Genomic DNA, 72089 nt, shown 5'->3' with positions numbered 1-72089 from the left:
GAGTGTTTTTTGGTGTGATATATATTTTTTTGTGCTGTGTGTGTGTGTATATATTTTTTTCTCCCTGTGTGTGTGTGTGTGTGTGTGTGTGTGTGTATGTGTGTGTGTGTGTGTGTGTCTCCAGATGATGTGGGGAAGAGTTCTCTTTCTTTTTTTCCTTTTATTTTTTTTATTTTATTTTTTTTTAATTTTTTTATTTTTTTTATTATTTTTGGTTTTATGTTATCATTTCCTTTACTAAGTGTAGTAGGGAGCCTGTGCTGATGTGTGTTTGTTCATTTATCACATGTTTGTGTTTTCTGCTATGGGTTTCTGGATGTGGAAGTTTTCTTGCATTTGTATAAGATGTTTGTCATGGTTGCTTATTCTCATTATTTTCATTTCTTGTTCCATGTTTGTAGGATGATGGTTATAGTGTTTTAAGTGCTCTGCAAATGTGGAATGGTTTGTTTCATACTTCCAACATCTGATATGTTCTTTGTATCTTGTTTGAAAATTCCTGCATGTCATGCCTATGTATACTGCATCACAACTTTGACATTCAAGTTTATATATTCCTGATTGTTGGAATTTGTCTGTCTTGGTAGGTGGCTGGCTTAGGTGTGATTGAAGGGTTTGCCCAGGTTTATATGCTATTTTGAAGCCCTGTCTCTTTAGGATGTTTGCAACTGTGTGTGTTAGTTTATGTGTGTAGGTCATGGTGTACCATCTGGTTCTTTTCTGTGTGGTGTTGTCATTGTGTGTGTTTGTTGAGTGTGTTTGTAAGTTTTCAGCTTGTGAGTTCTTTTGTATTGTGGAACTGTTGTGTTTGTTTCTTATTTGTGTTTTTATTTTTTGATTGAGCTTGTGTTCAAATGGTTCAAATGGCTCTGAGCACTATGGGACTCAACTGCTGTGGTCATAAGTCCCCTAGAACTTAGAACTACTTAAACCTAACTAACCTAAGGACAGCACACAACACCCAGCCATCACGAGGCAGAGAAAATCCCTGACCGCGCCGGGAATCGAACCCGGGAACCCGGGCGTGGGAAGCGAGAACGCTACCGCACGACCACGAGATGCGGGCTGAGCTTGTGTACCACATATGTGTCATACCTGTTGTTCCTAGCTATTTGTATGATTGTACTCAATTCTTGTTCATAGTTTCTCTTGCTGCAACTATTGCGCGCAACTGAGGAGGACAGGACTATAAAAGTTGAAGATATCATAACTGTGATTGGCTTGCTCAGGGGATAGCTCCGTGACGTAGCAAAATCGGCGCAGAAATTGGCGCCAATATCTCCATTGGTGGAATAGTAGTGCTTAGGCAATAGAGTGGAATTTTCCGCCGGTTTCCGATTTGCTGACTGACACGTTTAACCACGGCCACTATCGTGGCGGCGGGGATGTTCTGTGTTCGGCTTGTACGGGTGCTCTTGAGAGAGTCGGCTCTCGCCTTTCGGTCGGAGTAGGTTACAAGACTGAGCTCTCGCTGCTCTGGACAGCCTGCCTTCCGTAGGCTGTCTAATATACTTTCATTTAATTGTAACTGTTTGACGAAGTTGCTGAAGTTTCGACTTCAACGTAACTTTCCGAGTACAGTTGGCAATTAAGCATTCTGCATACAAGCGGCCTATGTTGTCTGTCTTGGGAAGTTCTGGCTAAAGTTGACTGTATCGGAGTTACTGTGTGACTTCGCTTGTTAAAATCACTCACTGTACCATCAGTGATTGTGTGGCGAGCCTTCTTCGTCTGCTTCAGAGCCGCATTTGTATTGATACGAAGTCTTTAGTATGGAACTACCAGACCAGGATAATTTGTTTCGGGCTATACTCGCGACATTATCATCACCACGACGTGACGTCGAAGCAACTAGCCATAGCCTCCGGTACGCCAGATCGTGTCCTTGCAGTTAATAAGACAGCTTGGTAATGTATGTCCGCAGCACCGGCATATTAGGGAATTTTGCTCTGTGATAATCAGAGCTCAGCAGAGCGCGCCTGTTCCGAATTTTCTTACGTGGTTCTGTCTTGGGTGTTCATTGTCTTAGTTCTGACTACTGTAACAGCAATTAATGTTGGGTTGGCTGGGTGTTTAAGATTTGAGTTGCAAGGAATTGGCTCCCCATACCATTTGGTCATAAACGTCACAAGCTAGTTTACGGACAACTTCTCCTTCACAGCATTTATTTGAGTATGCGATTTGACGTATTGTAAGTGTTTCATGTGTTGTGTTTATTATTTTGAGTTTAGTCATAATAAATCAAATTGTTATTCTGGACAGAACTTTCATTCTGTAGATCGGTAGAGCAACCCTTTCATTTCTCACCACGTTAATGAAACTTATTTATCAAATTAATTTCTATCAAATGAAATTATTGCAGGTGCCAAACTCTTTTCTACTCCACTTGCAGGGTCGATTACAGTCAGTTCGCGTTTCTTCTTCATCCATGTGCAACAGCAAAAGTCTGAGTTAGAAAAGGGGGGGGGGGTCTTAGAGCATCATTTCCATATGAAGATTCTAGAAGAATTTAGTGTTAAATAGACTGCTAGCCCCGGCACCTCGCACATTAACGGAAAAGAGAACTGTGTTAGATGACGATCAGTTTGGCTTTAGACAAGGTAAAGGTACGAGAGAGCTGCTTATTGCCTAACGATGATGCACTTCCCATCGAAACATGTAGTAGTGGCTGAAACTGTATGCAAGTAGCTGTTTGTATGTAACTAGTCGCAGCCGTTAACAGGCAGTCCATTATGGAAAAGTATTTTTCTCTTCTCATTTATAATTCCTCATTCTACTGCCCATACGTTTTTAAGTTTAAAATTTTTTTTCTCTAAGTTGTCTTGATGACAACCTATGGGAGTCGACCACCTGTCTCCACGCCGTCCGTGTAGTTAGCAGTGGTTCAACAGAAATATCCTTGAGATCGTTTCGTGTGTCACTAAGCCGTAGTCCTTCGGTTTTTCAAGTTCTGCTTATAACGTTTAAGATTTTCTTGTTTAATCGTGAGTCTTCATTTCTTATTTATACTGGAAAGACTCCGTTAGTCCCGTTCGCGTAACCTGAAGCCAACTCGCTGCTACAACGGGTATCCCCAGTGTTGCTTTCATGCGGTTTTCCAAACGCGCTTAGGTAAATTCTGTGTTGATTCCAAATCTCCGCCTCAGTAAAAACACACAGATGTCGCAAACGACTTCCGTCCCTCAGGTTGCCTGTTGACTGTGATGACAGGAAGGTATCCCAGCCACAGAATTAGAATAGCTAGACCGCGAACAGCAACAGGCCCCTTAGGAACGGGAAAGCTGGAGGGATAGAGAAGTCTGGCGCAAATGGGAACGACATGACAGAAAACGTTGCGAGACTGCTGTTCTAGGCTGCTCTTCTGTAGTCGGCATTTACTGTAGAGTAACCGTAGGTGCGCGCATCTTCATCTACACTCTGCAAGCGACTTTTCAGCGTGTGGCGGAGGGTACTTTGTGTATCACTGTCTCGTCTCCTCCTCTCCTGTTCCAGTCGCGAATGGAAGGACGACTCCTGATAAGTCTCGAATCTCTCTGATTTTGCCTTCTTGGTCTTTTTTGCGTAGTCATACGTAGCAGGAAGCAATATCTCGGTTGACGATTCCGGCAATGCTTTATCCCGGATTTCAATAGTGATCCACATAGTGATGGGCAATGCTTTTCATGAGAGCAAAGCATCTACATCACCATGCTTATTAAATGGATCTGTAACGAAACGCGCTGCTCTTCTTTGGATCTTCTCTGTTTCCTCTATCAATCCTACCTGGCACGTATCCCGTACTGACGAGAGTTTTCAAGTATTGGTCGAGATACTGTTTTGTAAGCTATTTCTTTGCAGCTGGTTATATTTTTTTATGTTGAGGGTCAACAGCCAGTCCATGCACCAACCATCGAAAATTAGTGGCTGTGTAACGCTCCCCTGGGGCATGCCCGACGTTACATTTACGTCTGAAGACTTCTCTCCGTTCAGAATGACATATTTGTTTTGTTAGCAATAAACTCTTCAATCCAGCCATACAGTTAGTATGGCATTCCATACGTTCTTATTTTGTGCATCTGATGGCAGTGCGGAACTTCATCGAATGCCTTCCGGAAGTCAAGGAAGAAGGCATCTACCTGTATCTACTGCCTTCTGGGTCTCGCAGAAAAACAGAGCGAGCTGGGCCTCACACCATGTTGGTTCCTACAGAGAAGATTTTTGGTCTCCAGAAATGTCATAATATGCTACCATTAAACATGTTCTGTCAGAGATTAAGGCCTATAGTGTTGTGCGTCTGTTCGACGACCATTCTAGAAAATCGGAATGACCTGTGCATTTTTCCAATCATTAGCAATGCTTAGCTCCTCAGGAGAATCTGCGCAGAACCGAAGTCGTATCCCGTCAGGTTCAAAAATGGTTCAAATGGCTCTAAGCACTATGGGACTTAACATCTGAGGTCATCAGTCCCCTAGACTTAGAACCACTTAAACCTAACTAACCTAAGATCATCACCCACATCCATGCCCGAGGCAGGATTCGAAACTGCGTCCGTAGCGGTCGCGCGGTTCCAGACTGTAGTGCGTAGAACCGCTCGGCCACACCGACCGGCATCCCGTCAGGTCCAGTGGTCGTTCTTCTGTTCTGTCCCTTGGTCACGTATTTCGATATCGGTTATTTTGTAGTTCGAACGACGATTTAAAGGAGGGACTACAGTGTCATTTTCCTCTGTGAAACAGTTCTGGAGAAGGACGTTCGGTATTTCGGCCTTTCCTCTGTCATTCTTTGTTTCAATGCCATTAAGGTACCAGAAACGTTTCCTCGCCATTATGGTCTCAACAGATGGTTTTGATCCGAATGCTGATGTAACATCAGTAAAAACTTTTTAGGACTTTTTGATAAGTTAGTAGGTAGATGGGTAGATTTTTATCTTCATACCCTTCAAACAATTCGCAAATAGCCCTCAACAAAAAAAAACTAATTTTGGCATCCTTAAGATTCTGTTTGTTGGCTAAGTTTGGCTAAGTTTAAATTTGTAGAGAGGCTCTCTTTGCTTTCGTAGCAGCTTCCTAAAATGGTAGTCATGACACGGTCCGTCTCTTCTGTCCCTCACAATTCCGTACGGTACATACTTGCGCTCAGCGTGTTGAACGATGCTCTTTATCTCTGTCCATTGGTGCTCAACACTGTCGGTGCTTGACATGAAATTTTCGCGATGACCTGTCTGATGTTCTGAAATCTGTCTTGTCGCTTTTATTAAGTAGACAGATTTTTCTACCTTTTGTTTGTATTCCTATTTACAGCCATATTCAGTGATGTTCTAACGGCTTTATGATCACTGATTGCCTGAGGTGTAAGATGTTATCTTCCCGAATCGGATCTCTGATTAACTGCTCTGGGATAAAACACTTAGAACAGTTTCAAATAGTTGTGTTCCTACTACCCGTTCTAATCACTTGAGTATGCCAGTCTCTAACTGGTAAGTTAAAATCTCCACCTAAAACTATAAAGTGACAAAGAAATTTTGCGCGGAAGATCCTCCAAGTTTCCCCTCAACTGATCCACCACTACTGTTGCTGAGGGAGGGGTCTACAGAAACATCCGATTACCATGTTTGCCGCGCCGGCCGGAGTGGCCGTGCGGTTCTAGGCGCTACAGTCTGGAACCGAGCGACCGCTACGGTCGCAGGTTCGAATCCTGCCTCGGGCATGGATGTGTGTGATGTCCTTAGGTTAGTTAGGTTTAAGTAGTTCTAAGTTCTAGGGGACTGATGACCTCAGAAGTTAAGTCGCATAGTGCTCAGAGCCATGTTTGCCGCACCTTCAATATTTATCTTCATCCAAATTTAATTTGAAATAATTATTTCAAATTCGAAGTCTAAACTAATATCACTGGACATTATTGTATTTTTATTGTTATTAAAAACGCCTCCACCACGAGCGTTCAACCTATCTAACACTCCAGTCGCAGCTTAGAATTTCATTGCTGTGAATATCCGGGTTCGGCCAGCCTTCTGTTCCTAGTACTATGTGTGGGCACTGCTACAGTTTACAAGCGAGATCAGTTCTGGGATCTTTCCATAAAAACTGCTGCAGGTAGTAACACAGTATTAATATTTTCTTTCTCTTGTCTACTCTGTCTGGACTCAGAAGGCATCTGTTCGGGCCTGTGGAGCGATTTGGTTGGAAGGGAGCACAGTTCAGATGAGGTATCTCTCCCATGTCAACAAACACGGATTCCGAAAACATCGAACGTGCGAAACCAAACACTCTTTTATCAGTTGATAGTCTAAAAGCCAGGATCAAGGCCGCCAGGTAGATACAGCACTTCTCTGTTTCTGACAAAACATTTGACTCCGTATGACAGTTCCACTTATTAACCAAAGTACGATCTTATGCGATATCGAGCGAAATTTGTGAGTGTATTAAGGATTTCTTGAAAGGAAGGACGCAGCACGTTATCTTGAATGGACAGTCATCGACAGATGTAAAAGTAACTTCAAGAGTGCCCCCCGGAATTATATTAATTATCTTGTAGAAAATAGTTGTAGTAAGTAGACTTTTCATAGACAGTATCAGTTATCTCTAATGAAGCACTGTCTGAAAAAAGTGCGTAAATATTGCGCCAGCTAATTTTATATTGAAACTCTTCCACTGGTCTGCGTTTGCATATAAGCTCTTCATGAGATTTTAAAATGGTGTGAATACTGATAACTTGCTTTTGTTCAGAAACATAAAACTTTGCACTTCACAAAAAGAAAAAAAACAGTGTCCTATAATTATAATATTAATGAATCATGGCTGGACTCGTCAACTCAACAAATACTGGACGTAACAACTTGTAGGGATATGAAGTTGAAATTACATAGGCGCACTGTTGCAAGTCTTAGGTGAAGCAGGTGGTACACTGCGGTTCATTGGCAGACTAATAGGGAAATCTCAGGCGAGTCAGCTGCCCCTAGCGTTCGGGAGGACGACAGTTCAATCCCGTGTCCGGCCATCCTGATTTACGTTTTCCGTGATTTCCCTAAATCGCTCCAGGCAAATACCGGGATGGTTCCTCCGAAAGGGCACGGCCGACTTCCTTTCCTAATCCGATGAGACCGATGACTTCGCTGTCTGGCCTCCTCCCCCAAAACAACCCAACTCAGCTGCCCCTACCTGTAGGTTTTATGCAACCCGCAATGCCTTCAAAAACCGCGTGCGAGGTTCTCATATTCTCTCGCTCGCTACGCGCAAACTGTTGGTCCTACAGAAAAAATGAGCAGGACTTTTTTGCTGGTAATTCAATATTCTTAAATTTTGTACTGTGATATGTCCAATAGTGGCCTTCAAACGTGCTGCTTTTAATAACTCTAAAAATGTGGCCTGCAGTAAAAATGTATCCCAGCACAAAATTTAACTACATTAAATTTCCTACAGAAAGGCACTGTTCATTTTTTTCTGCTGGAGTGATAGTTCGCACATAGGATTTGAAAATCTCGCCGTGGTTTTCGAAGGCGTTGTGGGTTGCATGAAAACCATAGGGAGGAGTAGCTGTATCATCCAGTGCATATATACTGTAGATGTATAAGTTAAGAATCGCTTGTGCACAGCATCGTAGAATATTGTTCAAGTACATGGGACCCACACGTAACAAGACTAGCAGCCGGCCGGAGTGACTGAGCGGTTCTAGGCGCTACAGTCTGGAACCACGCGGCCATTGTGGTCGCAGGTTCGAATCCGGCCTCGGGCATGGATGTGTGTGATGTCCTTAGGTTAGTTAGGTTTAAGTAGTTCTCTCAGTTCTAAGGGACTGATGACCTCAGACGTTGAGTCCCATAGTGCTCATAGCCAACCAAGACCAGCAGGAATCGCTAAACATATATATTAAAGGGCAGCACGTATGGTCACAGATTTGTTCGACCCATAGGAGTCACTAGGATGCTAAAGAAACTGAACATACAGAAGATAGATGTAAACCGTCCTGTGAAAGCGTATTTACAACCAAACTCTAAGAACATACTGCAGAATCGCCCCCATATCGTGAGCAGCAGATTAGATTAATTACAGAGTGCGTAGAGACATTTCAACAATCAATCTTCCCGCACTCCCTACATGAATTAGATGGGAAGAAGTCCTGATAACTTCTGCAATAGGAGACACCGTCTGCCACCAACTTCACCGTGGTTTTTCAGAGTATAGATATACAGGGTGAAAAGTATTTAAACCGACAAACTCTGGGAGGTTGTAGGGGACATCGAAACAAATACTTTTCCCTAATATCATTTTTTCCTATGGGGATTATTTAAACCGGTGGAGGCCGTATTACGATCTTCAGTTGTTATAGGGCGTAGTACGCTGTTCAGTTGTAAACAACTGCTGTCCACCGGTGTAGTAGCGCATTGTCTCTGTTTACTAATGGAGCGATACACCTGGAGTGAGTACACTGATATAGTTGGTGCGTACTATGTAACGCACCACAACGGACGAGCTGCACAGCGGGTTTATCAACAACAATATCCTAATAGCCGTAACCCGCATCATACGACATTTGCTGCTGTGTACCAACGTCCGCGTGAGACCGGGTCATTCAGCAGATCACCTGGACATGGACGCTGTCGCACGGTAAGAACGCTGAAAATTGAGGAAGCTGTCTTGCAGCATGTGGAGCGGGATCCTTCAATCAGCACTCGTGCAGTTGCACGTAACATGGGGACGAATCAGACGAATGCAAGAACAGTCCTTCGAGAGTCATTTTTACGTCCATTCAACTTACAGCGCGTCCACAACCTGGAAACAGTTGAATATCCACCCAGGACACAGTTTTCGCAGTGGTACCTGGAACAGTGTGAAATGCATCCTACCTTCCCATCCTCTGTGTTGTTTACCAATGAATCAACGTTCGGGCGTGATGGAGTCTTCAACATGCGCAATTCGCATGTTTGGAGTGAAGATAACCCACAGGCCACAGTTACTAGCGCTCATCAAGTGCGGTTCTTCGTTAGTGTGTGGGTCGGTGTTGTTGGGGACTGTTTAATTGGACCGTATCTGCTACCTAGGCCATTAAATGGCAGGCACTATTACAAATTTCTCGCCAGAGCATTGTCGGTATTGCTGGAAGACGTCCCACTCCCCACAAGACAACGCATGTGGTTCCAACATGACGGGGCGCCGGCACATTTCATCCATCGTGTGCGTCTATTCCTGGACCGACGGTTCCCAGAAACGTGGATCGGCAAAGGTGGTCCTGTACATGGCCTGCTCGATCCCCAGAAATGTCTCCTCTGGACTTTTTTGTGTGGGGAGAGGTGGGCAACCTCGTTTACGCCACTCCTGTTGCATCAGAAGAGGATCTTGTTGCCCGGATAGTAACAGCAGCAGGAACAATTCAGGATACTCCTGAGGTTTTTGCCCACGTCAGACAGCAGATGATCCGACGGTGTAACCTTTATTTACGTGGCAATGGAGGCATTTTTGAAAATCTACTGTAATTGAAATTGGGTTGTGTTAATGTGTTGTCTCTTGGTCATAAAAAGAACTGTTCCCTTATAACCGGGCGTAGTCATTTTCTTTGCACAAGCTGGAACATGAGCCACAGTAACTATTACATTCAAACAGCATAACATTTCCGATTATCATTTATAGGTATATAGCACACAAAAAATACATTATGATATGTCCATACTCACACCACCTGGTATCATTTCGCTCTGTGTGGTAACAAAACCCTCCAACCAGATCATCATCATTATCATATATTTGTCGAGGAATATGTGCCTTGGCCCTTGAAAATTAATCCCAAATGGGGGTACTCTATTATACTGCATTTGCAGTGATGTCTTACTCGCAAATTTTTATGATCTGGGTATTATGTCTAAAACAGTTTTGCGTATAAATATGGCATCAGGCTGAAATGCATTAATATAAACTCCAACTTGAAGGTCCGAACATATGGAATGCCACGATGTTGGCAGGATTTACAAGTATCAAAAAGACCAAAAGTTTTCGTGGAAATGGCGAAATCGATATAATAAAAACGGTGATAGGGCTTTTTAATTGTAATTACACCCTTCATTCCTCCATAAATATGTGTCAGGACTGAGTAAGAACTCAGCCGCTCGTGTACTAAAATATTCTCGTCTCGGCATCACAGCCTGCAGCATGAGCGTTTGACACGCAGAGCGATACCCTGGAATGCAGTACAGGAAAGGGGATGTGCTGCCTTTGTGGAAGATCTTGGAAATCTGGCTGAGATGTAAGGTTGTTCTGATAAGGAAATATGGAGTGTTGCAACACTGAGACTAAAACGTGAAGCTAAAACTTATGTACGATATACAGTAGTTCTTAAGGAAGCCACAACATCCAAAGAATTTAAAAAATGGTCAGTTCAGAGATACACGAAACGAAACAGTGCCAGACACTGTAGGGAACTATTAGGGCCGGCGGCGGTGGCCGTGCGGTTCTAGGCGCTCCAGTCCGGAGCCGCGCTGCTGCTGCGGTCGCAGGTTCGAATCCTGCCTCGGGCATGGGTGTGTGTGATGTCCTTAGGTTAGTTAGGTTTAAGTAGTTCTAAGTTCTACGGGACTAATGATCACAGCAGTTGAGTCCCATAGTGCTCAGAGCCATTTTGAACTGTTAGGAGTGAAAACTAAGAGAAACTATGCAACAATTAGTGGATAGGATAAGGAAAATTAATGGATGAGCCTATGAATTACTTAAATACAAGTGTGACTTTAGGTACGAATCTTTCCACGAGCGAGGGGTTGTATGTGATTGCTAACTACGGAGCTAATGTATAAGCATACTCTGAAAGGAACCTAATTGACATACATAATTAATTTGCCGCCAGAGAAATCTTCCTCTACCGGTTTAAATACTCCTCATAGGAAAAAATGATATTAGGAAAAAATATTTGTTTTGATGTCCCCTACAAGCTCCCAGAGTTTGTCGGTTTAAGAAATTTTCCCCCTGTGGATGTAGAAATGGCACAACTAGCGGGAGGGTTATAAAGACTGAGCTGATTGTGTTTCCTGGAGATGCGGTGTCAGCGCGCTAGCAGTGGGCGCCCGTTGGCCGGCTGTCAGCGACAAAGCGAGCGTGGCTGGCAGCGACGGACGCCAGCTGGCAGCTGCAGGCGGCAGCTGCAGCTGCGCGTCGCCCTGAGTGTGACACAAAGTCTGGCCGCGCCGCGCCGAAACACCCTCAGCCGCGCACCGCTGGCGGCGCAGCGTCCCAACGATGCGTCGAGCGCTACGCGTTCACCTGCTCCAGTACTCCACTTTCCTCCATCTCTTCACATTCTGTGAAGCAATGTTAGGAGCGTCCCATATAACTGTGACAGGACCGCTCTTTTTTCCCATCATGGTGATTCAAAAGTTGTGCACATACTAAAGGAGTTGAGAATGCAGTCGAAATGTAAGGGGCGATCACAAAGTTGGCGTAAATGGAACGTAGTGCGTGACACACACAGTGGTTACGGTTACTACAAGCCACACCACAAATTGGGAAACGGGGCCAAATTTCTAGTAGTTTACTGTCCAGTTGAGATTTTCAAAAATGTTTTATTCGTATCTAACAGAAACTAGCAGTACGGCAATAAACAGCCTTTTAAACACGCCGCTAACGGCAATCAAGTAATTTATAGCAATACAACAACTTAAAAAATTTTAAAAAAACCCACAGAAGCTAACAGTACGGCAATAAACTACCTTTTAAAACACGCCGCTAACGCCAATCACAGTAATTTATAGCAATATAACAATTTAAAAATATTTAAAGAACATTAGTAAACAGGCTACTAAAGTAAATACAGAACTTTGTCAATAAGGTACGGTGAGGTAGTCAAGCTACCAACACCGCCATTAAAAATTGTTAAACAGGTCTCCGCAAACACACGATTAATGGCAATAACAGTGATTTACAAACTTGGAGGAATTTAAAAAAAAATTAAACAAAAGTGTCCTGGAATATCATTAGAACATAACAGATATGACGGACCCGTGTAAGGCGGCCACAAATCACCCACACAGGGATGCTCAGGCTAGACAGAATACTGACCAATTTAAATACGTCCGTAAACACAATTGCCACTCTCAGGCTGGTCACTGCACCGACTTTCAGAAAGTGAAAACTTGTTAGAAGATGGGTTAACTTGCTGACACAATTAGAGCTAACGTCGTGCAAGGAACATTACACCACGCAGTCCTGAATGAGCGACCACATGATCACCCAACAAGAAGCATGAATTTACTCATAACACACGACAGAAAAGCGAAACAAACTGCCAAAACAACACCTCCCATCGGGCAGTAACGAGAGGAGGAGGAAAGAACACTGTCTTCAATTACACCGGTGCCACGGACAGGAAATCCCATCGCCGGAGGCCACGAGGCAGAAGAGACGCTGGTTTCACAAAATTATTACTTAATGATTGAACCTTCCACGAACTTAACTTGCAATTACGCTCGAACAGGCAGTACGCGACCTCCGATGGCAAGGATCCACACATCCGACCGCGCACGCGTCGCCAGTGTACCCTACACGCCACGGTCACGCGACAACACGCTCTGTCACCGGAGTTCACGTCTTCTCTGCAAAGTTGACGGGTAGTGACCGCTCCTTCACGTTAGATGTCTTCTTTTTAAACTCCAGTGTTGAAACGGAGGACTTAAAGAAGCTTGTTAACGTCCCAGCAAGGTGAAATGAACAGCAACTACTCGTGGGGCGAATCTGTATACAACCAACACGCAGGGAGCTCTTCCGTCAACTCGACCCGCTCGTTACACGCAACCGACATACATCACGTGGCGACTCGGCACAACCGACCACGCCTGGGCCGCACTGGCGAGCCACACTGCCCTCCCGTGTCCACCACACTCTCTCTGCGCGTAACGCCCCTACTTCCGCGCCACCACACGAGGTTACAACCGGTCAAAGATCTCACCACCTCCATAGCAGTTTCCCGGAAGCAAAACGCAGATATCGATACCAGAGGGAAAAGACAATCAAGCAGCCACTTAATGACAGACAACATATCAAACAGACATGTCAGGGGAAGAAAAGGAAAACCAATGCAATCTAAACACAAGGGGTAGCACGAGTCGATACACGGCTCAGTGCTACTTTGATGCGGCATTCGTGTCTTCCCGACGTGCGTGCGGTAAATACGGAAATGCGAACTGTGGCGGTGTTATTACCAAATTCGTCCAAACAGGACCGGCGCACTGTTACTCTTTTCTCGGAACCCAGAGGACACACTCCAGTTCGAGACCATCGGAGAATGAAGAAGTGTCTGTGGTTCAAATGGCTCTGAGCACTATGGGACTTAACATCTATGGTCATCAGTCCCCTAGAACTTAGAACTACTTAAACCTAACTAACCTGTCACACAACACCCAGTCATCACGAGGCAGAGAAAATCCCTGACCCCGCCGGGAATCGAACCCGGGCGTGGGAAGCGAGAACGCTACCGCACGGCCACGAGCTGCGGACAAGTGTCTGTGGAAAGCCACCGTTGTGGAGCGGTGCGCCAAGTTCCGTGGCGTTCGCGACCCGACGAAACACGTCAGTCGATATGGGGGACCAGCTTACACAGGGATATAGCCGAGCGCCCCCTCCCCCCCCCCCCTCCTCTAGTTCTGATCTCTGCTTATGCAGCTACAACGCCTTCTATTCTTTAAAAACGCTGAACGATTGCTGTTCGAAGAGGATGTGCAGCAGGCAGTTAGGGACTTCTTCGCGCAGTACGATACGGTGTTTTACATACTGGTATAATCAACCTGGTGCGTCGGTGGAATGATGGTCTCAGCGCTCAAGGTGATTTTGCCCGATTGGATAACCGATTCTTCACTGTACAGCCTTGGAATGAAAAATTTTCGATCGCCCGTTATACAAAAACTTGGGAATAAGAACTTAACCCTTGCAAGTAATTCTGAGCCAGTGACAGTTCTGCAACCACGGGAACAACAAGGACGATCAATACATACGCACCTTTCATTCATTAGTCACAATGTATTATTTACTCGGCCGTATTGTACATCACACAAATTGCTCCAAATGGGAACCACCACATTCAATACGGGTGAACCGTGATTTGTTTTCAAAGGATATTCTTAAGAATTTATTTTATTTACTAGCGATTCATCAAGAACATTAACAGATTGAATCACACTATGTAGGCTTGGAAGTAGTTGCCAGTGAGTAACTGATGAAATCATAACCAAATTCCTTTTAACAAATGGGAATTTTATTCACTTTAATGGTATCTAAAAGCATTTTTTAAAAGAAACAGATTCAAAATTATTATCAGCAAGCACCCTCTAAATATCAAAGTTACAATTTATTCAGAGGCAGAAAGAAACAAGTTTTGACTGTATAAGCTTTCGGGCAGAGAACCTTGCCGCTCCCTTTTGACACGGTCGTAGTTACGACCGCTCACAACAGCCTCTGAAAGACTACACTGGTGCAAATCTGCAACACACCAGATAACTCTAAACGAAGAGTTTTAACAATTTACGCAAGCACACAAACTATGCTCCCCCGTAGGAGGGATGTAAATGGTACAAAACACTAACAATTACAACATTAACCTTGCCACCGAAGGTGCAACTTGATTTTAATTTCTAAGAAAAGTCTTACGGTGAAAGGGTGGCAACTTTATATAAAAGCCCATGAAATGCAATCTTATATAAAATTCTACAAGGTTGGGCCAACAAAAGATGCTCTACAGTACACAAATACCGCCTCTCAAGATCATAGGCAATAATATCAAAGTTTCCAAAGATCAAAACATATTTCAGGTATTAGGCCGTTACACTCCAAGTAATAAATTCGTTAACACACCAAATCCGACAAACATGACAGAGGCAGCTACTAACGTAGGGTAGATTGATAGGGAGATTTCCGAACACCCTGAACCGCAGGTTGCTCTAATTCGCCCCTACTCCACAAGGGAAAAACGGACCACCCAGTTTATAACAACCACCTTCCCGCAGTTGGGCAAACGGAGAAGAATGGTGGGACGACCCCAAAACAAAGCGGCTGGTGACCTCACCTAGAAGACAAGTAAATCAAACAACATATCACCAATCACTTAACTTCTAACAAACTGCGATTTCTCGAGAAGACCTGGCGCAGCACCCCCAAATCGCTCTCCCGAACCGTCCACTGCCAGCCGCTTCAACGGACGCAGGAAGGCGCGCCGATCTCCCGTCTCACGGCGTCGCAGCTCGCACCGGCCAGACCGATGTCGTGGGTTGACTCCTGTTGCTCTCGTGTCGGCCGCGAAGCCACTACCCATCGCCATACGCCGCGGCCCACTGGACTCACGTGGCGACCTTACATGCGCCGACGCTCAAGGCGGACAAGTCATCTTGTGTCTCAGTGCGCGACCGACCAACCGATCGATCCAACCGCCAATGACCATTGCCTGAGCAAACTCGAGCAAACTGGCGGCCTAACGCGCAGACTCAGATGCAGGTACTAAGCCCCGACTGGGCGACCACTCGCTCTCTTGCTGGTGAAGTGGAAAGACTCTAATTTTTCCGGCTTTAAAGGTTGATCCGAACGACAGACATACTAGCACTCCGAACGACAGACAGACACTAACTGCCTAACAAATGCGGACGAGATAGAGATTAGCCAGCTAGGGACGAGAGACTGACCAAGACTGACCCACTGGCGAGCTCATAGCGCCCCTTAAATGCACGTGAACAGGCAACGTTTCCCCTTTCCCACCAGAGGGAGACACCAAAGCTGCGACTGCCACAGCGGCGCCACCGCCAGAAATGGAGGGCGACTGCTTCACACTATGCGCTGCGGCGAGCTCTTCAAAACAGCAATTTTTACCACGGGTCAATGGGCATAACATCGTGGGAGAAAAACCTGGCGCTCCCTACTAAGCACACAAAATGTGGCACGACCGTGGTCAGACGCTGCAAGTATTCTGGCGGGAAGTGTTTCTCCATCGGGAATTGGCATCACGTACACGAGGTTTTTGATATTCACCTACAAAAAAATGAAAGGAAAAGACTCGAGAGTGCAATTGGACCTCCCTTTCTGACCCAAGGCCGGCGTGTGTGGCACTGAGTACGTCACGTATTTCCACAGAAGAGGTATTCCGTCAAGCTGCATCCAACAATACATGTTCTTTCGAATTAAGGCCCGTGTGTATTCCTTGTCCTTGTTGTTTCTGACATTCCAAAGGTTTCATCGGCTCAAAATTACTCCCAAGACTGTACGTTCCTGTTCGAAAGTTGTACGCAACCTTTTGAATCAGCCAGTACACACATAAACAGTCTGACAGTTAGGCTAAGCAGCAATCTGCGACTCTTTGTAGACAGCGTTATAATGTACGAGTGACTATTGTCTTCCCCTTCCTCTGGAGGAATACAGAAGTCTTGGACACAATGTATAACTGATGTGATGAATTATAGCTTTCTCTTCATATGGAAAAGGTACGTTAATGACAACGAGTCAGAGAAACAATCCACTAATGCTCCGGTACAGTATTAGTGGCATGCCGCTTGATACAATCGCTTAGATTAAGTATGTAGCCGTAACGTTGCAAAGCGACGTGAGAACTGGCACGTAAGGTTGGTTGCAGGGGAGCCGAATGATCTACAGACTTTGGTTCACTGGGAGAATTTCAGGAAAGTGCAGCTCATCTGTAAAGCAGACCGCGTAAGGAGTTTTGAGGCTCATGCCTGACGGGTACTGCTCGAATGTTTGGGATGCTCACCGGATCTAATTAAAGTATCATATTCAGCAATTCAAAGGCGTGCTACCAATTTTGTTACTGGTACTTTGGATCAACACGCCAGTATCACGGAGATGCATCGGGAACTCGAATGAGAATCCCTGGATAGAAGATAAGATTGTTTTCGCCAAACGCCTTTGAGAAAAGTTAGACAACACCTATTTGCGGCTAACTGCAGAAAGATTCTACCACCGCCAATATACAGGGCGAAAAGTATTTAAACCGATAAACTCTGGGAGGTTGTAAGGGACATCAAAACAAATATTTTTCCCCTAATGTGATTTTTTTTCTATGAGGATTATTTAAACCGGTGGAGGCTGTATGACGCTCTTCAGTTGTTAGAGGCCGTATTACGATCTTCAGTTGAAGGCAACTGCTGTCCACCAGTGTAGTAGTGCATTGTCTCTGTTTACTAATGGAGCGATACACCTGGAGTGAGTACACTGATATGGTTGGTGCGTACTACGTAGCGCAAAACAACGGACGAGCTGCACAGCGGGTTTATCAACAACAATATTCTTATCGCCGTATCCCGCATCATACGACCTTTGCTGTTGTGTACCAACGTCCGCGTGAGACCGGGTCATTCAGCAGATCACCTGGACAGGGACGCTGTCGCACGGTAAGAACGCTGCAAATTGAGGAAGCTGTCTTGCAGCATGTGGAGCGGGATCCTTCAATCAGCACTTGTGCAATTGCACGTAACATGGGGACGAATCAGATGAATGTAAGAACAGTCCTTCGAGAGCAATTGTTACATCCATTTCACTTGCAGCGTATCCATAATCTGGAACCAGTTGAGTATCCACCCAGAGCACAGTTTTCGCAGTGGTACTCGGAACAGTGTGAAATGCATCCTACCTTTCCATCCTCTGTGTTGTTTACCGATGAACCAACATTCGGGCGTGATGGTAGTCTTCAACATGCACAATTCACATGTTTGGAGTGAGGATAACCCACATGCCACAGTTACTAGCGCTCATCAAGTGCGGTTCTTCGTTAATGTGTGGGTCGGTGTTGTTGGGGACTGTTTAATTAGGCAGTATCAGCTACCTAGGCCATTAAATGGCAGGCACTATTACAAATTTCTCGCCAGAGCATTGCCGGAACTGCTGGAAGACGTCCCGCTCCCCACAAGACAACACATGTGGTTCCAACATGACGGGGCGCCGGCACATTTCAGTCGTCGTGTCCGTCGATTTCTGGACCGGCGGATCCCAGAAACGTGGATTGGCAGATGTGGTCCTGTACCATGACCGGCTCGATCCCCAGATATGTCCCCTCTGGACTTTTTTGTGTGGGGAGAGATGCGCAACCTTGCTTACGCAACTCCTGTTGCATTAGAAGAGGATCTGGTTGCCTGAATAGTAGCAGCAGCTGGGACAATTCAGGATACTCCTGGGGTATTTGCCCGTGTCAGACAGCAGATGATCCGACGGTGTAACCTTTATTTACGTGTCAATGGAAGCACTTTTGAAAATCTACTGTAATTGAAATTGGGTTGTGTTAATGTGTTGTCTCTTGGTCATAAAAAATGGAAAAGTGTTTGTTGGTTCAATTAATTTGTCGGCAGAGAAATATTCCTCGAGCGGTTTAAATACTCCTAATAGGAATAAATGACATTAGGGAAAAATATTTATTTTGATGTCTCCTACAATCTCCCAGAGTTTGTCGGTTTTAAATACTTTTCACCCTGTACATTTCCCCTAAGGAGCGCGAAGACAAGAAAGCAAAAATCAGAGCGCATACGGAAGCATTCAGACAGTCATACTTCTCTTTCCATTTGCGAGTGTAAAACGAAAGGAAATCACTACCCGTGGTATCAGGTACCGTCGGTCACCTAAGGTTGCGGAGAATCTACATATGTATGTACGTACGTACATACGTAGATATAGGTAAGCATTCTGTTAATAAGCACAAAGAATACAAAATTAGTCACCGCGACGTCGCATCACGCTTATACCGTTCAATAAACTCATCAGAAGATCAAAGAGACTTAGAGTGATTTAGACAAGTTATCTGCAACGTGCGAAAAGTGTCAATTGGCACTGAACAATAAAACGTCTGGTGAAGTCAACATGAATACTAAAAGCTCACTGCTTACATTTCGGTCACGCCATGAATTACACAAGTGTAAATGTCAGTTCAACTAGATGTCTAGAGATTACAATTACAGGTAACTTAAAATGGAAACATCACATATATGTAAAGAGAACCAGAGATTCTATTTCATTTGCAGAATACTTGGAAGCTGTAACAAAACTACTAATGTGACTTCCTACAATACACTTCTCCGTCCTTTCCTAGCGTGTTACTGCCCGGCATCTGATCTTTACCAGATAAAAATGATAGAGGACATCGAAAAACTTTACAGAAGGCACTCCGTTTTCTATTATCAGTAAATAGGAGAGAGAGTGTGTCATGGATATGATAAGCGAGTTGGAGTCGCAGTCTTCAAAACACAAGGATTTCTCGCTTTACTGATATCTTTTCATGAAATTAGAGTCACCAATTTTGTCTTCTGAATACCAAAATATTTTGTTGGCTCTGTCCTACATAGTTCGAAATAAACATTGTAACACTACACAGTCACCTTAATGTGACCACCTGTGAAAAGCCTGAACAGACAAGTTTTGCAGAGCGGAAAGCTGCGAGAAATGAAAAAATGAAAAAAAAAAATCAATTAAGTTATCGAAGTTGCCGATAGGGGTGTGCAACCATGCAGGCTCTGGTGTAATGCGGCCACCTGCGCTAGGTTTGTACAGGGCGCATACCACCCGATCGAGGTGATATGGCAGAGTCTCGGATAGTTTGATGGGTAGGGTAGTACGGTGAACTCATCCTTGTGCTCTTCAGACGACGCACGATACAATGCGAGTTGTGTGACACATTGCATTGTCCTGTTGGTAGATGCCATCGAATCGAGAAAAAACAAACTGTATGCAAGAATGCAAATGGTCCCCAAGGATAGATACATACGTGTATTCATGCTTGGCTTCCAGGATGACGATATCACCCAGGGAATGCCGCGAAAACATTCTTCAGACCGTAATGCTACCGCACGCGAACGCACAGCAGAGGCTTATCTCACTAGGGGTAAGATAGATACTGCCTACAGGAAAATTAAAGAGACCTTTGGAGAAAAGAGAACCACTTCTATGAATATCAAGAGCTCAGATGGAAACCCAGTCCTAAGTAAATAAGGGAAAGCCGAAAGGTGGAAGGAGTATATAGAGGGTTTATACAAGGGTGACGTACTTGAGGACAATACTATGGAAGTGGAAGAGGATGTAGATGAAGATGAAATGGGAGACATGATACTGCGTGAAGAGTTTGACAGAGCACTGCAAGATCTGAGTCGAAACAAGGCCCCCGGAGTACACAACATTCCATTAGAACTATTGACAGCCTTGGGGGAGCCAGTCCTGACAAAACTCTACCATCTGGTGAGCAAGATGTATGAGACAGGCGAAATACCCTCACACTTCAATAAGAATATAATAATCCCAATCCCAAAGAAAGCAGGTGTTGACAGATGTGAAAATTACCGAACTATCAGTTTAATAAGTCACAGCTGCAAAATACTAACGCGAATTCTTTACAGACGAATGGAAAAACTGGTAGAAGCCGACCTCGGGGAAGATCAGTTTGGATTCCGTAGAAATGTTGGAACACGCGAGGCAATACTGACCCTACGACTTATTTTAGAAGAAAGATTAAGGAAAGGCAAACCTACGTTTCTAGCATTTGTAGACTTAGAGAAAACTTTTGACAGTGTTGACTGGAATACTCTCTTTCAAATTCTGAAGGTGGCAGGGGTAAAATATAGGGAACGAAAGGCTATTTACAATTTGTACAGAAAGCAGATAGCAGTTATAAGAGTCGAGGGACATGAAAGGGAAGCAGTGGTTGGGAAAGGAGTGAGACAGGGTTGTAGCCTCTCCCCGATGTTATTCAATCTGTATATTGAGCAAGCAATAAAGGAAACAAAAGGAAAGTTCGGAGTAGGTATTAAAATCCATGGATAAGATATAAAAACTTTGAGGTTCGCTGATGACATTGAAATTCTGTCAGAGACAGCAAGGGACTTGGAAGAGCAGTTGAACGGAATTGACAGTGTCTTGAAAGGAGGGTATAAGATGAACATCAACAAAAGCAAAACGAGGATAATGGAATGTAGTCGAATTAAGTCGGGTGATGCTGAGGGAATTAGATTAGGAAATGAGACACTTAAAGTAGTAAAGGAGTTTTGCTATTTGGGGAGCAAACTAACTGACGATGGTCGAAGTAGAGAGGATATAAAATGTAGACTGGCAATGGCAAGGAAAGCGTTTCTGAAGAGGAAAAATTTGTTGACATCGAGTATAGATTTAAATGCCAGGAAGTCATTTCTGAAAGTATTTGTAAGGAGTGTAGCCGGGAAGTGAAACGTGGACAGTAAATAGTTCAGACAAGAAGAGAATAGAAGCTTTCGAAATGTGGTGCTACAGAAGAATGCTGAAGATTAGATGGGTAGATCACATAAGTAATGAGGAGGTACTGAATAGAATTGGGGAGAAAAGGAACTTGTGGCACAATTTGACTAGAAGGAGGGATCGGTTGGTAGGACATGTTCTGAGACATCGAGGGATCACCAATTTCGTACTGGAGGGCAGCGTGGAGGGTAAAAATCGTAGAGGGAGACCAAGAGATGAATACACTAAGCAGATTCAGAAGGATGTAGGCTGCAGTACGTACTGGGAGATGAAGCTTGCACAGGATAGAGTAGCATGGAGAGCTGCATCAAACCGTCTCAGGACTGAAGACCACAACAACATATGGGATTGGTTCCCAAGTATGTGAGTGGCTCGAAGACTTCTTAAGTAATAGAACACAGTACGTTGCACTCGATGGTGAGTGTTCATCGGAGGCGAGGGTATCATCTGGAGTGCCCCAGGGAAGTGTGGTAGGTCCGCTGTTGTTTTCTATCTACATAAATTATCTTTTGGATAGAGTGGATAGCAATGTGCGGCTGTTTGCTGATGAAGCTGTGGTGTACGGGAAGGTGTCGTCGTTGAGTGACTGTAGGAGGATACAAGATGACTTGGACAAGATTTGTGATTGGTGTAAAGAATGGCAGCTAACTCTAAATATAGATAAATGCAAATTAATGCAGATGAATAGGAAAAAGAATCCTGTAATGTTTCAATACTCCATTAGTAGTGTAGCGCTTGACACAGTCACGTCGATTAAATATTTGGGCGTAACATTGCACAGAAATACGAAGTGGGACAAGCATGTAATGGCAATTTTGGGGAAGGCGGATAGTAGTCTTCGGTTCATTGGTAGAATTTTGGGAAGATGTGGTTCATCTGTAAAGGAGACCGCTTATAAAACACTAATACGACCTATTCTTGAGTACTGCTCGAGCGTTTGGGATCCCTATCATGTCGGATTGAGGGAGGACATAGAAGCAATTCAGAGGCGGGCTGCTAGATTTCTTACTGGGGGGTTTGATCACCACGCGAGTGTTACGGAAATGCTTCAGGAACTCGGGTGCGAGTCTCTAGAGGAAAGGAGGCGTTCTTTTCGTGAATCGCTACTGAGGAAATTTAGAGAACCAGCATTTGAGGCTGACTGCAGTACAATTTTACTGCCGCCAACTTACATTTCTCGGGAAGACGACAAAGATAAGATGAGAGAAATTAGGGCTCGTACAGAGGCATATAGGCAGTCGTTTTTCCCCCGTTCTGTTTGGGAGTGGAACAGGGAGAGAAGATGCTAGTTGTGGTACGAGGTACCCTCCGCCACGCACCGTATGGTGGATTGCGGAGTATGTATGTAGAAAAACTGATCTAGTACTCGTTATCTTGTTAAAATTTGACATTTTGAGAAACGTGTGTGTAGCAAAATAACGAATTTTATAATTTGAACGGTGAGCTGTGCGTGGCTCGTGTTCCCGCCCTCATGCATTTTACACCCTATTTTTAACGTACTTCCACCTCACGACATTAATTTAAATTACTGGTGTCACTGAGTTGCTGCTTTGCCTGATCGTGAGCGGCGCTAGCAGTGAGTATCGATGTATCCCCTCTCGTAGTATCTTTGCTCGACTGCTATTACTTGCTGGTCGTTGTCTGTCGTAAGGCAGTTCGGCTCGCGAGTTCGGGTCTGCCAGTCAGTTGGAACGCGTCTGGAGCGCAGTCCGGACCTGCCAGTCGGGGAGTTGTAATGCGGCACTAGTGCAGTCGGGTTGGAGCAGCAGTGAGGTCTGCGTCGACGTGGCTCGCCCGATCATTGCCGCCACGCATCACTTGGGCCGGGCCACGGTCTCGGTGGATCATGGGTCGGTCGTCCAACCGGACGACGCGTTTTGGCTCGCCGATCGTTCATGAGTCGGCTATGTGTGTGTGTGCATCGACTCCCGATTTGTCTTGGTGTGTGCTTAGTTACTGTTGGGTATCGTTCAGGTCTTCGTGCAAGTGTTTGTCAGGTTGTGTGTGTAGTTGGCTTTATTTCCACTGACGACTATTTTAGATGTTGTCGGCATTCTGAAAGGAGTCGGTCGGTTGCTGCGGACCAGGGAAGTTATCTCCGCACGGTGCAGTCGGCTGGGTCCGCTAGCTCTCCCTGCGCAGTGTCGCAGCGTGAGAGCAGCTATCCGATCGCTATGAGCTTCGTGGCTCACAGACCCAGGTCGTTGAGTGGTTCAGATGTTTGTGAAACCTTACGGGACTTAACTGCTAAGGTCATCAGTCCGTAAGCTTACACACTACTTAACCTAAATTATCCCAAGGACAAACACACACACCCATGCGCAAGGGAGGATTCGAACCTCCACCGGGACCAGCCGCAAAAGTTGAGTAGTGTTTTCAGGTACCCAAGCCACGTCCATTCATGTTGTGTGGTTCGTTTCGGTGGTTGGCTGTTGGGGAGGTTCTCCTGTGAGCAACACCGAGTGTTTGTATTGATGAAATTTTGTGTTCGAGTTCTCATGTACCGATTGGTGGCAAGCAAGTCGTTTTGTCGGTCGGTCCGTGGCTGTCCCCTGGTTGGGTTCCGACGGATCAAGCATAGTTGGGCTCACCACCCGTCTCAACTAACCGAAGAAGGGCAGACCGACCTCCATGGAGGCTTCTGAGTGCCACCGGTGTTTAATTCGCTCTGAGCACTATGGGACTCAACATCTTACGTCATAAGTCCCCTAGAACTTAGAACTACTTAAACCTAACTAACCTAAGGACATCACACACACCCATGCCCGAGGCAGGATTCGAACCTGCGACCGTAGCAGTCCCGCGGTTCCGGACTGCAGCGCCAGAACCGCACGGCCACCGCGGCCGGCGGTGTTTAATTATCTGTTTTCAGCTGCTTAAAATTTAAAGATTACGGTTATTTTTTTCTTTTCTTTAAGATTTTGCAAAATTAATTCTTAAATTTAGCTTTCAAGCTTAAACATTGTGGCCTTCTGCCTTTAAGAGATTGTGGTAATATACGTATTTTAAAACTTTGAATCTTAATTGTGGCCTTCAGCCATTGGTATTTCACCTTCGATATATTTGTTCTATCTGCTTTGCGTTGAGGTTTTCCAGTTAGCCATGATATGTTTTCTATATTTATTTTATTTCCCTCTTTAATTTAATTTTTCTTGTTGATTTTTAAGATTTCTTGTTTTTAAACATTGTGGCCATCTGCCTTTAAAAGTTTATCGCAATATATTCTAAAATTTTGAAATTTATTTGTGGCCTTCAACAATTTGTACTGCACCTTGCATATGTTTGTTCTATCTATTTTGCTGTCATGTTTTTTAATTGTTTTATTGCTATCTTAATTGGATTTTTATCTTATTGATTTATTAAGAGCCGGCCGCTGGTTGCCGAGCGGTTCTAGGCGCTTCAGTCTGGAACCGCGCGACCGCTACGGTCGCAGGTTCGGATCCTGCCTCGGGCATGGATGTGTTTTATGTCCTTAGGTTAGTTACGTTTAACTAGTTCTAAGTTCTAGGCGACTGATGACCTGAGACATTAAGTCCCATAGTGCTCAGAGCCATTTGAACCATTTTTGAGCCAGTTGTTAAGATTTCTTGTTTGGAGGCCTTCAGCCGTGAAAGAGTTGCATTTGGTAAAGGTCCGGCTATGTGCCGCTTTGGTTGTTGTGAAAGTGTTATTAAATTACAATAAATTAAAATTAGAAGATGAAACTGCCCCCAGCCTATTTGGCCCTTTCCACAATCGTAATTACCTGTTCTACCCGGTAGGTTTCGCGGGCGTTTCGAACGGCAAGAGCCATCTCGTTATTGATTAAATCATACACCTTATCATCTACTACGTTTAGTGTCGCATTTCCTATCGGCATCACCTGATGTAATTCGACTACATCTATTAGCCTTCTTTTATTTCTGTTCATATTCGTTTTTTAAACTTTTTCCAAGGTATCCTTCAGTCGCTCTTCCTAGTAAATTATCGTCTCTGTCAGAATGACAATCTCTGCGGCAAACTGCGAAGTTTACGTAAAAAAGGGAAGGTGTCCCTGCTGACGCCGCATTGTTTACAAGGTACGGTACTGGCTGATGTTACAAATGCAGAGAAACTAGGGTCTGGTAACCTCTCCAACATCTGAACTAAGACCCAGGTTGCTGGCTTCCTAGTAAATTATTTCTGATTTGGTAACTAAGCTACGTACCGAAATAGGCGCAGCGTGGGTCCCATCACGTGGCGTGTCGCATTTTCTCATAATCTTTGAATTACCGCTGCCCGCCATACCGCAGGGTGAAACTGTTTATCGGGCCCGAGATTGATCCGTGGGGAGCACGCGATTCGACCGCTATAATAACAGGGCCCTCCCAAAGGTGACGCAGCGCCAGGAAAACTCGCCCGTTCTCTTACGTCTGGATACGTCGCGTTTCGGTGTATTCATAGCTGCCGTCGCTCGGGAGGTAGCGACTGATTACATCTCAGCCGACCTCCAGGGCGAAATTGTTGCTTCGATTAAATTATTTTAGTGAAGGTTGGATATAGGCTATATAAGGGCGTCTAATGTTCGACAAGGAGACCTGATGGGTGCCTGTATTCGACCGTTCCCAATGTCATTCATTTACATCTACATCTACATCTACATCCATACTCCGCAAGCCACCTGATGGTGTGTGGCGGAGGGTACCTTCAGTACCTCTATCAGTTCTCCCTTCTATTCCAGTCTCGTATTGTTCGTGGAAAGAAGGATTGTCGGTATGCCTCTGTGTGGGCTCTAATCTCTCTGATTTTATCCTCATGGTCTCTTCGCGAGATATACGTAGGACCTTGACTCTTCGGTGAAGGTATGTTCTCGAAACTTCAATAAAAGCCCGTACCGAGCTACTGAGCGTCTCTCCTGCAGAGTCTTCCACTGGAGTTTATCTATCATCTCCGTAACGCTTTCGCAATTACTAAATGATCCTATAACGAAGCGCGCTGCTCTCCGTTGGATCTTCCCTATCTCTTCTATCAACCCTATCTGGTACGGATCCCACACTGCTGAGCAGTATTCAAGCAGTGGGCGAACAAGTGTACTGTAACCTACTTCCTTTGTTTTCGGATTGCATTTCCTTAGGATTCTTCCAATGAATCTCAGTCTGGCATCTGCTTTACCGACGATCAACATTATATGATCATTCCATTTTAAATCACTCCTAATGCGTACTCCCAGATAATTTATGGTATTAACTGCTTCCAGTTGCTGACCTGCTATTTTGTAGCTAAATGATAAAGGATCTATCTTTCTGTATATTCGCAGCACATTACACTTGTCTACATTGAGATTCAATTGCCATTCCCTGCACCATGCGTCAATTCGCTACAGATCCTTCTGCATTTCAGTACAATTTTCCATTGTTACAACCTCTCGGTACACCACAGCATCATCTGCAAAAAGCCTCAGTGAACTTCCGATGTCATCCACCAGGTCATTTATGTATATTGTGAATAGCAACGGTCCTATGACACTCCCCTGCGGCACACCTGAAATCACTCTTACTTCGGAAGACTTCTCTCCATTGAGAATAACATGCTGCGTCCTGTTATCTAGGAACTCCTCAATCCAATCACACAATTTATACTAGAAGAGGACGTGGAATTATTGCTATTGCTGATGAGATGATTATGGAAATGAGCACCCAGAGAACGTCCCGAACCAGCTTAAGAGGTGGAGGGTTAACTCTTTCAGCGCTGAGTGCGTCATACTAGTAACAGAGCGCACGTCCCCGTGCGGTCTGTCCGCTCCAAGCGGCAGTGACCGCCGTGCTGGGCACGATATGGTGCTGAGCACGCCACCACCGAGTCATCAGTGTAGGCTCTCCTGTATTTACCATCATCTTCTTCTCAGTTTCAAATGGCTCTGTGCACTATGGGACTTAACATCTTGAGGTCATCAGTCCCCTAGATCTCAGAACTACTTAAACCTAACTAACCTAAGCGCATCACACACATCCATGCCGAAGCAGGGTTCGAACCTGAGACCGTAGCAGTCGCGCGGTTCCGGACTGAAGCGCCTAGAACCGCTCGGCCATCGCGGCCGTCTCTTCTTCTTCTCTATACAGAGTGTTTCGAGAAAGAAAGACTTGACAATTTAAAATTCATATAAATTTATTGAAAGAACATATACAGCTGAGTTTAGTGTTACTTTGTAGGTTAACACATAAAGTGTTTTACGTTAAACTAAAAGTGTATGTAGCTTCCGTTGGTTATCCTGCACACATCCCATTGGAAGTCAACTTCTTCCCAAACTCGCTGCAGCATTGCAGGTGTAACTTGATCAGTGGTGGCGTAAATTCTTGCTCTAAGTTCAGGTAGAGAAGCCGGCACACGATATCCTTGATGAATCCCCATAAAAGAAAGGGGTGGTGTCGGGTCTGGGGAACGTGGGAGTCATGCAGTTGGCACATCACTGCCAATCCATTGACCTGGAAAGCGGTCACTTAGAAAATCCGGGACGTCAGCCAGGTAGTGGGGTGATGCACCATCTTGCATGGAATAAACATTTCGTTCTTGGTCATACTCACCAATCTGTGGTATCGAAAACTGTTATATCATATCCAGGTACACTATCCTGGTTCTCTCATCGAAAAAAGGGGCCGTACACTTTGTTGTTCCTCAATTTACAAAAAAACGTTCAGTTTAGGGCTATCACGAATATGTTGCGATGTTTGATGTGAATTTTCATTGGCCCAAATTCTATAGTTAGGTGTATTAACCTTGCCACGTAAGTGAAAAGTCGATTCGTCAGAAAAGATTATTTTGTCCATCAAATGTTTGTTCTCATGTAATCGATTTAACATATCCGCACAGAAGTTCTTGCGAGTAGTTTTATCAGTCTCATTTATTGCTTGCACGATCGTCAATCTCTGCGGTTTCAAATGCAAACGGTTTCTCAACACACGCCAGACAGTCGTATGCGCGATATGCAGTTCACGAGATGCACGCCCGGTCCATTTCGTAGGGCTGTTGACGAAACGTTGTCTCACTCGCTCAACGATATCGTCAGATGTGCTTGGTCGGTCTGATGATTTCCCATGTCTTACCGAGCAACCTGTTTCTACAAAACATCTATGTCACTCATACACTGTAGGCCTACCAGGAGGATCTAAAGTTGACTTGGTACGGAAATTAGGCTGCACTGTTGTCGCCGACATCGATTCTTCCTACCAAAACACATAACTACACTCCTAGAAATGGAAAAAAGAACACATTGACACCGGTGTGTCAGACCCACCATACTTGCTCCGGACACTGCAAGAGGGCTGTACAAGCAATGATCACACGCACGGCACAGCGGACACACCAAGAACCGCGGTGTTGGCCGTCGAATGGCGCTAGCTACGCAGCATTTGTGCACCGCCGCCGTCAGTGTCAGCCAGTTTGCCGTGGCATACGGAGCTCCATCGCAGTCTTTAACACTGGTAGCATGCCGCAACAGCGTGGACGTGAACCGTATGTGCAGTTGACGGACTTTGAGCGAGGGCGTATAGTGGGCATGCGGGAGGCCGGGTGGACGTACCGCCGAATTGCTCAACACGTGGGGCGTGAGGTCTCCACAGTACATCGATGTTGTCGCCAGTGGTCGGCGGAAGGTGCACGTGCCCGTCGACCTGGGACCGGACCGCACCGACGCACGGATGCACGCCAAGACCGTAGGATCCTACGCAGTGCCGTAGGGGACCGCACCGCCACTTCCCAGCAAATTAGGGACACTGTTGCTCCTGGGGTATCGGAGAGGACCATTCGCAACCGTCTCCATGAAGTTGGGCTACGGTCCCGCACACCGTTAGGCCGTCTTCCGCTCACGCCCCAACATCGTGCAGCCCGCCTCCAGTGGTGTCGCGACAGGCGTGAATGGAGGGACGAATGGAGACGTGTCGTCTTCAGCGATGAGAGTCGCTTCTGCCTTGGTGCCAATGATGGTCGTATGAGTGTTTGGCGCCGTGCAGGTGAGCGCCACAATCAGGACTGCATACGACCGAGGCACACAGGGCCAACACCCGGCATCATGGTGTGGGGAGCGATCTCCTACACTGGCCGTACACCACTGGTGATCGTCGAGGGGACACTGAATAGTGCACGGTACATCCAAACCGTCATCGAACCCATCGTTCTACCATTCCTAGACCGGCAAGGGAACTTGCTGTTCCAAGAGGACAATGCACATCCGCATGTATCCCGTGCCACCCCACGTGCTCTAGAAGGTGTAAGTCAACTACCCTGGCCAGCAAGATCTCCGGATCTGTCCCCCATTGAGCATGTTTGGGACTGGATGAAGCGTCGTCTCACGCAGTCTGCACGTCCAGCACGAACGCTGGTCCAACTGAGGCGCCAGGTGGAAATGGCATGGCAAGCCGTTCCACAGGACTACATCCAGCATCTCTACGATCGTCTCCATGGGAGAATAGCAGCCTGCATTGCTGCGAAAGGTGGATATACACTGTACTAGTGCCGACATTGTGAATGCTCTGTTGCCTGTGTCTATGTGCCTGTGGTTCTGTCAGTGTGATCATGTGATGTATCTGACCCCAGGAATGTGTCAATAAAGTTTCCCCTTCCTGGGACAATGAATTCACAGTGTTCTTATTTCAATTTCCAGGAGTGTAGTACACACGGGTCCAGTGAAGGCAGACATCTTTAACGCAACTGACACTAGAACTTATTACAAGTATGCATTCTAGCACCCATGTTTACTAGACATCTTTGCGTCGAATGATCTTCGTGTCATATCCCTGAATATTTACCATTCCTGTATAGAGTGTTTGTAGCAGCCCCTACCTGTGGGTTTTATGCAACCTGCAACACCTTCAAAAACCACGTGTGAAATTTTCATATTCTCTCGGTCGCTACACATAAATCAATAGTCCCAGAGAAAACTGAACCTTTTCGAAGGAAATTCAATGTAGTTAAATTTTGTACTGGGGTACGTTTTCTCTGGAGACCATGGTCTTAGTCATTCAAGAAAGACGTGTTTGAAGGTCACTATTGTCCGTTTTTCTTGAATAATTCGGCAACTACGGCATCCAGGAGAAACATAACCAAGTACAAAATTTTCCTACAAAAAGGTCCTGTTCATTTTTTTTCTGTAAGACTCATAGTTTGTGCATACTAAGTAAGTAAGGGACTACGAAAATCTTGCACATGGTATTTCAAGGTGTTCTGGGTTGCATAAAATCCAGCGGTAGGGGCAGCTGAATCACCCTATATATTCGACGTCAGCACTCCTGCCACACACGGTTCCTGTCACTTACATACGTCGTTAGTACTGGAGTCGCAAGACTGTGCATGGATACCTACGTTACTTCACCGAGGTGAGCCAAATTGTCCCCCTTGAATTTTATCCTATAGTTGGTAATTCTACTGCAATAAACATACAATCCTCTGTCACAGTGTGATATAATTCCAGCTTAGAATGTTGTACAGAAGCCAGACTGCAGTTATAAGACTCTGAGGTCATGAAAGGGAAGCAGAAGTTGAGAAGTGAGGCAGGGCAGCAGTTATTCACGATATTATACAGTCTGTACGCTGAGCGAGGAGTAAAGGAAATGTAGGAGAAATTTATAAATGGAATTACTGTTCAGGGAGAAGAAATTAAAACTTCATATTTTGCTGACGGAATTGTATTTCTGTTATGGAAAAGGATTCGCAAGAGGAGTTCAACGGAATGGATATTAGTATCTTGGCTAAAATGGTTCAAATGGCTCTGAGCACTATGGGACTCAACATCTTAGGTCATAAGTCCCCTAGAACTTAGAACTACTTAAACCTAACTAACCTAAGGACATCACACACACCCATGCCCGAGGCAGGATTCGAACCTGCGACCGTAGCAGTCCCGCGGTTCCGGACTGCAGCGCCAGAACCGCTAGACCACCGCGGCCGGCTATTAGTATTTTGGAAAGACTAATAAGGAGGCTACAAACAAAAGTACGTCTAGGATTGTGGAATGTACCTAAATTAAATGAGGCAGTCCTACGGGAATTAGATTTGGAAATGAGACGGTAAAAGCAGTAGATGAAATTTTTAGTTGTGCAGTATTATAAGTGACGATGAACGAAGAAGAGGACCGGCCGCGGTGGCCGTGCGGTTCTGGCGCTGCAGTCCGGAACCGCGGGACTGCTACGGTCGCAGGTTCGAATCCTGCCTCGGGCATGGGTGTGGGTGATGTCCTTAGGTTAGTTAGGTTTAAGTAGTTCTAAGTTCTAGGGGACTTATGACCTACGATGTTGAGTCCCATAGTGCTCCGAGCCATTTGAACCATTTGAATGAAGAAGAGGGGATACACACTATGTGATCAGAAGTATCTGGACACCTGGCTGAAAATGACTTACAAGTTCGTGGCACCCTCCATCGGTAACGCTGGAATTCAGTCTGGTGTTGGCCCACCGTTAACCTTCATAACAGCTTCCATTCTCGTAGCCATACGTTCAATCAGGTGCTGAAAGGTTTCTTAGGGAATGACAGCGCATTCTTCGCGGAGTGCTGCACTAAGGAAGGTATCGATGTTGGTCGGTGAGGCCTGGTACGATTTCGGCGTTCCAAAACATCCCAATGTTGTTCTATAGAATTCACGTCAGGACTCTGTGCATGCCAGCCCATTACAGGGATGTTATTGTCACGTACACACTCCGGCAAAAGCAGTACATTTTGAACATGTGCTAGATCGTATTGAAAGATGCGTTGGCCATGCCCTAATTTCTCTTCAACAGTGGGAAGCAGTGGTTCGTGTTGTTGCTCGTAGTGTCGCCGAGGCGAAGAGCAGCGAGTGGAGTGCTTGGGGATGGCGGTTCTGATTAGCTTTCCTCGACTTCTTATTACTATTTACCTCGTTCAAGTTGTTACAATTTATGAAGTTCAACCAGCGGTAATTTTTCTTGCCTAGTGGCCGCTAACGCCCCAGTTACCTGCCCTGGGGGTTGGTGTATGTAACGGCAGTGTACATTTCCCCGCCTTGCCGCTGCTGTCCGGTAAGGCGTGTCATAGGACCGTTGCTATTCACAATATACATAAATGACCTGGTGGATGACATCGGAAGTTCACTGAGGCTTTTTGCAGATGATGCTGTGGTGTATCGAGAGGTTGTAACAATGGAAAATTGTACTGAAATGCAGGAGGATCTGCAGCGAATTGACGCATGGTGCAGGGAATGGCAATTGAATCTCAATGTAGACAAGTGTAATGTACTGCGAATACACAGAAAGATAGATCCTTTATCATTTAGCTACAAAATAGCATGTCAGCTACTGGAAGCAGTTAATACCATAAATTATCTGGGAGTACGCATTAGGAGTGATTTAAAATGGAATGATCATATAATGTTGATCGTCGGTAAAGCAGATGCCAGACTGAGATTCATTGGAAGAATCCTAAGGAAATGCAATCCGAAAACAAAGGAAGTAGGTTACAGTACGCTTGTTCGCCCACTGCTTGAATACTGCTCAGCAGTGTGAGATCCGTACCAGATAGGGTTGATACAAGACATAGAGAAGATCCAACGGAGAGCAGCGCGATTCGTTACAGGATCATTTAGTAATCGCGAAAGCGTTACAGAGATGATAAACTCCAGTGGAAGACTCTGCAGGAGAGACGCTCAGTAGCTCGGTACGGGCTTTTGTCAAAGTTTCGAGAACATACCTTCACCGAAGAGTCAAGCAGTATATTGCTCCCTCCTATGTATATCTCGCGAAGAGACCATGAGGATAAAATCAGAGAGATTAGAGCCCACACAGAGGCATACCGACAATCCTTCTTTCGACGAACAATACGAGACTGGAATAGAAGGGAGAACCGATAGAGGTACTCAGGGTACCCTCCGCCACACACCGTCAGGTGGCTTGTGGAGTATGGATGTAGATGTAGATGTAGATGTAGTTTTGACAGCTTTCTTGATTGTAGGCCGGTTGTGATTCTTCTACTCCGGTGGTAGTGATTCCTTCCTCGTTCCGGGCGCTCTAAGCACAGTATTCTGGGGGCGTAGTGCAGTTTGCCGGTTCCGGCTTTGGCGTGTTGTTCCATTCTTGCATTTGCCTTATTTGACGTAGCTTCAGCAAGACTGCCATTAGTCATTCGTTAGACTGCCACTAGTCTGAGTCGCTATCTGGTGAAGTGAATGCAACTCTTGGCTGCCTCTCTCATCGCTCGCGAAAGTGTTTTTTGCCGGACCTACTCAGAGGTCGATTCCTGGTGCACCGTCTGTGACTGGCCCTTGTGTTTTATTATTGTATTTGCTGTTATATCCTATGTTTCTAATTTTTTTATATAATTGCCATTCTTGGAGTTACAGCAGGTTTAAATGGTTGTGCTACCACGTTTACCATCATGTTGTCTCACCCGTTTGGTGATAATTTGCCTATCTTTTTAAATTAACCTTTGCTATTGCATTGCTGTTTTACAGTATGTTTTGTTAAATTTTTTATAATTGCCGCTCTTGGCGTTGAAGGCCTTGAGCCATGACTGTGGTTACTTGCCTTAAAATTCTAATTGGGGTCACATTGGCTTGTTTTTAAAACATTATTTGCCGTGTCTTTATTTTATGCTTATTTGGCAAATTGTGACGCACTGAAAGCACTATTAATTACACAGTCGTTTATTCCTTCATTAATAACGTGTGATATATTTATTTATTGCTGAGTTTGGAATTGCCGTTTTAAAATAAATGTGTGTAATTGCAAAAGGGAACCAATAGTAACTGATTACGGTCCCGTCCACAATAGTAACCGAATCCTGCCTTCCTTCTCGCTTCCCATGCCCGGGTTCCCGGGTTCGATTCCCGGCGGGGTCAGGGATTTTCTCTGCCTCGTGACGACTGGGTGTTGTGTGATGTCCTTAGGTTAGTTAGATTTAAGTAGTTCTAAGTTCTAGGGGACTGATGACCATAGATGTTAAGTCCCATAGTGCTCAGAGCCATTTTTTTGAACCTGCCTTCCTTGATTTCTAGGTTTCAGAGACGTCTTGCAGGTGCAAATTCAAAAACGACCACCAGGAAGACTGTGTGAGCTGATGCTACTCCACGACAATGCCCGCCCGCATTCTTCTAGACTGACAAGAAACAATACCCAGCAGTTAGGTTGCGAAGTCATTTCGCATCCACCTTGATAAAAATTCACCTGCTCTTGCGCCTGCAGGTTTTCACCTTTTTCACTCTCTGTCGAACAACCTGCAAGGAACTTCCTTTCTGTATGAAAATGCGCTCCGAGCATGACTCGACGAGTTCAGCGCTTCGAAATAATATGATTTTTACAATCGCGGAATCGAAAAGTTACCCCAGAGTTAGCAGAATGTTTTAAATAGTCAAGGATAATATATTATTGATGACAGAAGTCTCTGTTATCTGTCAATGTGGTGTTTATTACATATGCAAAAACGCTACAAACTTATGCAACAATCTAGTACGTCAACTTGTTGATATACGAGTCTAGTTGCGTTGCGTTTAGTGTACACGCTAACTTAAACTAGCATTTCTTCGAAGATACAATTGCATGTAGTTCCCTGACGGATGGGGGGGGGGGGGAGGCGCAGATTTGTATACCGTGTGTTGTATCATATGTGGTACACCGCTATTAGAGTGATTCGGAGTGTCAAACTTCCTCAACACAAGCAGTCGAATGCAAGTAAAATGCTATATTTTAATTCATATTTACAGTAATTAATACATCAACATTAAAACGTTCGTTACTGCACGAACATTCATTGCAGGAAGATTTTAAAGGCAGAAAATACTTCTATACACAAAAGAAGAGTCGGTTAATTATTTTCCCGATTTTTAATCGTGTTGGGGAAGCAGTTATTTACTGATCATTTGATTTTAAAACTCTTTCAGAAGCCGTTTTTGCGGACTAAATTATTGGAATTCAGGTCTGCCAGTTTGCAAAGACAAATCACCTTTTTGCTCTTCGTACATGTATCACCGCATTTTGCTCAGGTCTCATTCTCTACAATTATAATTTCTGAAGGAATTTCGTCCGCCCCGATAGTTGAGTGGTCGGCGCGGCGGTCTGTCACGCCAAGGGGCTCGGGTTCGATTCCCGGCTGGGTCGGAAATTTTCTCCACTCAGGGACTGGATGTTATGCTGTCCTCTTTATCATTTCTTCAGTGGAAGGCAACGAGAAACCACCACTGGAATCACATCCCCAGACGATCATGCGTTGGGCCTCTCTGACGAGGCTTCCCCCATAACAAGACCTCCCATAAGGCAGAACACAAAGTAAGTTAAAGAAGGAATTTCCCTCGACAGGGACCAAGCACACGAGATGTGGCGTCACCGTCAGACACCACGCTTGCTAGGTGGTAGCCTTTAAATCGGCCGCGGTCCGCTAGTATACGTCGGACCCGCGTGTCGCCACTGTCAGTGATTGCAGACCGAGCGCCGCCACACGGCAGGTCTAGAGAGACGTCCTAGCACTCGCCCCAGTTGTACAGCCGACTTTGCTAGCGATGCTACACTGACAACTACGCTCTCATTTGCCGAGACGATAGTTAGCATAGCCTTCAGCTAAGCTACGTCATTTGCTACGACCTAGCAAGGCGCCATTACCAGTTAATATTGAGATTGTAAAACCTGTACAGTCAAGAGCGATGTACACCAATTATGGATTAAAGTTAAGTATTCCAGCAGCAACGTACCTTACTGGCTATATTAATTACATTGTCATTTTCCAGACCTCACGCCAGCCTGCGTGAGCTTAAAAGCGTGCATTTCGGCCTCCTCTAGCAACACGGTGTTGGCTCTTCTGCCAACACAATACGACAAACGTAAACATTGCGCCTCGTGAAGTTTGACTTTCAACTTGCGAGTGGTGTTCATCAGAAACATGTACCGTATTCCTGCACGTATTTAAGCAACAGACGCGCCTGCAGTTCAGGACAACATCCTTGAGAAAAGCTATGCAGAGCTATGTAACAACGCAAATAAGGTCTTACAGTACCTAACATTCTACTGGTTAAGACCTCAATAATAGCACCCACTTGCGACGATATATTTGCTCTGAAATATGTTTCAGTATTAAAAGAATAGTTGTTTACATGACAGGAGTGCTCGAAAAAATATGGGACGTGTCCGAGTGTTGTCTGGATGGTTGTCGTGCGTCCGGTGTGTTGTGGATTGGCAAGACAGCCAACCCACTCGGAGGAAGCCGAAAGGCACGCGTTTAAACTCACGCAGGCAGGCTGGCGTGAGGTGTGGAACAGGACAAGGAATTGAGACTAGCAAAAAACGTACGTATCTTCTGGAATACTTAACTTTCATCCATAATTGGTGAACATCGCTCTTGACGGTACATGTTTTACAATCTCAATATAAACTGGTAATGGCGCCTTGCTAGGTCGTAGCAAATGACGTAGCTGAAGGCTATGCTAACTACCGTCTCGGCAAATGAGAGCGTAACTTGTCAGTGAACCATCGCTAGCAAAGTCGGCTGTACAACTGGGGCGAGTGCTAGGAAGTGTCTCTAGACCTGCCGTGTGGCGGCGCTCGGTCTGCAATCACTGATAGTGGCGACACGCGGGTCCGACGTATACTAACGGACCGCGGCCGATTTAAAGGCTACCACCTAGCAAGTGTGGTGTCTGGCGGTGACACCACACGGTGGAGTGTACATTAAACATTTGTGAATTGTAACTGAAAATTTTGATCTGTAATTGCAGAAAGCACCCGAAAGTTACATGTGCATGCATGTAAAAGATGCATGTTCTACTGAAAATTAGAATCTTGCATTCCTATGCATAAGTTAAAATATTGTCCATGTTTCTGTCTTCGTTCGTGTGGGGAGATACAGTGTTGTGAAATCGAATGAATCTTTTTGAAACGCCCTACCACAGATAGCATCCACTTGGACAAAGTAATTCTCTTTGTTCACACGAAGTAATGAGTGCTGTCGACAGGGGATCTCAGATTGATACTATATTTCTAATTTTCCAGAAGGTTTTTGACACTGTTCTTCACAAGCGGCTTCTAATCAACCTACGTGCCTATGGAGTATCGTCTCAGTTGTGGGACTGGATTCGCAATTTCATGTCAGAAAGGTCACACATTTCGCAGTACCTGACGGAAAATAATCGTGCAAAACAGAAGCGATATGTCATTCGACAAGAAAGTGTTACAGACAATCTGCTGTTCCTATTGAGTATCAACTATTTAGGAGACAATCTTAGATTGTTTTCCGTGATGTTGTCGTTTACCGTTTAGGAAAATCATAAATTTCAAAATGAGGTAGAAAAAATATTTTATGGTGCGAAAAGTGGCAACTGACTCGAAACAAGGAAAATTTGGAGATCATCTACTAAGTAATAAAAACAATTCCGTTAAATTTCCACTACACAATAAATCATACAAATCTCAAGGGAGTCAATTCACGGAAATACCTAGGTATTATAAAAAAATGGTTCAAATGGCTCTGAACACTATGGGATTTAACATCTGAGTTCATCAGTCCCCTAGAACTTAGAACTACTTAAACCTAACTAACCTAAGGACATCACACACGTCCATGCCCGAGCCAGTATTCGAACTTGCGACGTAGGGGTCGAGTGTTTCCAGACTGAAGCGCCTAGAACCACTCGGCCACACCGGCCGGCCCTAGGTATTATAATTACGAACTACTGAAATTGGAACTATCACACGGAAAATGTTCTGGGCAAGACGATCCAAAGACGGATATTCTTGCAGAACACTTGAAATGTGCAACAAATCTACTAAGGTAACTGCCTACACTACGCTTGTAGCCGGCCGTAGTGGCCGTGCGGTTCTAGGCTCTGCAGTCTGGAGCCGAGGGACCGCTACGGTCGCAGGTTCGAATCCTGTCTCGGGCATGGATGTGTGTGATGTCCTTAGGTTAGTTAGGTTTAATTACTTCTAAATTCCAGGCGACTGATGACCTCAGAAGTTAAGTCGCATAGTGCTCAGAGCCATTTGAACTACGCTTGTACGCCCTTTCTGGAGTATTGCTGTGCGGTATTGGAACGTACCAGATACGATTGACAGAGACCATCCAGGAAGTTCAAAGAAAAACACTCGTTTAATATTATCGCGAAATACGCAGCTGAGGTGACAATCATCAAAACAAAGGTGATTTACGCTGCGGTGAGGTCTTTCCATAAAATTTCAACCACCAACGGTCTCCTCCAACTGCGAAAATATTTTTTTGGCGCCCAGCTACACAGAAACAATTTATCGTAGTAATAAAATAAGAGAAATTAGAGACTGCACTGAAAGATTTATGTGTTCGTTTTTCCGGCGTGCTGTTCGGCAGTGGAACGGTAGAGAAATAGTCTCATGGTTGTTGGATGATCCTTTTGCCAGGCACTTAATTGTGAATTGTAGAGATGTAGATGTAATTGGTCATCGATACACTGTGGAGGCGCGACCGCTACGGTCACAGGTTCGAATCCTGCCTCGGGCATGCATGTGTGTGTTGTTCTTAGGTTAGTTAGGTTTAAGTAGTTCTAAGTTCTAGGGGACTGATGACCTCAGATGTTAAGTCCCATAGTGCTCAGAGCCATTTGCACCATTTGAACCACTGAGGAGGGTAATCGGTATTTTTATGAAATAATCATTTACCGTGCAAGTGTGAAAGAAAGTAAAAGTAGGTGTTCACAATCTACATGAGAGATGCACAGAGTACATACCGAGAGAAGGCAGTGGATTGTCGGACCATTTACCACGTGTCAATGACTCACCTGGAACAAAAAGAAAATACGCACGTCACACATTTGGTTTCCAAGTTATCTGCTTAAAATCTGGTTCATTTATGAGTAACTTCTTATTCGACAGTTAATGAACCGTCTCCTGTTGTGCTGTTCTGACCCATATTAGTATTAGGTTTCAAAACAGCGCACTCACCACTGCAGAGTGAAAGACTGATTCTGTAATGAAACGGAATGGCAGCGGATAAAGACATGAAGAAAACATTCAAGGTAGTTTGAGATCGGGTTCTTAGGAACGCATCGTACAAATTACAGTCATTTGTTGGAATCATCGGCTGGGTTTTGGTCCACTGATAACGGTGCACGTAGAGTTAAAATTCTGTTTGGAATCTGACATAGATATCATAGAGCCTTGTTAAGTTTTTGCGATTCCAGCTGGTATTGGTCCTGAAACCATCTGGAATGAAAAACCTGAGTAACTATTTCAAATACCACATGCAGTTAATGGCTCCATATTCAGAGTTACACCTTGCACTACGTGTTAACAGCATTTTTAGTGAGTAGGTGTAGCTGCTGGGGATCTGGCAACAGTAGCGACTCTAGAATGAAATTTTCAACTTGCAGCGGAGTGGGCGCTGATATGAAACTTCCTGGCAGATTAAAATTGTGTGCCGGACCGAGACTCGAACTCGGGAGCTTTGCCTTTCGCGGGCAAGTGCTCTACCAACTGAGCAACCCAAGCACGACTCACGCCCCTTCCTCACAGCTTTACTTCTTCCAGTATCTAGTCTCATACCTTCCAAACTTTGCAGAAGCTCTCCTGCGAAACTTGCAGAACTAGCACTGCTGAAAGAAAGGATATTGCGGAGACATGGCTTAGCCACAGCCTGGGGGATGATTCCAGAATGAGATTTTCACTCTGCAGCGGAGTGGGCGCTGGCATGAAACTTCCTGGAAGATTAAAACTGTGTGCCGGACCGAGACTCGAACTCTGGACCTTTGCCTTTTGCGGGCAGGTTCTGCAAGGTTCGCAGGAGAGCTTTTGTAAAGTTTGGAAGGAGACGCGTTACTGGCAAAGCTGTGAGGACGGAGCGTGAGTCGTGCTTGGGTCCCTCAGTTGGTAGAGCACTTTCCCGCGAAAGGCAATGGTCCCGAGTTCGAGTCTCGGTCCATCACACAGTTTCATACCAGTAGCGACTCTATCAGACAGTTCCACGTATCTCTTCGTTGATGATTCTCCTCCACGATAGTTGGAACTGCCTCTTTCCCTATTTCTGGATTATCTTTTTATGACGTTACCTCGACATTTCATTAACACTTCTTTTCTTTCTGTTTGTGACCTTTCTGCTCCCGCCACTCTCTGAAATTTGTTTTGGCAGTGTCGTTTCCACGTTGACCGCGAGACCCCGCCGTTATTTCTGCCGCCCCTGACCGCCCCACTGCGTCCACGTAGCACCACTCGCCACAGAACTGCTCGCAATAACGCCACACCGGGGTCGGCACGCGACGCCGGCGGCCAAAAGAACACGCCGCGTATTTCTGGCAGCGCCTCTTCTCCTTCTCCTTCGCCTTTCTCTTCCTCTTTCTCCGCAACGCCGTTTCGGCCCCGTGGTGTGCGTCTTCGGGAAGTGGGTCAGTGGAGGGGCAGGTCGCCGGGCAAGGTTTTGGCGGTCACGGCGTGCCGCAACGGCGGGCACCGAGCGAGCTGTCACGGCGAGACGGGAGTTCCGCAGGGTTCCACTCGCGGACCGAAATTACTTTCGCTGTCGTGAGAGCGTCGGGTGGCTCTCCCTGGTCGAGACACTATTTATTAAGCAGGCGCTGACGCGGTCTGTCCAGGAGGATGATAGCTTTCATCACTGGTTCCTACACACGGAGAATGGCGGTTCGCTGATGCTTGACATTCATTGTTGCAATTAATGAATAACGTGTTGTTCTGCATATATGAAGGATAGGCAAAAAGCTTTGACTATCACCTCTGAGACGCCCGCTAAACCCATAGGGCAGAACAGGTGATTAGGATTGTGGAAAGGGCCAAATAAGATGTCGGTGAGCTTCACCTTAAAATTGCGATTTACTGTAATTTAATAACACTTTTAAACCAAAACGGCACATAGCCGAACCTTTGCGAGTTTCAAAATAAAATTGTTTCATGGCTGAAGGCCTCCAAACAAGAAATCTTAAAAAGCAACAAGATAAATTTTAAGTGACTGAAGACGTCCAGTTACTATATATAATATATATAATCACCACTAGGCGAAAAGCCTCAAGGCAAAAGTGGATAGAACAAAGTTATACAAGGCAGAATACAAACGGCTGAACGCCACAATTAAATTTCAAAATTTTAAAACATCCAGGGTGATTCAAAAAGAATACCACAACTTTAGAAATTTAAAACTCTGCAACGACAAAAGGCAGAGCTAAGCACTATCTGTCGGCGAATTAAGGGAGCTATAAAGTTTCATTTAGTTGTACATTTGTTCGCTGTTGACTAGGCGTCAGCGTCAGTTGATGCTAAGATGGCGACCGCTCAACAGAAAGCTTTTTGTATTATTGAGTACGGCAGAAGTGAATCGACGACAGTTGTTCAGCGTGCATTTCGAACGAAGTATGGTGTTAAACCTCCTGATAGGTGGTGTATTAAACGTTGCTATAAACAGTTTACAGAGAATGGGTGTTTGTGCAAAGGGAAAAGTTCTGGAGATGTTAGAGAATTGGCTGTTCCCTCAGCTCGAACAAGAAGCACAACAATTCATATTTCAGCAGGATGGAGCGCCACCACATTGGCACTTATCTGTCCGTAACTACCTGAACGTCAACTACCCGAGGCGATGGATCGGCCGCCAGGCAGCCCGTGACAGAGCACTTGATCACTGGCCTCCAAGAAGCCCTGGTCTTACCCCCTGCGATTTTTTCTTATGGGGGTATGTTAAAGATATGTTGTTTCGGCCACCTCTCCCAGCCACCATTGATGATATGAAACGAGAAATAACAGCAGCTATTCAAACTGTTACGCCTGATATGCTACAGAGAGTGTGGAACGAGTTGGAGTATCGGGTTGATATTGCTCTAGTGTCTGGAGGGGGCCATATTGAACATCTGTGAACTTGTTTTTGAGTGAAAAAAAACCTTTTTAAATACTCTTTGTAATGATGTATAACAGAAGGTTGTATTATGTTTCTCTCATTAAATACACATTTTTAAAGTTGTGGTATTCTTTTTGAATCACCCTGTATTACAATAATCTCTTAAGGCAGAAGGCCGCATTGCTTTAGCTTAAGGGGAAATTTTGAGAATAAGGCTTTAAGTGGCTGAAGGCCCACTGTTGATTTTCCAAAAATTAATCTTTATGTTTTCAATGGCCGAATGAACACTAAATGAAAAAGCAACACAACGACAATAACTAAATTTAAGAATAAGATTTTAAGCGGCAGAAGGCCCACAGTTGATTTACATAAAACACAATAAAAGGCATTGGCTATAATAGATTACCAACAGACCATACAGACCATTAAACACCCATGAAAAGGACAGTACAGACAACAGCACTCAGACGCCTCCAGTGGGAAGGGGGGGGGGGGGGGGCTGAGCCTGCCCTCGAAACTTTAACGTTCACTTAGGTGAGACAGGTGGTGGGCCAAGCTACACTTGATCCGTCGGTAACGCAACCAACAGTCACGGACCGACCGACCAAACGACTTGCTAGCCACCAATCGGTACATGAAAACCCAAAGACCAAACTGTTACAGATGTGATTATCCACAATGAAACATGTATTAAGCTGTCAAAACTGCACACCATGTTGGGCAGCGACAACACATGAGGCAAGGACGCTGCCTCAAATTACATTAGTGGCCAGGTCAGGTAACCGGAACACTAAGAGCCCCAAGGCAGAAAATTCAGCTTGTGCAGCTGAATTGTTAATTCCACCGCACAGCGGCTCTATTTCGCCACTACAAACACTGTGTTTCTCACAGACAATGCTCCCCAACAGCAAACAACTGAAACGGGCGTGGCTTGGGTACTTAACGCACCACTCAACTTTGGCATCCTGGGTCGGTGAGCCACGAAGCTCGTAGCGATCGGAAAGCTCCACACACGCTCCGACACTGCGCAGGGACCGCCAGCAGACCCAGCCGACTGCACCGCACGGAGATATCCACGCTGGTCCGCACCGACCGACCGGCGGCAATGGTCGGGCGAGCCATGTCGGCGCAGACCTCACTGTTCCTACCCGACTGCACTAGTGCCGCATTGCAACTCCCCTACTGGCAGGTCCGAACTGTGATCCAGACACGTTCCAACTGACTGGCAGACCGAACTCGCAACCCGAACTGGCTTACAGCAGACAACGACTGGGAAGTAACAGCAGTCGAGCAAAGATACTACGAGAGGGGATATATCGATACGCACTGCTAAGGCCGCTCACGGTCAGGCAAAGCAGCAAGTCAGTGACACCAGTAATTTAAATTAACGAAGTGAGGTCGAAGTACGTTAAAAAGAGGGTGTAAAATACACGATGGCCGGCACATGAGCCATGCACAGCTCAACTTCCAAACAAGTAAAGTACCATAACAAATGTATTGTTTGTCTGCCAGTAGGCCTACATGTCTGTGGTACTGCTGCACCACATCCCTCCAGAGAGGTCAAGAGAAAATGGTGCCGCCCATTGATAAACTGGAAATGGCTGTTGACATTTTGCTTCGCTCCCTCTAATGGGATGCTACGGTACTGAAGTGAGGCGATTGAGAGGTGTACCAAAATTCCGGACGTGTATCTGCAAATAGTAAATTACTGACGTAATTTGAGTTTTTTAAGGCTACCAAAAGCCGGCTACTCTGTGAACAAGATCTCTTGATCATCAGGTGTCCCTCAGGTATGCAAATCAGACTGGTGATCAATCTATCACCCCAGATCATATAAAATGATAGATTACTCCCATGAACCTTATAGGCTACTTGAAAAATAAAAAAATAAAAAAAGTTACCACGACCATCGGAAAACGTTATGCAACAAGCTCATGAATTCGTCAGAGGCCTCGCCTACTGCTTATGGTTGGAAGACCTGCGCATTTCAACTGAATAATTGCCACTACTGGCCATTAAAATTGCTACACCAAGAAGAAATGCAGATGATAAACGTGTATTCATTGGACAAATAAATTGTACTAGAACTGACATATGATTACATTTCCACGCAGTTAGGGTGCATAGATCCTGAGAAATCAGTACCCAGAACAACCACCTCTGGCCGTAATAACGTCCTTGATACGCCTGGGCATTGAGTCAAACAGAAGTTGGATGGCGTGTACAGGTGCGGCTGCCCATGCAGCTTCAACACGATACCACAGTTCAATAAGAGTAGTGACTGGCGTACTGTGACGAGCCAGTTGCTTGGCCACCATTGACCAGACGTTTTCAATGGCGAGAAATCTGGAGAATGTGCTGGCCAGGGCAGCAGTCGAACATTTTCCGTATCCAGAAAGGCCCGTACTGGACCTACAACATGCGGTCGTGCATTATCCTGCTGAAATGTAGGGTTTCGCAGGGATCGAATGAAGGGTAGAGCCACGGGTCGTAACACATCTGAAATGTAACGTCCCTGTTCAAAGTGCCGTCAGTGCGAACAAGAGGTGACCGAGACGTGTAATCAATGGCACCCCATACCATCACGCCGGGTTATACGCCAGTACGGCGATGACGAATACACACTTCCAATGTGCATTCACCGCGATGTCACCAAACACGGATGCGACCAACATGATGCTGTAAACAGAACCTGGATTCATCCGAAAAAATGACGTTTTGCCATTCGTGCAACCAGGTTCGTCGCTGAGTACACCATCGCAGGCGCTCCTGTCTGTAATGCAGCGTCAAGGGTAACCGCAGCCGTGGTCTCCGAGCTGATAGTCCATGCTGCTGCAAACGTCGTCGAACTGTTCGTGCTGATGGTTGTTGTCTTGCAAACGTCCCCATCTGTTGACTCAGGGATCGAGACGCGGCTGCACGATCCGTTACAGCCATGCGGATAAGATGCCTGTCATCTCGACTGCTAGTGATACGAGGCCGTTGGCATCCAGCACGGCGTTCCGTATTACCCTCCTGAATCCACCGATTACATATCCTGCTAACAGTCATTGGATCTCGACCAACGCGAGCAGCAATGTAGCGATACGGTAAACCGCAATCGGGATAGGCTACAATCCGACCTTTATCAAAGTCGGAAACATGATGGTACGCATTTCACCTCCTTACAGGAGGGATGACAACAACGTTTAACCAGGCAACGCCGGTCTACTGCTGTTTGTGTATGAGAAATCGGTTGAAAACTTTCCTCCTGTCAGCACGTTGTATGTGTCGCCACCGGCGCCAACCTTGTGTGAATGCTCTGAAAAGCTAATCATTTGCGTATCACAGCATCTTCTTCCTGTCGGTTAAATTTCGCGTCTGTAGCACGTCATCTTCGTGGTGTAGCAATTTTAATGGCCAGTAGTGTACTTTCATGGATTCTGAGTGATAGAGTTTGATCTGGTAAAATAATAGTTAATCAAACAGTGTGGAAAAACCACGGAGGACACACAAACGTCGAGTTTATTTAATAACATGACAATGAATTTACGTAATTGAAACAGAACAATGATAAGAAAATGAATGGTTGTCTCTGTCGTCACTAGCACGCAATTACGATTGAGATGGTGCCGAGACATATACAGGACAAAAATTACGTTTCCAAAAATTATGTAATTACACGAAAAAGGCACCAATTCGAGCAGAAGTACACAACAGACCAATGAATAAAGCAAGAATCAGAAATATATCTCACTCGGTGGGTGAGCTCCCATGAGTCAACTAGAGGAGGAGGAGGATATTGATGTCTAACGTCCCGTCGACAGCGAGGTCATTAGAGACGGAGCACAAGCTCGGATTAGCGAAGGATGGGGAAGGAAGTCGGCCGTGCCCTTTCAAAAGAACGATCCCAGCATTTGCCCGGAGCGATTTAGGGAAATCACGGAAAACCTTAATCAGGATGGCCGGACGCGGGATTGAACCGTCGTCCTCCCGAATGCGAGTCCAGTGTGCTAACCACTGCGCCACCTCAACTAGACTGCGAAACAAAACGTGAGAGGTTACGAAAAAAATCCCCTTTGAAGCAAGAATCAGACGCCAGGAAAACTTCCATACCAATGCGTGAAGCGAGTAGATAAAGTTAGGAAGACTAAAAAATAGAAACCAAGGATGAACTCCTCTTCCCCCAATATATCGCGATTCCAGAAGTCAGGGAGGTGCCCTGCATATGCTGCCTTACCGTGGCTACCGAACTGCGGCTGCTGTTAACTGCTGCTGGGCTGCGGATCTTGTCATCCTCCTCATTACTTGTCGTGAATGCTCGCAAAGTTCAAAGTGAATCTTCAAAGTTTTGATAGGAGACCGAAGTCAAGAAAAACACGTACTGGCGTAGAGTCCAGAGTAGCTTCGCTAAGTTCGAATCAGAATACTCATACGTATCCGAATACCAGTATGACTACGGACGCCACTCTCAATTTTTGGCAGCCTTCCTTCAGACACCGGAAAGGCATCCCGCACAATCTTTTCTAGTCAGTCCCAGAAAGAGCCTAAGTGTTCCTCCAATGAGGGATCTGGAAGCCCGATCCCTAGTCCCCACCATAAAGTTGAAGATGTATCCGCCAGCGAGATACGTGTATGAGGAAATGAGAAACGAGTGCCGCCCCGTTCTCTCTTACAGACTTGTTTGTCGAAATTTCTGGAAACTTTGTCCTTTCCGTGGGAAAGTTGTGTAAAGTCAAACAAAGTTTGGAAATTTGCAGATACACGAGGGGCTATTTTTTTAAGTAAGGAAACGTATCTGGAGACCACAGAAGGATAGGGGCAAGTGATCACCTGAGGACTCCACAAATAGAATTCTCCCCCTTCCACCAGTGGTTTCCTGTCCTGCTGCAGAGGAGACCAGTCTTACATTCCGCCGCTCTCTGCCAGCGGAGGCTGAGCCAGGAGGGTAACCCCTGAAAGGATGGAGTGGTTGTCCGTGCAGGCCGCCAGCGCAGTAGCTGCCTTCTGAGTCACTCGCAGCTCCTCCAAGGAGTGTAAAGCCTTCTGCCGTTTTCATTCGAGTGAAAATGAGTTCCCTGCTCAACTGTGGGTCTTAACATCCATATTTTACGAAGGTTCAAATGGCTCTGAGCACTATGGGACTTAACTACTGAGGTCATCAGTCCCCTAGAACGTAGAACTACTTAAACCTAACTAACCTAAGGACATCACACACATCCACTCCCGAGGCAGGATTCGAACCTGCGACCGTACCGGTCACGCGGTTCCAAACTGACGCGCTTAGAACCTCACGGCCACACCGGCCGGCATATTTTACGAAGGAAACAAAGCTGAAAACAGCAGAGGAAAATGAAGTAAAAATCTCGCCAGAAAGAACTGCCACAGAGTACTTTACAAAGTCTAAAACTAGAATCTGTTCGGATGAAGAACCTAGGAAGATCGAAGAAGAGACAGGCACTATAACAGACAAAGAATTAATACCTGAAGAGCCGGAGGAGAAGACAACAGACGTGGGTGGCTCAGTGGATAACTGGGAAAGCGTCAGACGACAGATCCAAACGTACCCGTTTTGATACCATCATATTGATCTTATGAAATTTGTTACTACAATCCGAATTAATTCAAAGGTAATAGCAGTGTACATGGCTACAGCACTAGGAGAAAGGATGATCTTCACTACTCAAGGTTAAATCTAACTTTGGCTCAGAAGGGGGTAAATTATGCTACCACAAAAGTCTTTGGTCACTTGTCTAATAGTATCAAAACTCTGACAGATAGCCATATAGCATTAAAAAGAAAATTAAAAGAATTTCTGAACGGCAACTCATTAGATGAATTTCTCGATATAGTAAGTGGGTAATTTCCCCACCCAAAAACCAAAATATTGTCATATAATATCTTGTGTAATGTAATATCTTGTGTAGACACCTTTTATTAACCTGACAGGTTCCGCATCATTATGAAGTGTCATATTCATGATCTATGGAACGAGTACTAATCTAATCTAAATCGTCATGGTCACATTTTCTTTCATGAACGCCACATTGTTCTTGGCTCTGAACGCTATGGGACTTAACATCTATGGTCATCGGTCCTCTAGAACTTAGAACTACTTAAACCTAACTAACCTAGGGACATCACACAACACCCAGTCATCTCGAGGCAGAGAAAATCCCTGACCCCGCCCCGAATCGAACCAGGGAACCCGGCCGCGGGAAACGAGAACGCTACCACACGACCACGAGCTGCGGACCCCCACATTGTTCTGAGAAGCTGTAGTTTTATTACGAGGGAGGAGATCAGTAAGTAATGAAACACATTTTTTTCTAAAAACAAGCGGGTTTTATTCGGGTTTCCAATAGAGTATATTATCCCCCTGTCTTTTTGACTACAAAAGCCTATTTTTCAACGTAATTTCCGTTCACTGCCTCGGCCTTACGGCGCGTTACTGGGAGTCTGTATACCCGCATGATACCACTCTATTGATCGACGACGGAATCAACGTCTTGTACCATAGTAAGTAGCCTGTTCATATGTTTGTGTGGTGGCAGCGCTATAGACTGTATTAATACCACTGACCGCGCTCTGTGCACTCAAATGGCACACAGCACCATGGGACTTAACATCTGAGGTCATCAGTCCCCTAGGCTTAGAACTACTTAAACCTAACTAACCTAAGGCACCACACACATCCATGCCTGAGGCAGGATTCGAACCTGCGACCGTAGCAGCCGCGTAGTTCCGGACTGAAGGGCCTAGAACCGCTCGGCTACCGCGGCCGGCTCCCTGGCCAAGACCACATACATTTAGTGAGGAAAAAAAAAACTACTACAGGAAAGAAATGTTAGGTTAGGTACAAGGGAGGTAGATTTCCCACGTTGCTACAAGCTGTCCCTCAATATGGGTGAAAAGTTGACAAGTAAAAACTGAATCGGAAAGTAAACGACACAGGAGAGTCTCGTATGAAAATTCAGTATGCAAATGGATAAAATTTGAGGAGAAAGGCCTGTAACAGGCCGTTACCTCGCAAGGTGATAAGTAAAACTGCCCCGGTATAATTTAAAGATAAGTGACAGGCACGTGGCATATGGCGCTTGTTATTGTACCCTTACACTACGGTATTATATCATTCGATTCTTTAATAGATCTTGGAAAGAACAAGTGCCCATGAAAATAAGTAGTAAAATAGCTCACCTTTCATTATCAGAACGGAAGATAATTGAGTTTTCCTTGGTAGAATCGCATAGAGGATATTGTTGCTGTTTCACTGTGAGAATAATTGTGCTCTGTCACTTGCTCACTTATTGCGACATCAGCTGACTTTCAGTTCCAACGGAAATCACCCAGAATGTAGTTCTTGACGGAACCTACCCCTGCCTGCATTTTATCCGTTCTACCTTCGGAATTTTGAACGCGAAACACTTAAAAAGGAAGGTAGAGTGGGGTTTAACCTCCCGTGGACTAAGAGCGGAGCCTCAGTTTGGTCGAGGGCGGACAACTAAAGTAGCTACGTTCTTTTCAAAGCAACCGACTCAGTATTTACCGTAATAGATTTGGGAAACCAAGGCGAAATCTAAATCTGTGTGGCTAGTTGCGAACCCGGACCGCCCTCCTCCCGATTCCTCTACCACTGCCCTCCTCGCTCAATGACACCACCGACCTCTTCACCAGTCTACTTTCTCCTGTTGTTATTGTTATTGTTGTTGTTGTTGTCGTGGTCTTCACTCCAGAGACTCGTCTGAAGCAGCTGTATCCTGTGCAAGCCTCTTCATCTCTCGACGACGTTTCATTTTCGTACAGGGTTTAACTGCAGACAAATACGTCCAGGAAAGATTTCGTAGCACTGGAATTTATCCAGAACGAGAGTTTTACTCTTCAGCGGAATATGCGCTGATGTGAAACTTTCTGGCAGATTAAAACTGTGAGCCGCACGGTGTGGCCGAGCGGTTCTAGGCGCTTTAGTCTGGAACCGCGTGACCGCTACGTCGCAGGTTCGAATCCTGCCTCGGGCACGGATGTGTGTGATATCCTTAGGTTAGTTAGGTTTAATTAGTTCTAAGTCTAGAGGACTGATGACCTCAGTTGTTAAGTCCCATAGTGCTCACAGCCATTTCAGCCATTTTTGAGCCATTAAAACTGTGTGCTGAACCGCGACTCGAACTCGGGACTTTTTCCTTACGGACTGGCGAAGTGAAGCTGTAAGGATGGGTCGTCGGTCGTGCTTGGGTCGCTCAGTCAGTAGAGCAGTTGCGCGCGAAAGATAAAGGTCCCGAGTTCGAGTCTCGGTCTGAAAGTATTAATCTGCCAGGAAGTTTCATGCATAAATTTACGTTTCCTGTTAACAAATTTCTCCTTTTCAGAAATGCTCTTCTTGCAGCTAACAGTGTGCATTTTATATTTTCTCTACTTCAGCCATCGTCATTTATTTTTCGGTCCAAATAACTGTTAGTGTCTTATTTCTTATTTCCTTCAGCATCACCTGATTCAGTTCGACTACATTCCATCACTCTAGTTTTGCTTCTGTCGATGTTCGTCTTATAACCTCTACCCTTACCGTTGTCGCTAATAATGCAATTTTGAAGCTAGTACTACGAAAATTCGTGTTTGGTTTCTCAGTCAGAAACAAGAAAATACGTGTTTCAGCATTTTTAGAAATTCAACCTCTAAGGGGACAAAACAGAAAGTGAAAGTTTTTTTAAAAATAAATTATTATTACAGAACTGCTAAACCATTTTTAAAGCGACATCTATTGAAAACTGGTGTCTGACTTCTCGACTGGAAACTGAAAAATATATATTTCAGTGGCTGTGGGAAGTAAGCGCCCTAAGGAAGTGAAACAGTGAATGAAAAGTTCTATGAAATTATTTAATTATGAAAGCATTTTCAATATTAAATGTATGAACTTATATTCATAGAATGAAATTTTCACTCTGCAGCGGAGTGTACGCTGATATGAAACTTCCTGGCAGATTTAAACTGTGTGCCGGACCGAAGACTCGGCTTTTCTGTTTGTCTTTTTGGAAGCTCTGCCCCTAAGGGGGGGGGGGTGAAACAGTGGATGAAATTTTTTAAGAAAATATTTCGTTACATTAAAAAAAACTTTTAGAGCTAAATCTATGAAAACTAGTATCTCACTTCTTGGTTAGACACAAAGAAATATTTTACGGAATGAAAGTTTCTATGGAAATATAACCACAAGAATTCAAAAGACATAATTAACAAAAACTTTGGATTCCAGCTACCAGAACCTCTTTTTAGCCAGAATTACATTCGGAAAACATCGTGCTTCTAAAGCATCAATTAGCGTTAAAACTTTAGATGGTACAGCAATTTGTGAACAATGTAAAAATTCGATTAGTGAAAAACAAGAGAAATCTGTATTGCACATACATTCTACGCCAGCAAAGCAGGCCGGCCGCGGTGGTCGAGCTGTTCAAGGCGCTTCAATCCGTAACCGCACGACTGCTACGGTCGCAGGTTTGAATCCTGTCTCGGGCATGGATGTGTTTGATGTCCTTAGGTTAGTTACGTTAAAGTACTAAGTTCTAGCGGACACGACCTCAGAAGTTAAGTCCCATAGTGCTCAGAGCCATTTGAGCCCAGCAAAGCAGTCGGCGTTAAGTTTTTTTTTTTTTTTGGTCATCAGTCTACTGACTGGTTTGATGCGGCCCGCCACGAATTCCTTTCCTGTGCTAACCTCTTCGTCTCAGAGTAGCACTTGCAACCTACGTTCTCAATTATTTGCTTGACGTATTCCAATCTCTGTCTTCCTTACAGTTTTTGCCCTCTACAGATCCTTCTAGTACCATGGAAGACATTCCCTCATGTCTTAGCAGATGTCCTATCATCCTGTCCCGTCTCCTTATCAGTGTTTTTCACATATTCCTTTCCTCTCCGATTCTGCGTAGAACCTCCTCATTCCTTACCTTATCAGTCCACCTAATTTTCAACATCCGTCTGTAGCACCACATCTCAAATGCTTCGATTCTCTTCTGTTCCGGTTTTCCCACAGTCCATGTTTCACTACCATACGTTGCTGTACTTCAGACGTACATCCTCAGAACTTTCTTCCTCAAATTAAGGCCGGTATTTCATATTAGTAGACTTCTCTTGGCCAGAAATGCCTTTCTTGCCATAGCGAGTCTGCTTTTGATGTCCTCCTTGCTCCCTCCGTTATTGGTTATTTTACTGCCTAGGTATCAGAATTCCTTAACTTCATTGACTTCATGACCATCAATCCTGATGTTAAGTTTCTCGCTGTTCTCATTTCTACTACTTCTCATTACCTTCGTCTTTCTCCTATTTACTCTCAAAGCATACCGTGTACTCATTAGCCTGTTCATTCCGTTCAGCAGATCATTTAATTCTTCTTCACTTTCACTCAGGATAGCAATGTCATCAGCGAATCGTATCATTGACATCCTTTCACCTTGTATTTTAATTCCACTCCTGAACCTTTCTTTTATTTCCATCATTGCTTCCGCGATGTACAGATTGAAGAGTAGGGGCGAAAGGCTACAGCCTTGTCTTTCACCCTTCTTAATACGAGCACTTCGTTCTTGATCGTCCACTCTTATTATTCCCTCTTGGTTGTTGTACATATTGTATATGACCCGTCTCTCCCTATAGCTTACCCCTACTTTTTTCAGAATCTCGAACAGCTTGCACCATTTTATATTGTCGAACGCTTTTTCCAGGTCGACAAATCCTATGAAAGTGTCTTGATTTTTCTTTAGCCTTGCTTCCATTATTAGCCGTAACGTCTGAATTGCCTCTCTCGTCCCTTTACTTTTCCTAAAGCCAAACTGATCGTCACCTAGCGCATTCTCAATTTTCTTTTCCATTCTTCTGTATATTATTCTTGTAAGCAGCTTCGATGCATGAGCTGTTAAGCTGATTGTGCGATAATTCTCGCACTTGTCAGCTCTTGCCGTCTTCGGAATTGTGTGGATGATGCTTTTCCGAAAGTCAGATGGTATGTCGCCAGACTCATATATTCTACACACCAACGTGAATAGTCGTTGTTGCCACTTCCCCCAATTCTGATGGAATGTTATCTATCCCTTCTGCCTTATTTGACCGTAAGTCCTCCAAAGCTCTTTTAAATTCCGATTCTAATACTGGATCCCCTATCTCTTCTAAATCGACTCCTGTTTCTTCTTCTATCACATCAGACAAATCTTCACCCTCGTAGAGGCTTTCAATGTATTCTTTCCACCTATCTGCTCTCTCCTCTGCATTTAACAGCGGAATTCCCGTTGCACTCTTAATGTTACCACCGTTGCTTTTAATGTCACCAAAGGTTGTTTTGACTTTCCTGTATGCTGAGTCTGTCCTTCCGACAATCGTATCTTTTTCGATGTCTTCACATTTTTCCTGCAGCCATTTCGCCTTAGCTTCCCTGCACTTCCTATTTATTTCATTCCTCAGCGACTTGTATTTCTGTATTCCTGATTTTCCCGGGACATGTTTGTACTTTCATCAATCAACTGAAGTATTTCTTCTGTTACCCATGGTTTCTTCGCAGCTACCTTCTTTGTAACTATGTTTTCCTTCCCAACTTCTGTGATGACCCTTTTTAGAGATGTCCATTCCTCTTCAACTGTACTGCCTACTGCGCTATTCCTTATTGCTGTATCTATAGCGTTAGAGAACTTCAAACGTATCTCGTCATTCCTTAGTACTTCCGTATGCCACTTCTTTGCGTATTGATTCTTCCTGACTAATGTCTTGAACTTCAGCCAATTCTTCATCACTACTATATTGTGATCTGAGTCTATATCTGCTCCTGGGTACGCCTTACATTCCAGTATCTGATTTCGGAATCTCTGTCTGACCATGGTGTAATTTAATTGAAATCTTCCCGTATCTCCCGGCCTTTTCCAAGTATACCTCCTCCTCTTGTGATTCTTGAACAGGGTATTCGCTATTACTAGCTGAAACTTGTTACAGAATTCAATTAGTCTTTCTCCTCTTTCATTCCTTGTCCCAAGCCCATATTCTCCTGTAACCTTTTCTTCTACTCCTTCCCCTACAACTGCATTCCAGTCGCCCATGACTATTAGATTTTCGTCCCCCTTTACATACTGCATTATCCTTTCAATATCCTCATACACTTTCTCTATCTGTTCATCTTCAGCTTGCGACGTCGGCATGTATACCTGAACTATCGTTGTCGGTGTTGGTCTGCTGTCGATTCTGATTAGAACAACCCGGTCACTGAACTTTTCACAGTAACACACTCTCTGCCCTACCTTCGTATTCATAACGAATCCTACACCTGTTATACCATTTTCTGCTGCTGTTGATATTACCCGATACTCATCTGACCAGAAATCCTTGTCTTTCCTCCACTTCACTTCACTGACCCCTACTATATCTAGATTGAACCTTTGCATTTCCCTTTTCAGATTTTCTTGTTTCCGTACGACGTTCAAGCTTCTGACATTCCACGCCCCGACTCGTAGAACGTTATTCTTTCGTTGATTATTCAGTCTTTTTCTCATGGTAACCTCCCCCTTAGCAGTCCCCTCCCGGAGATCCGAATGGGGGACTATTCCGGAATCTTTTGCCAATGGAGAGGTCATCATGACACTTCTTCAATTACAGGCCACATGTCCTGTGGATACACGTTACGTGTCTTTAATGCAGTGGTTTCCATTGCCTATTGCATCCTCATGTCGTTGATCATTGCTGATTCTTCCGCCTTTAGGGGCAATTTCCCACCCCTAGGACAAGAGAGTGCCCTGAACCTCTATCCGCTCCTCCGCCCTCTTTGACAAGCTCGTTGGCAGAATGAGGCTGACTTCTTATGCCTGAAGTCTTCGGCCGCCAATGCTGACTATTTATAAAAATTTAAGTAATGGCGGGGATCGAACCCGGGACCAAAGACGTTTTGATTATGAATCAAAGACGCTACCCCTACACCACGGATACTGGCGTAAAGTTAGTAAATAGTAAAGCCACTTACGGCCGTTATTTCCATAATCCAAATATTCTCCTTTTAGATTCTCAGCAGTATTCGCCAAAGCGTAAAGAATAATACCTATTCAGTGAAACAACATGAACCACTCCACCTCAATTAATTGCCGAATTGCTGCAACATCCTCATTAATGACCTGTGTTAAAGGACCTTCACATCAGAGTATTTCTCGTTTATCTTCTTTTATTTTTATTTCTTTCCTAACATGGGCTAAAACTAAGATCGTGGTTATACGTTTTTGGACGTATGACAAGTTTACTTTAGTATTTACTCTATTCTTATGTACGACAACTCTGGTTATTTGTAAAAGAATAAAACAACCTTCACTCGTGATAAGGTAAAAAATCAGTTTGAATTGTGTGTTACGGCCACTAGTCTTACACCAGTTTGTGCAGCTGACCTGGTATTGTTACTCGAGCTGACATTTCTCGGCAACAAGCTGTACAAACAGCGATGCACAAATATTTGCTGCTTTTCCGTCCGAAATTTGCCACATATTTAGCGGCTTCAAATAAACACCGAATAACAGTTTTTTGTGTCAATACCACCGAGTACTATGATTAATGCTACATGTGTGCACAATTAATATCACACCAGCCGTATGTATTTGTACTGATCAAACAAGAGCAGCGGAGAATAGAAAACACTGCTCCATTTTCCCACGTTTTGGCCTGGTGACGTGTGTTTATAGTTCGCTTTCTCATCAGCATTACTCAAGCCGGAAAGGCACATTTTTGCCACGCACTCACAACTAACGACACGCTAGTTTAACGTTGTTCTCCTTCCTTCTATCGCACGAGTGCTGAAATGGCAGATATTGAGAGAACAGCTTGCAAAACAGAAAATTAATAACATTAATTTCATACCAATATCAGTGACGTCAGTCTGTTGTAGAATTATGGAACACGTTTGATCACCAAGCGTAATGACGGTTTTGAAGAACAAAAATGTTTTTCTATAAAAATCAACATGGATACCGCGAACAGAGGTCTTGTGAAATTCAGTTCTCTCAGTACGTTCACGATGTCGAGAGTTCCACAGACAAAGGCGGCCAGGTTGGCCGTTGTTTTTCCTATTCGATACATTTCTGCACTGTCCATTACTGACCAAAATACGATCTCACTGACTGACTGCCAAATTTGCTATTGAATACAGGACTTCCTTGCAGAAAAAACTGAACACATCTTTGTTGTTGTTGTGGTCTTCAGTCCTGAGACTGGTTTGATGCATCTCGCCATGCTACTCTATCCTGTGCAAGCTTCTTCATCTCCCAGTACCTACTGCAACCTACATCCTTCTGAATCTGCTTGGTGTATTCATCTCTTGGTCTCCCTCTACAATTTTTACCCTCCACGCTGCCCTCCAATACTAAATTGGTGATCCCTTAATGCCTCAGAACATGTCCTACCAACCGATCCCTTCTTCTAGTTAAGTTGTGCCACAAACTTCTCCCCAATCCTATTCAACACCTCCTCATTAGTTATGCGATCTACCCATCTAATCTTCAGCATTTTTCTGTAGCACAACATTTCGAAAGCTTCTATTCTCTTCTTGTCTAAACTATATATCGCCTATGTTTCACTTCCATACATCGCTACACACAATACAAATACTTTCAGAAACGATTTACTGACACTTAAATCTATACTCGATGTTAACAAATTTCTCTTCTTCAGAAACGCTTTCCTTGCCATTGCCAGTCTACATTTTATATCCTCTCTACTTCGACCATCATTAGTTATTTTGCTCTCCAAATAGCAAAACTCCTTTACTACTTTAAGTGTCTCATTTCCTAATCTAATACCCTCAACATCACCCGACTTAATTCGACTACATTCTATTATCCTCGTTTTGCTTTTGTTGATGTTCATCTTATACCCTCCTTTCAAGACACTATCCATTCCGTTCAACTGCTCTTCCAAGTCCTTTGCTGTATCTGACAGAATTACAATGTCATCGGCGAACCTCAAATTTTTTATTACTTCTCCATGAATTTTAATATCTACTCCGAATTTTTCTTTTGTTTCCTTTACTGCTTGCTCAATATACAAATTGAATAACATTGGGGAGAGGCTACTACCCTGTCTCACTCCCTTCCCAACCACTGCTTCTCTTTCATGCCCCTCAACTCTTATAACTGCCATTTGGTTTCTATACAAATTGTAAATAGCCTTTCGCTCCCTATATTTTAGCCTTGCCACCCTCAGAATTTGAAAGAGAGTATTCCAGACGACATAGTCAAAAGCTTTCTCTAAGTCTACAAATGCTAGAAATGTAGCTTTGCCTTTCCTTAATCTAGCTTCTAAGATAAGTCGTAGGGTCAGTATTGCCTCACGTGTTCCAATATTTCTACGGAATACAAAATGATCTTCCCCTATGTCGGCTTCTACTAGTTTTTCCATTCGTCTGTAAAGAATTCGTGTTAGTATTTTGAAGTTGTGACTTATTAAACTGATAGTTTGGTAATTTTGACATCTATCAACACCTGCTTTCTTTGGGATTGGAATTATTATATTCTTCTTGAAGTCTGAGGGTATTTCGCCTGTCTCATACATCTTGCTCACCAGATGGTGGAGTTTCGTCAGGACTGGCTCTCCCAAGGCCGTCAGTAGTTCTAATGGAATGTTGTCTACTCCCGGGGCCTTGTTTCGACTCAGGTCTTTCAGTGCTCTGTCAAACTCTTCACGCAGTATCATATCTTCCATTTCATCTTCATCTACATCCTCTTCCATTTCCATAATATTGTCCTCAAGTACATCGCCCTTGTATAGACCCTCTATATACTCTTTCCACCTTTCTGCTTTCCCTTCTTTGCTTAGAACTGGGTTACCATCTGAGCTCCTAATATTCATACAAGTGGTTCTCTTTTCTCCAAAGGTCTCTTTAATTTTCCTGTAGGCAGTATCTATCTTACCCCTAGTGAGATAAGCCTCTACATCCTTACATTTAGCCATCCCTGCTTAGGCATTTTGCACTTCCTGTCGATCTCATTTTTGAGACGTTTGTATTCCTTTTTGCCTGCTTCATTTACTGCATTTTTATATTTTCTCCTTTCATCAATTAAATTCAATATTTCTTCTGTTAACCAAGGATTTCTACTAGCCCTCGTCTTTTTACCTACTTGATCCTCTGCTGCCTTCACTACTTCATCCCTCAAAGCTACCCATTCTTCTCCTACTGTATTTCTTTCCCCCATTCCTGCCATTTGTTCCCTTACGCTCTCCCTGAAACTCTGTGCTTCTGGTTTAGTCAGCTTATCCAGGTCCCATCTCCTTAAATTCCCACCTTTTTGCAGTTTCTTCAGTTTTAATCTACAGTTCATAACCAATAGATTGTGGTCAGAGTCCACATCTGCTCCTGGAAATGTCTTACAATTTAAAACCTGGTTCCTAAATCTCTGTCTTACCATTATATAATGTATCTGAAATCTGTCAGTATCTCCAGGCTTCTTCCATGTATACAACCTTTTTTTATGATTCTTGAACCAAGTTTTAGCTATGATTAGGTTGTGCTCTGTGCAAAATTCTACCAGGCGGCTTCCTCTTTCATTTCTTAGCCCCAATCCATATTCACCTACTACGTTTCCTTCTCTCCCTTTTCCTACTACCGAATTCCAGTCACCCATGACTATTAAATTGTCATTTCCCTTCACTATCTGAACAATTTCTTTTATTTCATCATACACTTCTTCAATTTCTTCGTCATCTGCAGAGCTAGTTGGCATATAAACTTGTACTACTGTAGTAGGCGTGGGCTTCGTGTCTATCTTGACCACAATAATGCGTTCATTATGCTGTTTGTAGTAGCTTACCCGCATTCCTATTTTTTTTATTCATTATTAAACCTACTCCTGCATTACCCCTGTATTCGCCTGGCCAAAAGTGTTGTTCCTCCTGCCACTGAACTTCACTAATTCCCACTATATCTAACTTTAACCTATCCATTTCCCTTTTTAAATATTCTAACCTACCTGCCCGATTAAGGGATCTGACATTCCACGCTCCGATCCGTAGAACGCCAGTTTTTTTTCTCCTGATAACGACGTCCTCTTGAGTAGTCCCTGCCCGGAGATCCGAATGGGGGACTATTTTACCTCCGGAATATTTTACCCAAGAGGACGCCATCATCATTAACCATACAGTAGCGCTGCGTGCCCTCAGGAAAAATTACGGCTGTAGTTTCCCCTTGCTTTCAACCGTTCGCAGTACCAGCACAGCAAGGCTGTTTTGGTTATTGTTACAAGGCCGGATCAGTCAATCATCTAGACTGTTGCCCCTGCAACTATTGAAAAGGCTGCTGCCCCTCTTAGGAACCACGCGTTTGTCTGGCCTCTCAACAGATACCCCTCCGCTGTGGTTGCACCTACGGTACGGCTATCTGTATCGCTGAGGCAAGTAAGCCTCCCCACCAACGGCAAGGTCCATGGTTCATGGGGGGGGGGGGGGGGACATCGTTCTTAACAGAACAAAACTGATAAATACCGAGCGAGTTGGCTTAGTCGCATTCGGGAGGACGACGATTCAAACCCTCTTCCGGCCATCCTGATCTAGGTCTTCCGTGAGTTCCCTAAAGCGCTTCAGGCAAATTCCGGGATGGCTCCTTAGAAAGTGCGCGGCCGATTTCCTTCCCCATCTTTCCGTAATCGGATGGGACGGATGACCTCACTGTTTGGTCCCCTCCCCCAAATCGACCAACTAACCAAAATTGATAAATGTAAACGTTTTAGCTATCTAAAAGCTGTAGCCTCTTAATTAGATATGGTGTGTCAAAACCTCTCGCTAGCAATGTGGAAGGAAGCATTACATCGTCCCCCATGTAGTCTCATCTGGAACAGCCTTAGCTACCCTAATTTTGAACAGGAACATACATGTGTAGGTTATATTCGATGTGTTATACCAATTAATTTAACCTACATCTGACTATTTGTAAATGAGATTGAATGTAAAGAACGGTTATGAATATTACTCAGAATGCCTTTCTCGTGAAACAATCAGGTATAATGGTTAACTGTTGTGTAACAGACAAATGCATTTACTGAAATAATGTAAAAACTTTCCAAATAAAAATTGTTCCTGATTTAATCTCAGACAGTTGGTTGAGATCATACCACAGATTCATAGCTTGTGATAGACAAATCGGCTGCACCCTGTCTGTATACTGCAAGAATATGAAGCGGCAAACTGAATTTACGTAATCACTGCGCGGCAAACTGCCTTATCTTGTTTTATTTTAAGCAGTTTTCGTAAATTAAACTTTCGTTACCTTTTTTAAAAAGAAATGCAGCTCACTTTCCACACAATAGTGCACCGGATTTACTTTTTATTGAACCATGAGGATTAGCTGCAGTGGAATGTTTGTAAAAGGGTGTTCTGAAATTGCATTGACGTCCTTTCAATGACATAAAAGTAACTCAGCTAATATGAGCCCCAAAAATGACAATTCCCATACATTTTTGAAGACAGTTCATACACCCTTCAAGATAACAACAGGACTCCCTCATAGGAGTGTTATAAGGCCGCTACCACTAACAGTTTATATAAATGATGTAGCGGATAAATTTGAAAGCAACGTGAGCCTATTCGGGGATGATGCTATTATGTGTAAGAAGTTTCCACTGCCAGAAGCCGGGTGAAATGCAGGAAATCCTACAGAGTATCGACGACTGGTTCAGGGTCTGGTTGTTGACTCTGAACGCGAACGAGTGTAACGTACTGAACACAGACAGGAGAAAAGGTCCACCATTGTTCCATTACACTGTTGGCAACCAATCACCGGAAGTGAAATGCCTAGGAGTAAGCCATCGGCAGCCACCTTCACCGGAATGACCACATAAACAAACGGGAGGAAAAGCGGATGCCAGCCTGAGACTACCCGTTGGTACTACTATCAACGCCTGTATGCAGCTAGGGATATTCATTTCATTGTAATTTCATTCTAACGAGATGAATGGTCACCGATGGTGTCGGATCTTTCGGACATGTCCGAAAGAGCAGATACCATAAGGCACACCGGCCATTTCACCATTTTCTGTGCGGATGCACAAACAGTGCCCGAACTCTTACAGGAATCGGCAACAAGCCGCGAGTAATGAGTATAATGGCAGAGGCACTATGAATATAGTGCGGGACAATAAGTAGGGAGTGTGGGTCTCACGGGAGGTGTGCCAGATAGAAGTCCCTGCAGTCACACCATCCTCTGTGCCCTCGGTGGCTCAGATTAGAGTTGGGCAACACGATTCTTTTTCCCGATTCGATTTCCACGATTCAATCTCACATTGCGAATCGATTCCTACGATTCGTTCACGATTCTTTCACGATTCATTCTAGTCTGCGATGGGACGATTCTTACGGAATACAAAAAGTTCTACATCTTACTCACAGATGGCAGGACATGTCTGAAATTGACAATGCGATTAGAATCGAACTGTGTCATGATCAGAGACGGCAAAAATAGTTCATTTATGAGTAAACAAGCATATGACGTTACAAGTGTGATTCTCGATTTATACGTGTAATGCCTTAATTGATGAAAGGCCACGTTTGATTTGATTGCATCCATTGTTTTATTTCAGTATGCCAGGAAAGAGGAGTTGATTTGTGCGAAAGGTGGTGCAAAATTACGTGGTATGCCAGTTTGGTTGTGTGGCTTGAACGTATCTAACTACAGACGTCTGTTTTATACACTCCTGGAAATTGAAATAAGAACACCGTGAATTCATTGTCCCAGGAAGGGGAAACTTTATTGACACATTCCTGGGGTCAGATACATCACATGATCACACTGACAGAACCACAGGCACATAGACACAGGCAACAGAGCATGCACAATGTCGGCACTAGTACAGTGTATATCCACCTTTCGCAGCAATGCAGGCTGCTATTCTCCCATGGAGACCATCGTAGAGATGCTGGATGTAGTCCTGTGGAACGGCTTGCCATGCCATTTCCACCTGGCGCCTCAGTTGGACCAGCGTTCGTGCTGGACGTGCAGACCGCGTGAGACGACGCTTCATCCAGTCCCAAACATGCTCAATGGGGAACAGATCCGGAGATCTTGCTGGCCAGGGTAGTTGACTTACACCTTCTAGAGCACGTTGGGTGGCACGGGATACATGCGGACGTGCATTGTCCTGTTGGAACAGCAAGTTCCCTTGCCGGTCTAGGAATGGTAGAACGATGGGTTCGATGACGGTTTGGATGTACCGTGCACTATTCAGTGTCCCCTCAACGATCACCAGTGGTGTACGGCCAGTGTAGGAGATCGCTCCCCACACCATGATGCCGGATGTTGGCCCTGTGTGCCTCGGTCGTATGCAGTGCTGATTGTGGCGCTCACCTGCACGGCGCCAAACACGCATACAACCATCATTGGCACCAAGGCAGAAGCGACTCTCATCGCTGAAGACGACACGTCTCCATTCGTCCCTCCATTCACGCCTGTCGCGACACCACTGGAGGCGGGCTGCACGATGTTGGGGCGTGAGCGGAAGACGGCCTAACGGTGTGCGGGAACGTAGCCCAGCTTCATGGAGACGGTTGCGAATGGTCCTCGCCGATACCCCAGGAGCAACAGTGTCCCTAATTTGCTGGGAAGTGGCGGTGCGGTCCCCTACGGCACTGCGTAGGATCCTACGGTTTTGGCGTGCATCCGTGCGTCGCTGCGGTCCGGTCCCAGGTCGACGGGCCCGTGCACCTTCCCCGACCACTGGCGACAACATCGATGTACTGTGGAGACCTCACGCCCCACGTGTTGAGCAATTCGGCGGTACGTCCACCCGGCCTCCCGCATGCCCACTATACGCCCTCGCTCAAAGTCCGTCAACTGCACATACGGTTCACGTCCACGCTGTCGCGGCATGCTACCAGTGTTAAAGACTGCGATGGAGCTCCGTATGCCACGGCAAACTGGCTGACACTGACGGCGGCGGTGCACAAATGCTGCGCAGCTAACGCCATTCGACGGCCAACACCGCGGTTCCTGGTGTGTCCGCTGTGCCGTGCGTGTGATCATTGCTTGTACAGCCCTCTCGCAGTGTCCGGAGCAAGTATGGTGGGTCTGACACACCGGTGTCAATGTGTTCTTTTTTCCATTTCCAGGAGTGTAGTAACAAAATCTAACAGTGAGGCAGACGTGGTTTGGCTCATATCATGCTATGTTTTTCTGTGGTAAGATGTCTTTCCACATCACCCTTGTAATTCATAACGCAGCTTACAGCCCTCCCACAAGGCAAATTTAGCTTAACTTTCATTTCTTCTAAATACAAAGCATAGGTATTTTGCTTTTAATTTGTTTGAGAACTTGCCGCTGTCACTACTATTTACATGAGAAGACGACACCGACACGTGTCAGCTTGATTTTCACGAGTAATATTTCGGCCCACGAACTTCGTTTGCTCGTTCCGAGCTTCCTTTGTTCACATGCATCCTCCACTTCACTGCCATCTGGCGGTCGTAATCATTCGGCACGACTCGGCATGATTCGGAAGTTGCCTTGGAAGCATAGCGTACTAAGAATTGATGAATCGTTGGAACTTGGAATCGTCACGGCTCGGAAACACACAATCGTTCTTACGATTCTTTTGAACGACGATTCGTCCGTATCACGATTCGATTCTTACGATTCTTTATTTAGAGTCGTTCAAATGAACGACTCATTCATGAATCGCCACAACTCTAGCTCAGATGCAGTCGGCTGTCAGCCGTGATACCGTGCGAACGGGCTCGGCGCGCCGGGCTGGTGTTGTTGTTTACCCGCTGCCGGGCGGTTGCGTCATTGTATTGCCTTACAGTACCTGTACCGACCCGCCATGGCGTTCTCATATCGACAAGCTACAATTAAACTAACGTTCAACGCATCGTACACGAGACCGAAGGCCCACGAAATTGAATGGTTTCTTCAAGACATCATGGACATAGAACCACAAGAACTGATAGGCATTCATTTGTCTATTGTATCCAGCACAGTGTACCTCAAACTGATTGACGAAGCGGCCTGCGACAGACTCCTCCAGCGATCTGCAAACGGCTTTCGCTCCTGCCACGCAGACGGTAATGTGAGCGTGGTAGGAGTTGACCGTGGTGGTCTGGGGGTGCGTACCTAGGCATCTCTGAACTACCGTTCGAAGTTCCTGCCAACCTTGTCGCAGATGCGCTGCGGCCATACGGCACTGTTCTGAGCCACACAGAGGAGAAACGGAACACATTCGAAACGTACCCTGTCCTTACGGGGTACGACAAGTGCGCATAGAACGTAAGAAGCACGTTCCATCGTATATTTTCGTTGGTGGCTGCCGCGCTATTGTTATATATGATGGCCAACCGAGAACCTGCTCGGGCTGCGGCCAGGAGGGCCATGTTAGAACTGAGTGTCTGCAGCTACGCCTCGTTCAGGTGCCCCGCAATGAACTTCCCCAACGATCCACGATGACCTTGAAACGTCCCCTTAGAAAAATTAGTGAATTACTGTGCTGGTAAATCCCTTACGTGATTTGATTTTCAAACAGCTGAGGAAAACTGAACGTACTCAGACATTTCGCTCTTTACCTATTCTGATCAACACTAAACTGACACACAATATTTTTAGCGCAACGCAATCTGACTTTCAATAATCCCTACAAAACAATGGCCCTGACTAACATTAATACCTTTCACAAATCACTTACCTCACAAAAATCTTCGTTACTCGAACTACTGCCAGCTAAATAAAAGATTCAAACTACTGAAGGCACTAACTACTGATAGGCATAGTTAGCAAATGAAAGATTTTGATAGAGAACAAACAATGTATTTACCTTAATAGTGTTCAAAAGTCATTATATATCAGTTCATGACATCCATTCTTACAAACGTACTGTCTCTGATGGACACACGTCCAGATCATCCGCTCTCAAAAATGCGCCATCTCACTTCCCCACATCCACCACTGCTGACGGCTCACCTCCAACTGCGCAACGCTACGCGCTGTTAACAGCCAACAGCCCAACACTACAATAGCGAATATTACAACAATGCCACCGAGCCACAGACTACACACAGAACAGCCAGTGATTTTCATACATAGCGCTACGTGGCGTTACCAATATAAAAACCTAAACAACCTACTTACAACCTCTCTCCCGCTAACCTACGTGGAGGCGGCGCGACATGATGTGATGGATGATCAAAACCTGCTACCTCCTCAAGCCGCTGCGAATCACAATCCTCTCTTGGTCATTGGGCAGACGATATGGAGGCCGATGATGCACAGCAAACATCGATATCGCCACCAGAGCCCATGGCTGACATTGAGCCCCGAGGGCGTCAGGGGATCATACGACACAGTAATCCACAGCATGCGGCTGGATGGTAGTGTGGTGTGCGAGATCACTGTGGGCTTGCACCAGCACACTGCCTCCGCCACTTGATATGTGTCAGGCATACCGTGTGGGAAAAGTCAATGTCAGTGGTGTCCACTCCACTGTCTCGTCGCTTTAATACACTCCTGGAAATTGAAATAAGAACACCGTGAATTCATTGTCCCAGGAAGGGGAAACTTTATTGACACATTCCTGGGGTCAGATACATCACATGATCACACTGACAGAACCACAGGCACATAGACACAGGCAACAGAGCATGCACAATGTCGGCACTAGTACAGTGTATACCCACCTTTCGCAGCAATGCAGGCTGCTATTCTCCCATGGAGACGATCGTAGAGATGCTGGATGTAGTCCTGTGGAACGGCTTGCCATGCCATTTCCACCTGGCGCCTCAGTTGGACCAGCGTTCGTGCTGGACGTGCAGACCGCGTGAGACGACGCTTCATCCAGTCCCAAACATGCTCAATGGGGGACAGATCCGGAGATCTTGCTGGCCAGGTTCAAATGGCTCTGAGCACTATGGGACTCAACATCTGAGGTCATAAGTCCCCTACAACTTAGAACTACTTAAACCTAACTAACCCAGGGACATCACACACACCCATGCCCGAGGCAGGATTCGAACCTGCGACCGTAGCACTCCCGCGGTTCCGGACTGCAGCGCCAGAACCGCTAGACCACCGCAAAGTGCTGGCCAGGGTAGTTGACTTACACCTTCTAGAGCACGTTGGGTGGCACGGGATACATGCGGACGTGCATTGTCCTGTTGGAACAGCAAGTTCCCTTGCCGGTCTAGGAATGGTAGAACGATGGGTTCGATGACGGTTTGGATGTACCGTGCACTATTCAGTGTCCCCTCGACGATCACCAGTGGTGTACGGCCAGTGTAGGAGATCGCTCCCCACACCATGATGCCGGGTGTTGGCCCTGTGTGCCTCGGTCGTATGCAGTCCTGATTGTGGCGCTCACCTGCACGGCGCCAAACACGCATACGACCATCATTGGCACCAAGGCAGAAGCGACTCTCATCGCTGAAGACGACACGTCTCCATTCGTCCCTCCATTCACGCCTGTCGCGACACCACTGGAGGCGGGCTGCACGATGTTGGGGCGTGAGCGGAAGACGGCCTAACGGTGTGCGGGAACGTAGCCCAGCTTCATGGAGACGGTTGCGAATGGTCCTCGCCGATACCCCAGGAGCAACAGTGTCCCTAATTTGCTGGGAAGTGGCGGTGCGGTCCCCTACGGCACTGCGTAGGATCCTACGGTCTCGGCGTGCATCCGTGCGTCGCTGCGGTCCGGTCCCAGGTCGACGGGCACGTGCACCTTCCGCCGACCACTGGCGACAACATCGATGTACTGTGGAGACCTCACGCCCCACGTGTTGAGCAATTCGGCGGTACGTCCACCCGGCCTCCCGCATGCCCACTATACGCCCTCGCTCAAAGTCCGTCAACTGCACATACGGTTCGCGTCCACGCTGTCGCGGCATGCTACCAGTGTTAAAGACTGCGATGGAGCTCCGTACGCCACGGCAAACTGGCTGACACTGACGGCGGCGGTGCACAAATGCTGCGCAGCTAGCGCCATTCGACGGCCAACACCGCGGTTCCTGGTGTGTCCGCTGTGCCGTGCGTGTGATCATTGCTTGTACAGCCCTCTCGCAGTGTCCGGAGCAAGTATGGTGGGTCTGACACACCGGTGTCAATGTGTTCTTTTTTCCATTTCCAGGAGTGTATTTAGGATTAACGATGCAAAGCGATTTGAAATGGAACTACCTCGGAACGATTGTAGTAGGAAAGACGAATGTTCGACTTCGGTCTATGGGGAGAATTTTAGAAAAGAGTGGTTCACTTGTAAAGGAGGCTCCGTATAGGACGCTGGTGCGGCCTGTTCTTGAGTACTACCAGAGCGTTTGGGTTCCGCTCCAGGCTGGATCACTTCGAAGCAGTTCAGGAGCGGGCTGCTATGTTTGTTACCAGTAGGTTCAATCAACACGGAAGTATTACGTCGATTCTTAGGGGAACGCAAATGCGAATACCTGGAGGGAAGGCGATGTTTTTTTCGAAGAACGTTGTTGAGAAAGTTCAGAAAACCAGCATCTGCAGCTGACTGCATAACGATTCTTCTGCCACCAACGTACAGTTCGCGTAGGGACCACGAAAATAAGAGGAATTGGGCCTCATACGGAGGCATATAGACCGTCGTTTTTCCCTCGTTCTTTTTGCGGATGCCGATCGGTTCTAGGCGCTACAGTGTAGAACCGCGCGACCGCAACGGTCGCAGGTTCGAATCCTGCTACGGACATGGATGTGTGTGATGTCAAATGGTTCAAATGGCTCTGAGCACTATGGGACTCAACAGCTTAGGTCATAAGTCCCCTAGAACTTAGAACTACTTAAACCTAACTAACCTAAGGACATCACACACACCCATGCCCGAGGCAGGATTCGAACCTGCGACCGTAGCAGTCCCGCTGTTCCGGACTGCAGCGCCAGAACCGCTAGACCATCGCGGCCGGCTGTGTGATGTCCTTAGGTTAGTTAGGTTTAAGTAGTTCTAAGTTCTAGGGGACTGATAACCTCAGAAGTTAAGTCCCATAGTGCTCAGAGCCATTTGAACCATTTTGTATAATCTTATGGGAGTTACCTGCTATGGTCATCAGTCCCTAACCTTACACACTACTTAACCTAAATTATCCTAAGGACAAACACACATACACACACACACACACGCACACACACACACACACACACCCATGCCCGAAGGAGCACTCAAACCTCCGCCGGGACCAGCCACACAGTCCATGACTGCAGCGCCTCAGACGGCTCGGCTAATCCCGCGCGGCTGTTGGCTGTTAATTACGCGGCAAGTTGTATTGCACCGGTATTTTGCTGCGGCCAATAGCGATCGTTTCAACGCCAGACGCCCTCCCCTGTGTTTTGGACGACTGTTAAGTTGCTCGATAATTGCGGCACAGCATTTTTGGCAGTAACAAACTGCTTAAAAGTTTGGTTCACTAAAATCCACCCAGCACTGTTCTGATAAGTTGAAATTGATCTAAATTTCTGTTACCCTTCTGGCCGTTTTATTACGAGTGATAGTCTGTAGACCAGTTAATTGTGTTAAAATCACGTCACATCTTTCTTATACTGGAATTCGTTTAATATTTGAAGCGACTGCTGCCCAGCAGCTATTTGCTGGTTTTCCTGTATTAAGTGTTTTAAATCAGTAACAATTAAAAGGGGATATCACCCACTTTATCTTTTCTGTATTGAAATTTCTTTAATATTTCAGAGGGCCTATTACGCGACACCTGTATTTAAATTTTCTTTAACATCTTGCAGGGTATAATGAAATAATAAGCAACCAGTTGCATAAAAGAAATTTAATTTTTTTACTAGTTTCGGACACTTAGTGCCCCTCTTCAGAAGGATATGCCTATTACATTTTTTGCGAGTGTCAATAATAAAGTGCATACAGCAAAACGCCATGGTCCTAAAAAATATGCAGCAACAAGTACCACAATACTGAATCCATTAATACAATAAGACCTCTCAGATGGTTCAAAAATGGTTCAAATGGCTCTGAGCACTATGGGACTCAACTGCTGTGGTCATAAGTCCCCTAGAACTTAGAACTACTTAAACCTAACTAACCTAAGGACAGCACACAACACCCAGCCATCACGAGGCAGAGAAAATCCCTGACCCCGCCGGGAATCGAACCCGGGAACCCGGGCGTGGGAAGCGAGAACGCTACCGCACGGCCACGAGATGCGGGCCCTCTGAGATGCCCACATGTAGTTTACAGTACCTGCACAAAAGGACTGCACAAAAATATTTTGTGTAGATACTGTGAATTACATGTGGGCAACTCTATTAACAGATTCAGTATTGTATTACTTATTGCTCCTGCATAGTTTTTAGAACTATGGCATATTCCCGTATGCACTTGATTGTTGACATTGGCAAATAATGCGATAGGTATAAGCTCCTGAAGAGGGGAACTAAGTGCCCGAAACCTGTAAAGAAATTAATTTTTTTTTTTTAAGCAAGTGGTTGATTATTATTTCATTATATACTACTACAATTTCTGAAGATCGAGAAAATACTAATCTTGCAGGGACTAGTGTCTGTTTACCTTTGCTACATTCATATCATTTTTGACATATTAAGGTCCTAGTTTCCGATCTTTATTGATTATGTTTCCTGTCTTGGGTTTCAATGTAAGAAAAGACTATTGGTTCTAACTTGTCTTAGGAGATCTTACGGCCCATTAAATAAATGAACTGAAAGAGGCTTCGAGCATTAATTCCCAGGATCCTAAAGAGCGTAAGTGGCAAGAGTTGTTTACTGATAGTTGAAATTGTATATCGCTCAGCTAATTTTGTTTAATACATGTGGCTAAAATGGCTCTGAGCACTATGGGACTTAACATCTGAGGTCATCATGGCCCTAGAACTTAGAACTACTTAACCCTAACTAACCTAAGGAAATCACACACATCCATGCCCTAGGCAGGATTCGAACCTGCGACCGCAGCGGTCGCGCTTTTCCAGACTGAAGCGCCAAGAACCGATCGGCCACCAGCGGCCGGCTTAATACATGTGGTTAAACATTAAAATTAGTTAATCGCACGACTGCTTGCCACACAAGGATCCCTGTAACCTAGTTGGAAAAAAATGTACAAGATAGCGTAGCAGTACCAAATTCAACTCTTCAGGAAGCCGTGCTCAAAAATGGCGCAGGTCATTCCTTATGCAGCACCCTATATTACCAATTCGGATGTTAAAACACCATACCACGCATTGTTTTGTTCAGATGTAACACATACCTTTAGGTATTTTATGCTTTTTGGACGTAATTTCTGGTTAGAGATAAATGGCGCTGTGAAGTCAGAATGGTAGTAACACATATTTCGTGTACACTAAGTCCTTTCTGTGCACATTTACTAATGCACTGGTTGTATAGTGATTAATAGCGAAAACTGAGAGGGTGAGAATTTTCGCTAACGGAAGCGAAGGTGCCCGAAAACGTGAATCCGGAGACGAGCCGATTACGAAGTAATAGGAGCATTGCATATTGGTTAGGAAGTGATAATTCGGAGATAGGAATCAATTGTATTTATCTGAGTGTACATATCGACCGGAGAAATGTGATCATTTTTGTCCTACGCACGACGTTTCGACCCATAACACGTGCCACATCTTCAGGGCGACCCGTCCTTGACCACGGACCGGTATGTAGGTCGGCCCCACCACTGCTGCGCTCAGCCACGCGATGGGGCTGACCCAGTCGATAGGACAAATACGGCGCCCACACGGATTGCATTCCAGTGGTTGTATATTTGTTTACACGGTAGGGCACCACACCTGAAAACGCGACAGAAGTTGTTCGGTCAGCTACGACTTCGGCACCGCTACGGTTGGTGAAACTCGTTAATGACTCTTCGTAATTATAGTGGAAAAGTACGATGAAACGTCTGAAGGTGTTAAAATAAAATACTTCTATATCCAGTCTTCAGTACTGACCAATGACGCGAAAAACTCGTCTTGGGGTGATTAGAGCATTGCATCGTCGCGATTGTAAACCACAAGCAGTCCGCACATTTTAAACTCCCCACAGTATTATCTGACCGACATGTTGAACGCCATGTAGAGTTGTTCCAATAGTAATTTCTAATGAAGCACTTATTAGACAGATGTTACGTGGCCAAAGGTACGAGCATATGGGATTGGTTCCCAAGTATGTGAGTGGCTCGAAGACTTCTTAAATAATAGAACCCAGTACGTTGTCCTCGATGGTGAGTGTTAATCGGAGGTGAGGGTATCATCTGGAGTGCCCCAGGGAAGTGTGGTAGATCCGCTGTTGTTTTCTATCTATATAAATGATCTTTTGGATAGGGTGGGTAGCAATGTGCGACTGTTTGCTGATGATGCTGTGGTGTACGGGAAGGTGCAGTCGTTGAGTGACTGTAGGAGGATACAAGATGACTTGGACAGGATTTGTGATTGGTGTAAAGAATGGCAGCTAACTCTAAATATAGATAAATGTAAATTAATGCAGATGAATAGGAAAAAGAATCCTGTAATGTTTGAATACTCCATTAGTATTGTAGCGCTTGACACAGTCACGTCGATTAAATATTTGGGCGTAACATTGCAGAGCGATATGAAGTGGGACAAGCATGTAATGGCAGTTGTGGGGAAGGCAGACGGTCGTCTTCGGTTCATTGGTAGAATTTTGGGAAGATGTGGTTCATCTGTAAAGGATACCGGTTATAAAACACTAATACGACCTATTCTTGAGTACTACTCGAGCGTTTGGGATCTCTATCAGGTCGGATTGAGGGAGGACATAGAAGCAATTAAGAGGCGGGTTGCTAGATTTGTTACTGGAGGGTTTGATCATCACGCGAGTGTTACTGAAATGCTTCAGGAACTCGGATGGGAGTCTCTGGAGGAAAGGAGGCGTTCTTTTCGTGAATCGCTACTGAGGAAATTTAGAGAACCAGCATTTGAGGCTGACTGCAGTACAATTTTACTGCCGCAACATACATTTTGCGGAAAGACCACAGAGATTAGGGCTCGTACAGAGGCATACAGGCAGTCATTTTTCCCTCGTTGTGTTTGGGAGGGAAACTACAGGGAGAGAAGATGCTAGTTGTGGTACGAGGTACCCTCCGCCACGCACCGTATGGTGGATTGCGGAGTATGTATGTAGACGTAGATGTAGAAAGTTGAAATGAGTAGATCGGACAACCAATGAAGTTTGAATTGGGGGGAAAATAGCTTTATGATAGAACTTAACTAAAAGAAGGGATCTGTTGATGG

Source organism: Schistocerca cancellata, chromosome 12, assembly GCF_023864275.1.
Source record: "Schistocerca cancellata isolate TAMUIC-IGC-003103 chromosome 12, iqSchCanc2.1, whole genome shotgun sequence".
In the NCBI taxonomy this organism is placed as follows: domain Eukaryota; kingdom Metazoa; phylum Arthropoda; class Insecta; order Orthoptera; family Acrididae; genus Schistocerca; species Schistocerca cancellata.
Note: the sequence above shows the minus strand (reverse complement) of the source record.